This window comes from Lygodium microphyllum, chromosome 1 (genome assembly GCF_053477565.2).
Source record: "Lygodium microphyllum isolate KBCC chromosome 1, Lygodium_microphyllum_v1.1.10, whole genome shotgun sequence".
Lineage (NCBI taxonomy): Eukaryota > Viridiplantae > Streptophyta > Polypodiopsida > Schizaeales > Lygodiaceae > Lygodium > Lygodium microphyllum.
Genome location: NC_141135.1, coordinates 74,277,908 through 74,349,996, shown reverse-complemented (window position 1 = coordinate 74,349,996; position 72,089 = coordinate 74,277,908). Strand labels below are relative to the sequence as shown.

The 72,089-nt window shown below is 41.7% G+C and overlaps 1 pseudogene; it reads right to left on the bottom strand.

Annotated features, from left to right (window-relative positions):
• Positions 1-54,350: 54,350 nt before the first annotated feature.
• LOC148041266 (THO complex subunit 3 pseudogene) lies at positions 54,351-57,593 on the bottom strand (annotated as a pseudogene).
• Between the last annotated feature and the right edge of the window lie 14,496 nt (positions 57,594-72,089).

Sequence of the window (72,089 nt, the reverse complement as noted above, 5' to 3'; positions counted from 1 at the left end):
TCAAGAAATCGTACATCATTTGTCTCATTTATTGGATTTCAATATACACATTGACCTTGCCAAAATGTAGATAGGCTTGAGTCACATGGATGAGCATGATCTTGTTGTTGTTTGATAATTCAACAATGATTAGAGTGTTTGCCTTGATTCACTTCTTCGGGAATAGCTCAAATGGAGCTATAGTGAGACTTGAGCCTGTGTCAAGTAGAGCATCTACATACAAAGAAAATTGGGGCATGTTTTTGAGTTGGACGCATACCATAGAAATGGGGCCGCCTGTGTCCAATGCATTGACTTTGAAAGTTTGCGATGAACTGGATAGCCTGATCTGGTTGATAGGAGCTGTTTAGGTGGTGAAGTAGCTTGAGCTTGAGAGGTGGATGGCATATCTTGAAGATCTCTGAGTATGGATGTTGCACCTCTGGCTAATTCTTCATGACTAGAAAGAATTCTTCTATACACTTTGCATAGGGAATGGATTTCTTGCTACATTTGAGGAAAAGCATTGATCATTTCTTCACCTGTTTGTTTAGTAGCACTTGTCGTGGATGACAAGGATTGAAGTAGTTGTGATGTTGTCTTGGGTTGGTGAATGTTCTACAATTTATGTGGCAAGAACATGTTGGCTTGACTTTTAGTCTCTGGTCCTAGAGTTCCTGGTTTGGGTAAATCATGTGGATTAGTAAAGAACAACTGCGTGATTTTGTTCTTCTGCTTCTTATGCTTGGATGAAGAGGTATCTGACGTGTCAAATTCGCTTGATGACTCAGTTGAAGCAACTTTGACTTTTTTCCCTTTTGACTTTTTGGAAAAATCATTCCTGGGATAAGAAGTAAAAGCTGAAGACATAAATTTACCTTTTTGTTCACCTTGGAAATATGTTTTGTGAACATTAATAGGGTTAAAGTTTGCTGGGCTGATTGTGTCTTTATCTGTATTTTCAGTAACATCTGATAATGTATCTTCTTTTGAAGTATCTCTTTTTGCGAGGATTCTTGTGTTGTATGCGAAGATCATTGTGGTTCTGATTCTGTGTCTGAATAAGTGGATGATTCACTTGATTCTGAAACTCTTGAGTCTTTTTCACTTTCAGTAGTGTCATCATAGGAATAAACACTTTTAGTGTCTGTGGAGTATTCTAGAGAGTAGTCTGATGAGTCAGATTGAAAAGTGATGCATATTGATCTTAGCTGAACTGTTATGCTCTTTTCCTTTCTTAGGACATTTGTTTGCCAAGTGAGTAGAACTTCCGCATATGAAACACTTGAGATCCTTTTTCTTTGACTCTTTTGGGTTCTCGTTGTACTTGTCATACTTGTGCTGAGACTTGCCTTCTCTATGTTTGTAGGATTTTTTTGAATGCCTGGAATACTTATGACCATTGTCATGTTCCTTGTTGTAAGATTTAGAGTGGAAGTAGTTTCTATGATGCCTGGAAGAATGCCAATGGCTATACTTGTAGTTGTTGTCATAGTTACATTTATCACATCCAAAATCTTTATCAAATCTATGAGCTTGCTTGCAGAAGGATTGTGGAAACTTTTGGTTTAGTTGGATCATCTTCTAAAGTTGACAGACTTCTTTAATTGTCTGCTCTCGATGGTCTGAATTATCTTACCAACGTTATGTGTAAAATCCCTGTTTTCATTTTTCATTTTTTGTTTACAATAAAAGGGGATAAGTTCTTGGAAAAAACAAACTAGATGTTCTTTCATTGTGTTATCATGGGCACCTAGACCTTCGTACAAAGGTCTCTCATATAAACATGGTATTCTTTATACATGCGTGGATTGCATAATTTGGATTTAAAAAATGCTTATGTGGCCTCTAATACATCATGTAATTTGTTTCCTAGTAATTCTCCTAGTAGCAATTCAAAAAAGATTTGGACAAGATTTGGGTTTTGTTCAATAGCTAATTTTACCTATGGATGTATTGATGTCCACCAATTTTTGAGGCCTCCCACAAAACCATGAGTGATTACATTAAGAATGTTGATTCTGCTTGTTTGTGGTTTTTCAAGTATTCTTTGGGTGACGTATGCATACATCATGTAAATCAACAATTTGATTTCTTCTGATGTTTTCCCATCAATTGAGCAAATAGGAAATGATCCAACCTTTTCAGGTACTCCGATCTTCTTATAGAAATCATTATAAGAAGTCTTTGAGGTAGAAGCTATGCTTGTGGCATTTACTGGTAGAGTCAGTAGCCAAAGTAGATTGTTGATGATGATAATGATGTCTGTGAGCATTCATCTGGGCTCTGAGGATAGATGTAGGGGATTTTTACCTATGAGGGTTGATTGGTGTGAATTCTTCTTCTATCACACTTTCACCATCTTCATCTGAACATATGTTCCTGAAAGGAAGCTTGATCTCTATAATACCATGCAAGTATTTCTAAAGAAGGAAGATGTGGTGGATTTTTCTATATACTCTCACCTAGGATTTTGGAATTTAGTCTATTGTGAACATGGCAAGTAAAATCCTCATTGTCCTATTCTTCTGGATGAAGGCATAGGGGCATTTGATCTACAAATTTCTTTTTTCTTCTCTTTTCTTTCTAAGTTTTTCTAGATCCAGATCTACTCCATCAAAGGTTGTTTTGTAGTAAGTGTCTAACCAATATGGAAACATGAACTCCAGATATTTAGATAATTTCATTGCTGTAGAGCCTAGCTGAATAGGCTTTTGAAACAATGTTGGAGCATGTGGTTGGTGTGACCATGAACTAGTGGGTTGACAATAGATATCATGTATTTGTTGTAGCATGTCTTCTGGACAGTTTGTATCCTGCAAGTTTTCATAACAAAACAAATCCTGTTTAGGAAGTATTGGTGTGGTAGGGTCATCTGTAGATTTGGAGGTACCTTCTCTAGTAGGTATAATGTCCTTTTATTTTCCTTTGATAGAAGTGTGCATATTTAATGTTCCAGTGGGGAGGGAGATGAAAATTGTGATGTCCATCCTTTGTGCAATCTTTTGTTAGAGAAGTTTGACCAATCTGTTATAGTGCCTGATGTGGGTGCTATTGTTGAGGGGACATGAGATGATGTTGATGTAGCTGGCTTTGTGATTGTATTTTTCTATATTTGCTGGGTCAATGTGAGTAGTTGATCTGCTATTTGTTGTAATGATTCCAGTTTTTCAATTAGCCCTGTAAGTGCAAGGTGAGTTCAATTGATTGCTTGAATTTCTGTTGTCCAAGAACTGTTGTCCTGGGAACACAGGTAAGGAGCTGCCTTGTACTGGTGACTTTTATATTCAAAGTCTTAAATGACATTAAGTACAGAAGATGAAGCTATTTCTATCAACTTCTTGCAATGTTGACTAATATTGTGGATGACTTGATCATGGGAGCATGGTTGTGTATGGAATTTCAATGTGTTGGCTCTTTGAGAGGGAGAAATTCTCAATTGTGGCTGAATGATAGCTTTTTAAGATGAAGAGAATGACTCTTCTCGAATGAAGAGAACCATTGATCATCTGTTGTTGCAGGAGCAATAGGGTTTTCCCTTTAATGCTCTGTACTTTTATGATTTTTGGGGGAAGTAATTCTTTTTTTCTAATGGAAGTGATGTCAAGCTGCCATTCATTAGGCAATTCTATATCAGACCAATCAACACAGTCTGGTAGAAACCTTTGTGTGATCTCGTCTGATTTCGTAATGATAGTTTTCCCTTTATCTTTTGAAGAGTTCACTCCTTCAATGACTTTGGGGATGGCTAGAGACATGCATCTAAACACCATTCTATATTGGAATGCTAGATGTGCGGATGAAGCCTTCATTTGGAGTCCCATTGTTCTAATATGCAACATGAGTAATTCTGGTAGATAGGGATCATCTACGGCTATTACATAGTTTGGTCTAAGCTCAAAGAATATTGGACCATTGGACAATGATGATAATACAGCTACCATATAGGATGCATTTAAACCTTTCCTGAATAGGTGTATGATACCTATAGCAATATAACCAAGGTGTATATAGGGGTATTCGTTCCTATTTTGTTGTTTTTGTGTTTTCGGATAAACAAGAGATAGTAGATTGACATGCTGGTCTTCTGAGAGAGAGTCTCCAACAGTTAAAATACCTTGATCCTCGATAAACATGGTTGAAGCCTTGAACTTGAAGATCCCATTTTCTCCATAAATTTGTGATGCACCAATTTCGGGTAGAATCCATTTGGAGCTAGGGTGAGATTCATCAATGATGATGGTGTAGTTTCCCAACGACTTGTATCTCTCTGACAGATGCTTGAATGAAGAGGAGAAAGCATTTCCAACTTGTTTGGAAGCCATGAGGACTTACTGGACTTGGGGAGGACGGAATGCTGTGCGGCAACACGACACACACAAAGCCTCAATGCCTAAGAATGAGCTAAACCTCTTGTGTCACTAACAACCTCACTTCCCTTAAGTTGAGAAATAAAAAATTTTCTCTAATACGAATTCACAGAGAACATAGCGGAATAGCGGAAGACAACAAAGAATTGAGACAGGGTCTGCAGGTAAGCACAGAGTACGAACACACGGAGTGACAGATTGTATGAAGCTGAAATAGTGTGCAGAGTATGAACCAGCAGGTATGGAGACAATAAGAGTGTGAGACAGAAGTTCAAGACAGAATGACAAAATGAAAGCTTCACGAGGTAAGATGAGATCTCTTTGAGTAAAAACTGCCCTTGTATTGCTTGAATAAGCATGTAAGCTAGTATGCTTGTATGTAAGTATCTATATATCATAATGAGTTACAATGAGAGTCTTTTATAGGCTTGGGGCTAAGAAGAAAATGCTTTCATGTGTAAAGAGATGTGAGCGGGGTATCCTAGAAAGTAACAATTATGACTTTAGGCTGGAACAAAGAATGGGCTTTGGTAAAAGATAGTCACGAATATTGTACATCGGGAATAATTTACTTTTTCTTTTCTTCAAGGTGGTTGTCTGAAAAGTATGTCGGCTATAGGATTTTGTATTTGTGGAACATGCTCGAAGGTGACATCTAGAGCATAAAAAAACAGTGACCACCAAAGTAACCTTTTGTTCCCTATTTCATTTGGTGTCTTTTTTGTTAGGTAGCTTGGTACATGTTTCAAATCTGTTCGGATGGTGAAGTGGAAAAATTTGATGAAAAAGTGAAAGGCTTTAATGGCCTTAATCATGGCAAGGATTTCTCGTTGGTAAGACGGATAATTCTTTTGAGTGCTTGAGAATATTCCTAAGGCGTATCTACATGGGTACAATGTTGAAGATTCTTCTTCTTCACAGAGACACACACCCTAGCTAGAATTTGAAGCATCCGTGTAGAGGATGAGAGGATGGCCAGCTGGCAATCTTAATGGTGGTAGATTGTTGATCAATTTCTTGATATTTTGTATGGCTAGGTGTGGATTTCTTGCCATTCAAAATGATCATTTCTTAATAAAGGATACAAATCTTTGGAATACAAAGCAATATTGGGTGTGGATGAATTAACCCAATTTAAACATCCTAAAAATTGTTGAAGTTGTTTGACTGTGGTTAGGTCATCTATATAGGTTAAGGAAAAAGATAAATGGCCAAATACGGAATCCGTCCATTCTTGGAACTTGGTTGGGGCTACCTTGATTCCGAAAGAAAGAACTGTCCATTGGAAGTGTCCATGTGGGATAGAAAGCAATTTTGTACCTGTCTTCTTCTTTTACGGGTAGAAGTTTTGCTTGTGGAATTTACTGGTAGAGTTGTAGTAGCCAAAGTAGATTGTTGATGATGATGATGACTATGAGCGTTCATCTGGGCTCTGAGGATAGATGTACAGGATTTGGACCTATGAGGGTTGATTGGTGTGAATTCTTCTTCTATCACACTTTCACCATCTTCATTTGAAGCTATGATAGCATAGGCCATATGTTTCTGAAAGTAAGCTTGATCTTTATAATACCATGTAGGTATTTTCAAAGAAGGAAGATGTGGTGGATTTTGCTATAAACTCTCACATAGTATTCTGGAATTTAGTCTGTTGTGAACATGACACATAAAATCCTCATTGTCCTGTTCTTTTGGATCAATGCATAAGGGCATTTGATCTAAAATCTTGTTTTCTTCTCTTTGCTTTCTGAGTTTTTTTAGATCCAGATCTACTTCATCAAAGGATGTTTTGAAGTTAGTATGTGACGAATCCAAAAATATGAACTCCAAATATTCAGATAATTCCATTGCTGTAGAGCCTGGATGAATAGGATTTTGAAACAATATTGGAGCCTATGGTTGGTGTGACCATGAACCAGTGGGTTGACAATATATATCCTATGTTTGTTGTAGTATTTCTTCTGGATAGTCTGTATCGTGCAAGTTTTCATAACAAAACAAATCCTGTTCCGGAAGTATTGGTGTGGTAGGGTCATCTGTAGATTTGGAGGTACCTTCTCCAGTATGTGTAATCTCCTTTTACTTTCCTTTGACAGAAGTGTGCATATTCAATGTTCTAGTGGAGGGAGATGAAAATTGTGATATCCATGCTTTGTGCAACCTTTTGTTAGAGAAGTTTGACCAATCTGTTACATTGCCTGATATGTGGGTACTATTGCTGAGGGGATATGAGCTGATGCTGATGTAGCTGGCTTTGTAATTGTATTTTTTTGTATTTGTTGTGTAAATGTGAGTAGCTGGACTGCTATTTATTGTAACGATTTCATTTTTTTTTATTAGCCCTATGAGTGCAAGGTGAGTCCAATTGACTGCTTGAACTTCTGCTGTCCAACAACTGTTGTCCTAGGGACGCAGGCAAGGAGCTGCCTTGTACTGGTGACTTTCATATTCAAAGTCTTGAATGACATTAAGTACGGAAGATGAAGCTTTTTCTATCAACTTCTTGCAATGCTGGCAAATACCATGGATGACTTGATCATGGGAGCATGGTTGTGTATATAATTTCAGTGTGTTGGCTCTTTGAGAGGGAGAAATTCTCAATTGTGGCTGAATGATAACTTTTGAAGATGAAGAGGATAACTGTTTAGGAAGAGAACTGTTGATCGTCTATTTTTGAGAGAGCAATAGGGTTTTCCCTTTAATGTTCTGTACTTTTATGATTTTTGGGGGAAGTAATTCTTTTTTTCTAATGGAAGTGATGTCAAGCTTCCATTCATTAGGAAATTCTATATGAGACCAATCAACACAGCTTGGTAGAAAGCTCTGTGTGATCTCATCTGATTTCATAATGATAGTTTGCCATTTATCTTTTGAAGATTTCACTCCTTCAATGACTCTGGGGATGGCTAGAGACATGCATCTAAACACCATTTTATATGGGATTGCTAGATGTGTGGAAGAAGCCTTCATTTGGAGTCCCATTGTTCTAATATGCAACATGAGTAATTTTGGTAGATAGGGGTCATCTATGGCTATTACATAGTTTGGTCTAAGCTCAAAGAATATTTGAGCATTGGATAGTGGTGACATTGCAGCACCGACTATTATGTCATGCAGGTTTAGATGGCGGATGTCTAATACAGCTGCCATACATGATGCATTTAAACCTTTCATGAATAGCGGTATGATGTTGAGATGACAAGCTCAACACATGCGGACATTGATGATGGACCGCCTGGTTAGATGGGTTCACACGTCTACACTTAGCACGTCGGTGGTCATTATGACTCTCACATGGCCACTGACTCATTACTTATTATATTCAGGTTGTTACACCTATTTACAGCTGGCATAGTTATAGCGCCAGTCGACTAGTGTAGTCGGTTATGCATTGTTTGACTTAGTAGGCCACTTTCCTTTTATGTTGTATCTTATCTATACTTTGTGTACATTGTAAAGAGTGTGGAAGAAGAAGAAGAAATCAGCAAGAAAACGTTTTGGCCTCCATCTCTCTTCTTGTCTCTTGAGTGAGCTTCTCCTTGTGCATTCTGTGTGTGTTCGGTGCAGCATCTTGAGCAACCCCCTCCACCACGCGATTCTTGACATGGTATCAGAGCCGCGCCATTGAGAGAGGCTGATTTCGAAGGCTGAAGTGAAGGAGAAGAAGCAAGGTTCAAGCAAGCAAGCTACGGGTAAGAATCTCTCCCATTCTTCCACTTCTTCTCTTGGATAGTGCCTGTGGAGGCACCGGAAGCAGGACAGAGCAAAATCCTCAGATTGCAGTGAGATTTGGTGTGCGCGAAAAGCGCTGTATATTCTGCAGATCGGCCCTTTAGGGCTTTCCCGCAGTTATTTTGGGCATTTGAGGCCGTTTCAGGGCCCGTTTTAGAGCCGCAAGGTTGCGGACAGCAGTTTCGGGGTACACTGTGACTTCGACTGTATTGACCGAACGTGGGTGCGCAGGTTACAGATTTCAGGTCCGTAAATTCAAAGGTGTTTACCAGTGTGTAAACACAAGGTTTATCTGCAAACTGGTTGCAGATTGCATGTATTGTTGAGCAGACAGTGAAAAAGGCTGTCTGGTGTACTGCTGTGCACTACAGGTCAAGGGTTGCAGAAGATTTGCTTGCTGTTTGGTATTATTTTTGTGATAATGACAGAGAATAGTGGAAGCCCCATCATTGAGAAGCTCGACAAGAACAACTACCCATCATGGAAGTTTCGTGTCACGAACTTTCTTATTGGAAAAGGCCTCTACGAGTTCGTTTCAGGTGAAGAAAAGGAGCCGGAGGTGAGTGATCCTCCAACTGCAGAAGAGACAAAGGCACGAAAGGAATGGAATGCAAAAGACAAGAAGGTCATGTATTGGTTGTCTGCAGTAATTGACAATAATATGCTGGGACACATTAGAAATGCAGAGAATTCATATGCAGCTTGGACCATACTTGAAAGCATGTTTTCTGTAAATACAAAGGCACGAAAGATTCAACTCAAGCAAGAGTTGAATACATTAAAGAAAGGGAAGATGTCTATCAATGAGTATGCATTGAAGGTAAGAAGCATTGCAGATGCATTGGCAGCGATTGATGCAATGCCCGATGATGATGATTTGGTGTCGTCTACCTTGGGTGGACTTAACAATGAAAAGGCTTGGAAGTCTTTTGTAACTTCCGTATATGTCAGAAAGCCATTTCCAGATTTCGATGAATTGGTCTCCCTTATGATCACTGAAGAGATCAACATGCAGAGTGAGACATCTGAAAGAAGTGGTGAACAGGTCCAAGCTTTCTACTCCAGTTCTGGAAGGGGACGTGGTAGGTTCTCTTCAAGAGGCCGTGGTACAGGACGTGGTAGTGACAACCAGCAAAACAGATTGAATCAGCAATTTGGCGATATGCAGGTTTCAGGAGGTCGTGGTAACTTTAGAGGCAGGGGGAGCTTTAGAGGAAGAGGTGGATGGCAGAATAGAGGTTCTAACAACTCTGGTATTGTGTGCCACTACTGTGGCAAAACAGGTCATATTGCAGCCCAATGTTATGCTAAGAGAGATGATATCCGCAGTGGTAAGTTGCAGCAAGGAAACTATGCATCATCTTCACGACAGAATGAAGACAAAAATGAACGTTTGTTCGTTATGCAGCATATGCTGAATGCTGTTACAGGAAAGGGAACACATGAAGATGTTTGGTATGTTGATTCAGGTGCATCCAATCATATGACCAGCCATGCAGAATGGTTTGGAGAGATGCAGGATTTGCAGAATGCAGGTTATGTGCAGACGGGTGATGACTCATGCCACCCAATTTCACACATTGGAAAAGTTCCCTTGTCCTTACATGATGGTAAGACAAAGAGTCTTTCAGATGTATTGCATGTGCCATCTATTACAAAGAACTTGGTGTCAGTCGGTCAAATGGTAGAGCAAGGGCTGCAAGTCAGATTTAATGCAAAGGGCTGCTTTGTAGAAGACTTCAATGACAAGTGCAGGTTGGTAGCAAAGGGAAGTAGAGTTGGACGTATGTTCACTCTAGATGCTGGAATTCCTACTATGAATGCTGCTATGTATGCCAAAGGAAAAGGTGTTGTTGCAGACATTGAAATTTGGCACAAACGCATTGGACATGCAAATGTACAAAGGCTGAAATTAATGCAGTCCAAAGGGTTGGTTACAGGTTTGCCTACATTTAAAGTTGCAGAATTTCAGAAGGTATGTGAAGCATGTCAGTTTGGTAAGCAGGCAAGACAACCCTTTTCACATGACAGAGATGTAAGCAGAAATATCCTTGATGTTGTGCATACAGACATTTGGGGGCCTACACAAAATGTATCTCTTGGAGGTAGTTCATACTTCGTCACATTCATTGATGATTGTTCTAGAAAGCTGTGGGTATATTTTATGAAGGAAAAGAGTGAAGCATTTGAGCACTTTAGAACTTTCAAGGCTGCAGTTGAAAGAGAAACAGGCTTGAAAGTAAAGTGCCTGAGGTCAGATGGAGGGGGAGAGTACCTCTCAAATGAGTTCAGTGATTTTCTGAGGTCTCATGGGATAAAGAGACAGTTCACATGCAGGTATACCCCACAGCAAAATGGGGTTGCAGAAAGGAAAAACAGGCATATTGCAGAAGTTGCACGCGCCTTGATGGCTGAAAAGAATATGCCTAAGCATTTTTGGTCTGAGGCTGTTCATACTGCTGTTTATATTATGAACAGAACTCCCACAGCTGCAGTTCATGGTATGACCCCCGAAGAATGTTTTACAGGTAAGAAGCCTGATGTTTCACACTTGAAAGTATTTGGCTGCATTGCGTATGTTCATGTGCCAGATGAGTTGCGGAAGAAACTGGATCCAAAGGCTGAAAAGTGTGTCTTTATTGGATACTCTTTAGAGCAGAAAGGGTATCGTTGTTACAACCCTGTCACATGTAAGTTCAGAGTGAGCAGGGATGTCATCTTTGATGAAATGAGTAGTTGGTATGCATCTAGTGGTGATGCATTGGATGTTGATGATGATCATGACATTCATGTGCAGGCTGAAAGGCAAGAATCACGGACTCTTAGTGGACCAGAGACATCATCTGGTAGTCCTTGGTCTGGGAGACTAAGGAGTACCTCTACATCTTCGAGTGCATCTAGCAGCACTACAGGTAAAGACAAAGGAAAGAATAAAGTGTCAGAAGGTATTGATGCAGTTCTTGATGGAGACTCTAGTGGCTCAGAGAGCTTGGATGATGAGCTTGGCATTCCTTCAGTGAGGACTCCAGGTGTGCAGAGAGCACGTGTTAATGCAAAGACTCCATTGAGTGATCCAGTGGTACGCAGGTCTAGCAGGGTGAGATACCCTGTTAAAAGATTTGGTTTTGAAGGTTATGCAGCTCACCATTATGCTTATATGGTGAAACTAGTTGAGGATGTTGAGCCCGCATGTTTTGAGGAGGCTGTTGGTCATGCTCATTGGGATGCAGCAATGGATGAGGAGATGGCTGCATTAGAGGCCAATAAGACTTGGGATCTAGTATCATTGCCGAAGGGAAAGAAAGCTATTGGATGTAAGTGGGTTTATAAGATTAAGCACAATGCAGATGGTTCTATTAGCAGGTACAAAGCTAGGCTGGTTGCAAAAGGCTATGCCCAGACATATGGCATAGATTATGATGAAACCTTCAGTCCAGTTGCTAGGATGGCAACTGTCAGATGTGTGATTGCTTTGGCAGCAGCCAAAGGTTGGAGGTTGCAGCAAATGGATGTAAAGAATGCCTTCTTGCATGGTGATTTGCAGGAAGAAGTGTATATGGATCAGCCAGCAGGTTATGAAGATTTAGAGCATCCCACGTATGTGTGCAGGTTGAAGAAGGCACTCTATGGGCTCAAGCAAGCACCTAGAGCATGGTCTGACAAGATTAGAGAGTATCTTGTCAATATTGGCTTTTATGTTTCTGATGCTGATCACTCACTTTATGTGAGAAAGGGAGATGCAGGTTTGGTCATCATAGTCATCTATGTGGATGACTTGATTATTACAGGTGATAGTGATAGTGGAATTGCTGAAGTCAAGGGCTGTTTGAAGATGAAGTTTGAGATGAAGGATTTAGGTGAGCTAAGGTACTTCCTTGGCATTGAGGTGATCAGATGTGATGATGGTATATGGCTGTCCCAAAGACAGTATGGCTTGGATATGTTGTCCAAGTATGGTATGACTGCATGCAAACCACTTTCAGTCCCGTTGGAGCAGAATGTAAAGCTGAGTGCTGATGTTGGGGATGAGATAGAAGACCCTACTATGTTCAGGAGGATAGTGGGGAGTTTGATCTACATGACCATTACAAGGCCAGACTTGAGCTACGCTGTTGGTCTTGTGAGTCAGTTTATGCAAGTACCTAGAAAGCCACATTTGGATGCAGTCAGACGCATATTGAGATATGTGAAGTCCACATTAGATTATGGACTTTTCTATGAGGCAGGTACATATGTACAGGTGTTTGGATACACAGATGCAGATTGGGCTGGTAGTATGTCTGATAGAAGATCTACCAGCGGATACATGTTCTCTCTTGGTAGTGCAGCAGTTGCATGGAGCAGCAAAAAGCAATCTACAGTTGCTTTGTCGAGTACAGAGGCTGAGTATAGAGGTGCTGTTGTTGCAGCATGTGAGGTAGTATGGCTGCAAAAGCTATTGGCTGATTTGGATGTGCAGGTGGAAGGTTCAGTTGTCATTTATTGTGACAACATGAGTAGTATACAGTTGGCTAGGAACCCTGTGTTCCATGCCAGGACAAAACATATTGAGGTACACTACCACTTTGTGAGAGAAAAGGTACTAGCAAGTGAGATTGACTTGGTGTATGTCAGCACACAGGATCAGATAGCTGACATCTTCACGAAGGCATTGGGTACAGAGAAGCTTCAAAAGTTTCGAAGCTTACTTGGAGTTGCAGAGATGCAGTTGAGCTTGAGGGGGAGTGTTGAGATGACAAGCTCAACACATGCGGACATTGATGATGGACCGCCTGGTTAGATGGGTTCACACGTCTACACTTAGCACGTCGGTGGTCATTATGACTCTCACATGGCCACTGACTCATTACTTATTATATTCAGGTTGTTACACCTATTTACAGATGGCATAGTTATAGCGCCAGTCGACTAGTGTAGTCGGTTATGCATTGTTTGACTTAGTAGGCCACTTTCCTTTTATGTTGTATCTTATCTATACTTTGTGTACATTGTAAAGAGTGTGGAAGAAGAAGAAGAAATCAGCAAGAAAACGTTTTGGCCTCCATCTCTCTTCTTGTCTCTTGAGTGAGCTTCTCCTTGTGCATTCTGTGTGTGTTCGGTGCAGCATCTTGAGCAACCCCCTCCACCACGCGATTCTTGACATATGATACCTATAGCAATATAACCAAGATGTATATAGGGGTATTCCTTCCTATTTTGTTGTTTTTGTATTTTTGAATAAATAAGAGACATTAGATTGACATGTTGGTCTTCTGAGAGAGAGTCTCCGACAATTAAAATACCTTGATCCTTGATAAACATGGTTGAAGCCTTGAACTTGAAGATCCCATTTTCTTTATAGATTTGTGATGCGCCAATTTCAAGTAGAATCCATTTGGAGCTCGCTGAGATTCGTCAACGATGATGGTGGAGTTTCGCAACGACTTGTATCTCTTTGACAGATGCTTGCTATAGAATTTTGTATTCCTAGAACATGCTCGAAGCTGACATCTAGAGCATAAAAAAACAATGACCACCGAAGTAACCTTTTTTTTTCCTATTTCATTTGGTGCCTTTTTTGTTAGGTAGCCTGGTACATGTTTCAAATATGTCCGGATTGTGAAGTGGACAAATTCGATGAAAAAGCGAAAGGCTTTAATGGCCTTAATCATGGCAAGGATTTCTCACTCGTAAGAGGGGTCTTCTGAGTGCTTGAGAATATTCTTGAGGTGTATCTGTATGGGTACAATGCTGAAGATTCTTCTTCTTTGTAGAGACACGCACCGCAGCAAGAATTTGAAGCATCCGTGTAGAGGATGAGAGGATGGCCGGTTGGCAATCTTAGTGGTGGTAGATTGCTAATCAATTTCTTGATATTTTGTATGGCCACGGTGTGGATTTCTTGCCATTCAAAATTATCATTTCTTAATAAAGGATACAAATCTTTGGAATACAAAACAATATTGGGTGTGGATGAATGAACCCAATTTAAACATCCTAAAAATTGTTGGAGTTGTTTGACTGTGGTTAGGTTGTCTGGCATATCAAGGATCTTTTTCAGTACATGATCTTGGAGCTTGATTTGACCTTGATTTATTTCAATTCCCAAAAATTCAATTGAGGTTTTGAACATAATGGATTTGGTGGGTGATAAAACCATGCCTGCATTTTCCACTGCTTTAGCAAATTCTAAAAGATGATCAAGATGATCTTGTACATTATGTGAAAAGACTAAAATGTCATCTATATAGGTTAAGAAAAAAGAGAAATGGCCAAATACGGAATCCGTCCCTTCTTGGAACTTGTTGGCAGCTACCTTGATTTCGAAAGAAAGAACTATCCATTGGTAGTGTCCATGTGGAACACAGAAATCAATTTTTTACCTATCTTCTTCTTTTACGGGAAGTTGCCAGAAACCAGATTTAAGATCAAACTTGCTAAACACATTTGCTTTTTTGATCTTCTTTAATAACAAATCCTTCAGTGCAATTGGATGTCCATGTCCAGTTAAGTACTTGCTGAGGGGTTTATAATTGATTACCATTCTTTTCCTTCCTCTTTTTTGCTCGGAGTGCTTGTTGACGTAGAACGCCTGACAAGCCCAAGGGGAATTGTTTGGCCCAATCAAACCTTTGGCCAAAAGAGTTTCTCTTTCCTCTTTGGAGAGTACTAAATCTTCTTCTTTCATACTGAGGTGTACTGCCTTGGTAGAAGTAGCATTTGACTGCATAGATAGGGAAATAGGAAACTTACTTCTCTTCTCTCTATACATCAAAGGGTCTTCATGCATGAACAGTTGAAGATGTTCCTTCATGCTTTGTATTTGTTCATCATATTTCTTCATTTCCTGGTTTATCCAGTGTTCTTGGGCATTAGTTTTGGCGGGGCCAGGAGCTTAAGTTATGGAATAAACTATTCTACCAACTTTGGGGAGTAAAGGCAATTCTGCCTTCTTACCTTTGTAAGAAATGCCAAAACGATTGGATATAAAGCGATAAGGGACAAGATGCTGAAGTATATCACTAATGATCAAGAGATCGTACACCATTTGTCTCATTTATTGGATTTCAATAGACGCTTTGACCTTGCCAAAATGTAGATAGGATTAAGTCACATGGATGAGCGTGATCTTGTTGTTGTTTGATAATTCAACAATGATTGGAGTGGTTGCCTTGATGCACTTCTTTGGGAATAGCTCAAATGGAGCTATAGTGAGACTTGAGCTTGTGTCAAGTAGAGCATCTACATACAAAGAAAATTGGGGCATGTTTTTGAGTTGGACGCATACCGTAGAAATGGGGCCGCCTATGTCCAATGTATTGACTTTGAAAGTCTGCGATGAGCTAGATAGCCTGATCTAGTTGATAGGAGCTGTTTAGGTGGTGAAGTAGCTTGATCTTGAGAGGTGGATGGCATATCTTGAAGATCTCTGAGTATGGATGTTGTAACTTTGGCTAATTCTTTCTGACTAGAAAGAATTCTTCTATACACTTTGCTTAGGGAATGAATTTCTTGTTGCATTTGAGGAAAAGTATTGATCATTTCTTCACCTATTTGTTTAGTGGCACTTGTGGTGCATGACAAGGATTGAAGTAGTTGTGATGTTGTCTTGGGTTGGTGAATGTTCTCCAATTTATGTGGCAAGAACATGTTGGCTTGACTTTTAGTCTCTAGTCCTAGAGTTCCTAGTTTGGGTAAATAATGTGGATTAGTAAAGAACAATTGCATGATTTTGTTCTTCTGCTTCTTATGCTTGGATGAAGAGGTATATGACGTGTTAGATTCGCTTGATGACTCAGTTAAAGCAACTTTGGCTTTTTTCCCTTTTGAATTTTTGGAAAAATCATTCCTGGGATAAGAAGTCAAAGTTGAAGACATAAATTTACCTTTTTGTTCACCTTGGAAATATGTTTTGTGAACATTAATAGGGTGAAAGTTTCCTGGGCTGATTGTGCCTTCATCTGTATTTTCAGTAACATCTGATAATGTATCTTCTTCTGAAGTATCTCTTTGCAAGGATTCTTGTGCTATATGCCAAGACTGTTGTGGTTCTGATTCTGTGTCTGAATCAGTGATGATTCTCTTGATTCTTAAACTCTTGAATCTTCTTCACTTTCAGTAGTGTCATCACAGGAATAAACACTTTCAATGTCTGTGGAGTAATCTGTAGAGTAGCCTGATGAGTCAGACTCAAAGTGATGCATATTGATTTTAGTTGAATTGTTCTACTTTTTTTCTTTCTTAGGACATTTGTTTGCCAATATGCCTGGAATACTTATGACCATTGTCATAATCCTTGTTGTAAGATTTAGAGTGGAAGTAGTTTGTGTGATGCCTTGAAGTATGCTGATGGCGATGTCGATGGCTGTACTTGTCTCTGTTGTCACAATTACATTTATCATATCGAAAATCTATATCAAATCTATAAGCTTGCTTGCATACAAATTGTGGAAACTTTTGTTTTAGTTGGGTCATCTTTTGAAGATGACAAACTTCTTTAATTGTTTGCTCGATGGTCTGAATTATCTGACCAACAATGTCTATAAAATCCATATTTTCATTTTTCATTTTCTATTTACAATAAAAGGGGATAGGTTCTCGGAAAGAACAAACTAGATTTTCTTTCATTGTGTTATCATGGGCACTTAGACCTTCGTACAAAAGGTCTCTCATATAAATGAGTTATTCTTTATACATGCGTGGATCACATAATTTGGGTTTAAAAAATGCTTCTCTGGCCTCTAATACATAATCTAATTTGTTTTCTACTAATTCTCCTAGTAGCAATTTCAAAAATAATTGGACAGGATCTGGGTTTTGTACAATAGCTAAATTTACCCGTGGATGAATTGATGTCCACCAGTTTTGGAGGCCTCCCACAAAACCATGAGTGATTACATTAAGAATGTCGATTCTACTTGTTTGTGGTTTTTCAAGTATTCTTTGGGTGACGTATGCATACATCATGTAAATCAACAATTTGATTTCTTCTGATGTTTTCCCATCAATTGACCAAATAGGAAATGATTCGACCTTTTTAGGTACTCAGATCTTCTTATTGAAACCATTATAAGAAGTCTTTGAGGTAGAAGCTGTGCTTGTGGCATTTAGTGGTAGAGTTGCAATAGCCAAAGTAGATTGTTGATGATGATGATGATGACTGTGAGTGTTCATCTGGGCTCTGAGGATAGATGTAGGGGATTTGGGCCTATGAGGGTTGATTGGTGTGAATTCTTCTTATATCACACTTTCACCGTCTTCATCTGAAGATGTGATAGCATAGGCCATATATTCCTGAAAGTAAGCTTGATCTCTATAATACCATGCAAGTATTTCCAAAGAAGGAAGATGTGGTGGATTTTGCTCTATACTCTCACCTATGATTCTGGAATTTAGTATGTTGTAAATATGGCGAGTAAAATCCTCATTGTCATGCTCTTCTAGATCAATGCATAAGGGCATTTGATCTAAAATGTTGTTTCTTCTCTTTGCTTTCTGAGTTTTTCTAGATCCAGATCGACTTCATCAAAGGCTGTTTTGTACTCAGTATTCTGACCAATTCGGAAACATGAACTCCAGATATTCAGATAATTCCATTGCTGTAGAGCCTTATAGAATAAGCTTTTGAAACAATGTTGGAGCCTGTGGCTGGTGTGACCATGATCTAGTGGGTTGACAATAGATATCCTGTATTTGTTGTAGTATGTCTTTTGGATAGTCTGTATCCTGCAAGTTTTCATAACAAAACAAATCCTATTCACATGAACTATTGGTGTGGTAGGGTCATCTGTAGATTTGGAGGTACCTTCTCTAGTAGGTATAATGTCCTTTTATTTTCCTTTGATAGAAGTGTGCATATTCAATGTTCCAATGGAATGAGATGAAAATTGTGATGCCCATCCTTTGTGCAATCTTTTGTTAGAGAAGTTTGACCAGTCTGTTACATTGCCTGATGTGGATACTATTTTTGAGGGAATATGAGCTGATGATGATGTAGCTGGCTTTGTAATTGTATTTTTCTGTATTTTTTGGGTCAATGTGAGTAGTTGATCTTCTATATGTTGTAATGATTCTATTTTTTCAATTAGCCCTATAAGTGCAAGGTGAGTCCAATTGACTGCTTGAACTTTTGCTATCCAAGAACTATTGTCTTGGGGACGCAGGTAAGAAGCTGCCTTGTACTGGTGACTTTCATATTCAAAGTCTTGAATGACATTAAGTACGGAAGATGAAGCTTTTTCTATCAACTTCTTGCAATGTTGGCAAATACCATGTATGACTTGATCATGGGAGCATGGTTGTGTATGGAATTTCAATGTGTTGGCTCTTTGAGAGGGAGAAATTCTCAATTGTTGTTGAATGATAGCTTTTGAAGATGAAGAGGATGACTCTTTCCCGGAAGAGAAATTTTGATCATTTGTTTTTGTTGGAGCAATAGGGTTTTGCCTTTAATGTTCTATACTTTTATTATTTTTGGGGAAAGTAAATCTTTTTTTCTAATGGAAGTTATGTCAAGCTACCATTCATTAGGAAATTCTATATCAGACCAATTAACACTGTCTGGTAGAAAGCTTTGTGTGATCTCGTCTGATTTCATAATGATAGTTTTCTCTTTATCTTTTGAAGAGTTCACTCCTTCACTCTAGGGATGGCTAGAGACATGCATCTAAACACCATTCTATATTGGACTGCTAGATGTGTGGACAAAGCCTTCATTTGGAGTCCCATTGTTCTAATATGCAACGTGAGTAATTCTGGTAGATAGGGGTCATCTATGGCTATTACATAATTTGGTCTAAGCTCAAAGAATATTGGACCATTGGACAATGGTGACACTGCAGCACCGACTATCATGTCATGCAGGTTCAGATGGCAGGTGTCTAATACAGTTGCCATATAGGATGCATTTAAACCTTTCTCAAATAGAGGTATGATACCTATAGCAATATAACCAAGATGTATATAGGGGTATTCCTTGCTATTTTGTTGTTTTTGTATTTTTACATAAACAAGAGACAATAGATTGACATGCTCGTCTTCTGAGAGAGAGTCTCCGACAGTTAAAATACCTTGATCCTCGATAAACATGGTTCAAGCCTTGAACTTGAAGATCCCATTTTCTCCATAAATTTTTGATGCACCAATTTCGGGTAGAATCCATTTGGAGCTTGGGCGAGATACGTCAACGATGATGGTGGAGTTTTCCAATGACTTGTATTTCTCTGACAGATGCTTGAATGCAGAGGAGAAATCATTTCCAACTTCTACAAGTAAATGCCACAACCATAGCTTCTACCTCAAAGACTTCTTATAATGATTTCTATAAGAAGATCAGAGTACGTGAAAAGGTCAGATCATTTCCTATTTGGTCAATTGATGGGAAAAATCAGAAGAAATCAAATTGTTGATTTACATGATATATGCCTACGTCGGCCAAAGAATATTTGTGAAACCACAAACAAGCAGAATCAACATTCTTAATGCAGTCACTCATGGTTTTGTAGGAGGCCTCAAAAATTGGTGGACATCAATATATCCACATGTTAAATTAGCTATTGTACAAAACCCAGATCCTGTCCAAATCTTTTTTGAATTGCTACTAGGAGAATTAGTAGGAAACAAATTAGATGATGTATTAGAGGCCATAGAAGCATTTTTTAAATCCAAATTATGCGATCCATGCATGTATAAAGAATACCTCATTTATATGAGAGACCTTTTGTACGAAGGTCTAGGTGCCCATGATAACACAATGAAAGAACATCTAGTTTGTTCTTTCCCAGAACCTATCCCCTTTTATTGTAAACATAAAATGAAAAATTAAAACATAGATTTTACAGACAGCGTTGGTCAGATAATTCAAACCATCGAGCAGAGAATTAAAGAAGTCTCTGATCTTCAAAAGATGACCCAACTTATCCAAAAGTTTCCACAACCTGTCTGCAAGAAAGCTCATAGATTTGATATAAATTTTGGATGTGATAAATGTAACTGTGACAACAGCTACAAGTCCAGCCATCGGCATTCTTCCAGGCATCACCGAAACTACTTCCCCTCTAAATCTTACAACAAGGATTATGACAATGGTCATAAGTATTCCAAGCATTCAAGAAAATTTTACAGGCATAGAAAAGGCAAGTCTCACCATAAGTATGACAAGTACAAAGAGAACCCAAAAGAGTCAAAGAAAAAGGATCTCAAGTGTTTCACATGCGGAAGTTCTACTCACTTGGCAAACAAATGTCCTAAGAAAGGAAAAGAGCAGAACAGTTCAGCTAAGATCAATATGCATCAATTTGAGTCTGACTCATGAGGCTACTCTACAAACTACTCCACAGACACTGAAAGTGTTTATTCCTATGATGACACTATTGACAGTGAAGAAGACTCAAGAGTTTCAGAATCAAGTGAATCATCCACTGATTCAGACACAGAATCAGAACCACAACAGTCTTGGCATACAACACAAGAATCTTTGCAAAGAGATACTTCAGAAGAAGAGACAGTATCAAATGTTATTGAAAATACAGATGAAGACACAATCAGCCCAGTAAACTTTCACCCTGTTAATGTTCACAAAACATATTTCCCAGGTGAACAGAAATGTAAATTTATATCTTCAGCGAACAGAAATGTAAATTTATATCTTCAGCTTTTAGTTCTTATCCTAGGAATGATTTTTCAAAAAAGTCAAAAGAAAAAAGTCAAAGTTGCTTCCACTAAGTCATCAAGCGAATCTGACATGTTAGATACCCCTTCATCCAAGCACAAGAAGCAGAAGAACAAAATCACGCAGGAGTTCTTTACTAATCCACATGATTTACCCAAATGAGGAACTCTAGGACCAGAGACTAAAAGTCAAGCCAACATGATCTTGCAACATAAATTGGAGAATATTCACCAACCCAATACATCATCACAACTACTTCAATCCTTGTCATCCATGACAAGTGCTACTCAACAAACATGTGAAGAAATGATCAATGCTTTTACTCAAATGCAGCAAGAAATTCATTCACTACGCAAAGTGTATGGAAGAATTCTTTCTAGTTAGAAAGAATTAGCGAGAGGTACAACATCCATACTTAGAGATCTTCAAGATATACCATCCACCTCTCAAGCTCGAGCTACTTGACCACCAACAACTCCTATCAACTAGATCAGGCTATCCAGCTCATCGCAGACTTTCAAAGTCAATGCAATGGACATAGGCGGCATTCCTATGGTATGCGTCCAACTGAAAAACATGCCCCAATTTTCTTTATATGTAGATGCTCTACTTGACACAAGCTCAAGTCTCACTATAGCTCAAATTGAGCTATTCCCAAAGAAGTGCATGAAGGCAACCACTGCAATCATTGTTGAATTATCAAACAACAAGAACAACATGCTCATCCATGTGACTCAAGCCTATCTACATTTTGGCAAGGTCAAAGTGCCTATTGAAATCCAATTAATGAGACAAATGCGGTACCATCTCCTGATTGGTACTAATATACTTCAGCATCTTGTCCCTTATACTTTTTGGTCCAATCGTTTTGCCATTTCTAAAAATGGTCATAAGTATTCCATGCATTCAAGAAAATCCTACAGAGATAGAAAAGGCAAGTCTCAACACAAATGTGACAAGTACAAAGAGAACCGAAAAAAAAGAGAGGATCTCAAGCATTTCATATGCAGAAGTTCTACTTGGCAAACAAATGTCCTAAGAAAGGAAAAGAGCAGAACAGTTTAGCTAAGATCAATATGCATCACTTTGAGTCCCACTCAACAGACTACTCTACAGACTACTCCACAGACACTGAAAGTGTTTATTCCTATGATGACAATACTGACATTGAAGAAGACTCAAGAGTTTTAGAATCAAGTGAATCATCCACTGATTCAGAACAGAATCAGAACCACAACAGTCTTGGCATACAACACAAGAATCCCCACAAAGAGATACTTCAGAAGAAGACACAATATCAGATGTTACTGAAAATACAGATGAAGACACAATCAGCCCAACAAACTTTCACCCTGTTAATGTTCACAAAACATATTTCCCAAGTGAACAGAAAGGTAAATTTATGTCTTCAGATTTTACTTCTTATCCCATGAATGATTTTTCCAAAAGGTGAAAAGGAAAACAAGTCAAAGTTTCTCCCATTCAGTCATCAAGTGAATCTAACACATCAAATACCCCTTCATCCAAGCACAAGAAGTAGAAGAACAAAATCAGGTACGAGTTCTTTACTAATCCACATGATTTATCCAAACCAGGAACTCTAGGACCAGAGACGAAAAGTCAAGCCAAGATGTTCTTGCCACATAAATTGGAGAACATTCACCAACCCAATACATCATCACAACTACTTCAATCCTTGTCATCCACGACAAATGCTACTCAACAAACATGTGAAGAAATGATCAATGCTTTCACTCAAATGCAGCAAGAAATTCATTCACTATGCAAAGTGTATAGAAGAGTTCTTTCTAGTCAGAAAGAATTAGCTAGAGGTACAACATCCATACTTAGAGATCTTCAAGATATACCATCCACCTCTCAAGCTCAAGCTACTTCACCACCAACAACTCCTATCAACCAGATCAGGCTACCCAGCTCATTGCAGAATTTCAAAGTCAATGCATTGGCAACAGGCGGCCCCATTCCTATGGTATGTGTCCAACTCAAAAACATGCCCCAATTTTCTTTGTATGTAGATGCTCTACTTGACACAGGCTCAAGTCTCACTATAGCTTCATTTGAGTTATTCCCAAAGAAGTGCATCAAGGAAACCACTCCAATCATTGTTGAATTATCAAACAACAAGAAGATCATGCTCATCCATGTGACTCAAGCCTATCTACATTTTGGCAAGGTCAAAGTGCCTATTGAAATCCAATTAATGAGACAAATGCGGTACGATCTCTTGATTGGTATTGATATACTTTAGCCTCTTGTCCCTTATACTTTTTGGTCCAATCGTTTTTTGCATTTCTTACAAAGATAAGAAGGCAAAATTGCCTTTACTCCCCAAAGTTGGTAGGCCAGTTTATTCCATAGCTGAAGCTATTGGCCCCACCAAAACTAGTGCATGGGAACATTGGATAAACCAAGAAATGAAGAAATATGATGAAGAGATAAGAAGCATGAAGGAACATATTCAACAGTTCATGCATGAAGACCCTTTCATGTACAGAGAGAAGAGAAGTAAGTTTGCTATTTCCCTACCTATGTAACAAGAAATTCATTCACTATGAAAAGTGTATAGAAGAATTTTTTCTAGTCAAAATACGAGTGATACCACTTGTACAGGGGCATGGACAGCGAGCATGTGTAGCAATCTTTGAATATCTCAATATCTCTTTCTAGGGTGACTCACTATGGTGGGGCCATCAGTTAATTAGAAATGTGTTCTATGGTAGTGGGGGTGGTCTAGACTTTGTAGAACTGCATGAGTGTATGTTGATGTATGCCTTTAGGCGTCTACTCTTGAGACCATAAGAGGTGGTCTCTATGTCAGTGTAGCTCGAGTAGGAAGAGGCCTAAGCATCTCAATATGGGAGATCCATCACTTTGGATAGTGGTCTGGATCCCTCTCTGAAGGCGCAATGAAAGCTACGTCTAAACTCATAGTACTTTTGGCATCTCCACATATAGTCCTTTATAAGTTGACAGAGTTCGTAGATCCAGTCCTTGGGGGGGGGTGGGTTCATCTCCATGTCTAGCTAGCTCTATTTGCACTAGTCTGAGGATGTATGGAGTTGGCCGATTGTGCATTATACTTCATGAGACAAGTGTGTCTCCATATGTCAAAGCCATGAAGAGATATATGTAGAAGATGCTTCTAGTAGAAAGTTGTATGTGTTCTTGGACCCTCCATAAGTATCCCCTATGTTTTGGTTGTGTGTAGTTGAATAATGTCCATTTTGATGATCAACTTCATCTCCCCTCAATTGAGCTCCAAGTGAGGAGAATCTAGGTTGTACTATAGGGGTGGTAGACAAACCATATGTAATCCATGTAGTTGCAACCATGCCTCTTTTTGAGCATATACCAAGAGTCAGTATCCTCCCTATGTGAGGCTAGTTGCTTGGATGACTCTAGTTCAAGCTAAGAGTATCTTTGTCTCAGTAACCTCCAAAGCCTATGTAGAAAAGTCACTCTTTAGAATAGAACCTTAGCCCTACAAGTGGTTGCATAGCATGTGTGTGTGCGCACACGCGCGCGCGCGCGCGCGCGCACACACACACACACACACACACACACACACACACACACACACACACACACACACACACACACACACACACACACACACACACACACACACACACAGAGTAAGTGTGTTTGTGGTTCACCTTCCCTTAAGTTTCTTTTTTTCTTTTGGTGGTTTGAAATGTGTATTCTAAAGTTAAAAAGATAACTATTTGTATCAACCATAATTTTTCTATATTGTAATATATATACTTTTGGCTATTACTATATATGTACACTAACCTTTTTGTTTCATGGGTTTTTTGAATGGGGCTTTTGCCAATCTTTGGGATAACGTATGGTCTTCATAATTGGTTTCTTCCTAGACTCCCATACTTGCTTTTTTTCTTAGATGAAAAATGATAGGTTGGTTTGATTTTCTTATTACTTAGTCTTTGGCCTTCTATAACACATGTAATAAATGAGCACACTCCCAAATATTATATTTTTGGTGCGCGCGCGCGCACACGCACACACACACACACACACACACACACACACACACACACACACACACACACACACACACACACACACACACACACACACACACACACACACACACACACACACACACACACACACACACACACACACACACACACACACACACACACACACACACACACACACACACACACACACACACACACACACACACACACACACACACACACACACACACACACACACACACACACACACACACACACACATGTATATGTATATCATATACACACATATATAGGCATGCATGCAATTATGCATATGTACATATTATATACGAGAAGCTATGTGATGTACAAGGTGTCCACTACATCATATCAAATATTTTTAGGTGGCAAGTGTTATGAATTTGTTTACAACTACACTAAACAATGTATATCTTATATTGCAAATAAGCAACATTCTTTATTGTTGGAAGAAGTGTTAGACCTCATTAGCTCCACTTTCCTAACTTGAAGTAGTTGTTGCAACAATTGTCTATTACTAGCAATCAACTTCAACCTAGCAAAATAGGAAGGGAATTTGACATGCCAAGGAGCATTCAAATAATGCTCTTTGGTTGGTTTAATTGACAAACTTGTTTTGGTATGAGAGAGAGAGAGAGAGAGAGAGAGAGAGAGAGAGAGAGAGAGAGAGAGAGAGAGAGAGAGAGAGAGAGAGAGAGAGAGAGAGAGAGAGAGAGAGAGAGAGAGAGAGAGAGAGAGAGAGAGAGAGAGAGAGATCAATATGATGACTATCGATTGGAGTTCAATGTAAATTGGATTGTTAATACTTTTTGGTAGCCATAATTTTAGGGGGGGTTACAAATACAACCCCAGTTAATATCCACTCAACTGGATGCGGTGTTTGACATTTAAATATTGTGTGTTTGTGTGCACACTTCAATATTGGTTTTATTTATATTGTGGACTAGTTTACATGTTGCATTAATATCTAAGGAAAATGATAAAAGTGTGTCATGTGATATGATAGCTAGAGAGGGTTGCAATGCAATCCTGGAAAATTAGGCAACCTAGCACATGGTGTGAGAGCAACCAATGACATGCAAACCATGATGAGTTGCTTGACCAAACAATGACATAAAAAACCATGACGAGTTGCATGATTAAGTACTACCAGGTAAAATAAAGGGCACCATACTTTGAAGTGTGACGTGCAATTACAATGGGATCCCTTGCAATCCCTTAACCAACAAATGACTAAAATAAAATATGTGGATTAGTTGAGACAATTACATTCACATGTCTACAAATCCAACAACATGAATCATAAAATGAAATGTGCATTGGTTGAGCAAGTTAGACTCATGTATTTAGACACAACAAAGTAGGTCAACAACACAAGTATATATTATGGTAATATATACATGAATCTATTATTAAGATGATACATATGTGAATGTGCCCATAATCTAAATCCCACTCACTTAAAAAAAAATCTAAAGTATAGGATGATAAGTTTTGTGTACTTCATCTTTAGCTCAATGAACAAAAATTTTAGTAGTGGAAGATTCATGTTATTATCATATGTGTATCACTTTAATGCATATATACTTGTTCACTTTAGGGGATAAGTCTTGTAAATCTTCTTCTCTACACCTCTCAATACACTTTAAGTTGTGCTCTCTCAAGCTTCCCCTTCTCCTAGCTATGTATTTGCATTCCTGCAACCTAAATCTAACAATTGGTATCGAAGTAGGTTTTGAACTCTTGGGTAAATTCATCTACACCCTTTGTTTGATTTTCTCATATTGGGATGAGATTTGATGAGCATTCTTATGTTAGCATATACTAGGGGATAACCTTTCAAGATTTTATGTCATATTTTTTTATTGAAGTTCATTTTGGTCTCTGTTTGCAGTACTGGTGCACAGATCGGATGCTATATGCACGCGTAGTGAGCGCTGAAAGGTCCCCAAGAACAAAAGAACTCTTCTTTTGCACAAAAAACAAGAGAGAAAGCTTGCATGATATGAAGCAAGAGACTAAGACCTCACACACTCGAAATCTCGTTAGCGGGATGAGTGTAGCTCAAAGTTGGGTTTACAAGGCTTATTTTTATTTTTTCTTTTATGGCTTTTTGTAGTATTTCTCCTTTGCAGATGTGGAATTTGATATCACGATCATCTTCCAAGAAAATAATCTTGCGTATAGACTGCGTGCTGCAAACTATTTGTTGGAATCTGGCTCTGTCAGTCCACATGTGTGAATAGGGGCTTCTAGAGTGTTGAAGATAGGTTCGTGTTTAAGCCGGTGAGAACTACCGCTATGGAAGAGAGTTGGAATTGACTTTTGTGACTTAGTAAGGTTGAAACTTAAGAAACTTAAAGCTTAAAGCTTTAAACTTAATCGTTTTTTTTTGAAATTAGGACGTTGATATGTCCTGAATGACGTCGACATCCTTCACGGTATCCTTCCACCATGATTTGACAAATCGTTTAAGCGGCAAGTAAAGCTTAAGCTTTTCTTTAAGCTCAAAGCTATTAATGTAGTTTCTTACTGTCCTTCTCTGAGAGAAAAATGTATTGATGAAGGAGCTTCCCCCGTGGTCCTCCGCCTACAGAGGCCGGTCCTTCGCAATCTAAGTGCATAGTAGGGGGTTCTTGATTGCCAGGAACACGCTGGTATTGACGGATTGCCACGAGACTGACTGTAGAGCTCAATCATTCCAAGAGCTTCATCTTCGCGCGAGATGGTAAGCGATTGGAAGCTCTTGATCTCAGCTTCGCTCTGATACCACTGGTGCGCAGATCGGATGCTGTATGCACGCGTTGTGAGCGCTGGAAGGTCCCCAAGAACAAAAGAACTCTATTTTTGCACAAAAAACAAGAGAGAAAGCTTGCACGACATGAAGCAAGAGATTAATTGGGTACAATCTCCTCCCATGCCTTGTGTAAGTGCTCCATAAAGCATGTATTTGATATATTATTGATCTCCAAGCTCAAAAAATAGCCCAATTTACAATTAGCACGCTTTAGCTTTTGTCTTTGCTTTTGTCCCACTAAAGAATTAAAGCTATTGGGCGCCCAAGGAGTTGGGCGGTGCCCAAATATAATGTCCAATACAAATATTTAAATCGTGCGTCCATGCGCATACAAAATAAGAAATAAATGTTAAGCGCTTCAATAAATAAGCGTGTCAAAATAAATATTGGTGCCATGCCTAAGATGCACGCCCATCAAAAATGATAATAACTTGAATACATGCTATCACCCAGTGCTTCCCAATGCCACCACTTCCTGCTCTACACATCAACTGAAGCATTCACAATTGTTAGAAAATAATAAAATTAAACTGACAAAAGTGAATACCTAGCAGTCTTCAGCTACAAAATAAATAAATTGGTTAGAACTCAATCCTAACCTTAATTTATTATGAGTGTGCACTCTAAACTCATAAACGTCTATTAATTTAAATATGTGTTTTGTGGAATCACCCACTTGCACATTAAATTAACAAGACACCCAAAAAGGACAGGCGTCCCCATCGACTTTTTGCACAAGGAATCCACCTTGTGTATGAGCCTCGGCAATAAATAAAATTTTATGGAATCCACCGCAAAAGCTCACGGAATCCAATGTGGAATATGCCTCCTGGCATTAAGTACTATCAGTACTGCGCAAACTATTTTCTCCTTTTGCATATAATTTTTGACATCAACTAATTCTGCTAAAGTAAGAGCCCTTATAGTCTCCTTCTTATCATGCTACATAGCTCATGTTTGTTTTGTGCATATATTCCTCTATACATGCAACTTTTGCATCAAGGAAAGTCAATGGCCATAGTTGCCAACAATGATGTCTTCCATATGTTGGCAGTTGAGGACAAGTTGGATGGAACCAACTATCCACGATGGGCTTATGTAATATGTCATGTATTTATTGCAAAGGGGCTTTGGAAAATTACGCATGGAATCAAAATATATCCTCCTACTATTTCCAAAGTTGCAAGTGGAGAAAAAAAAAAGAGAAATAGATGCTATTGAGGATGTTGCAGGGTTTGCTCCAATTAATGCTAGAGCACCACCACCTACTCATGAGCAGAGTCATTGGGATGGCAGACATGTAGAGTGTCATACTTTGGTTGCATTTTTTGTTAAATGTACCATGATCCCACATATCCCTCATGTAAGATAGCTAAGGATGCTTGGAATACACTTGGATGTTTATATCAAGAAAGAAACGAGACTCGTGTTGCTTACTTACATGAGTAGGTAAAGAGTGAACATATGGATGAAGGTGACTCCATGGACAATTTTTGACAAAGCTCAAAGATCTTAAGGAGCAATTGATTATTGTAGAGGAGATTTTGCTAGACAATTCACTTATATAGGCTATTCTCAATGGTTCTCTTGATTTTTATTAGAGTAATGCCTCTAGTCTTCATTCGATGACAAAAAGCATCAATATCTATTGTCATTTGATGAGTTAATTTTTGTTTTGTTGCAAGAAGGACAATCTAAACAAAACATATCTAGATCATGTAATTGAGGATTGTCTTAAATTGGTTGCAAAAGAGACTCAAAAGAAATAGACTAATATGGCTATTGTATAGATGGCTCTCTTTCTAAGTTAGAATATGTAAATATTGTGCAGGATGCAGAGTTGGCCACAATGCAATCATGATCCTTCTTTACAGGATTCTTGCATGTCTATTGTGGATTTCAATGTATGGTACTTTGATAGTGGTGCCACAAAGCATATTACTTCTTTATGTAGTTTGTTCACTTTTCTTGAGCTTGCTCTTAAGGGAAGTACTATGACATGTGCCAATAACTCCTCTTATTCTACTAAAGGAGTTGAAAAAATTGTGTTAGTTACTACAAATGGTAGTACTTTCATACTTATGGATGCTTTGTATATACTAGAGATAAAAAAACAAGTTGCTATCAATTTCTATACTTGCCAAGATTGGCTTGATCATAAAGTTTGTTGATGACAGATGTATAGTTCATGATCTCACTTCTAGTGATATAATTATTGCATGTGGTTCACTATGTTGTGGGTGTTATGAGCTCAATCATTACAATGAATGTGTGGAAGAATTGTAAATTCATTGATGACTATTCCAAGCATGCATGGGTGTATGGTATGAAAGCTAGGTCTAAAGTATTTTTGTGCTTCAAATAGTTTTTTAGCATGGCTAAATTTTTTTTGGGATGTAAAGTGGACACTCTTCATTCAAATCAAGGAGGAGAGTATATATCTAAGGATTTTCATGCAAACATAAGCGTAGAATAAAACAATAATGCAATATACACCATGGCAAATGATGTAATTGAGAGGAATAATAGATCACTCATGGAGATGGCATGATGTATGATTAAGAGTCAAGCTTTGCCACATAGTTTTTGGCTTGAGGCCATTTTATATGTAGCCTAGGTACTTAAGAGGTGTCCCACTAAGACTTTGTAGCTTGTCACACCCTATGAGATGGCATGGCAAAGATCCATCTATGGCTCACTTGAGTGTTTTGGGTTACTTGGCTTATACTTTGGTTTCATTGCAACAATGTAAGAAGTTTGATGACAAGGTTGTAAAATGTATTTTTATTAGATACAGTAATGAAAGCAAAGGTTACAAGTTATACCACCCAAAACATAAGCGTATCTTGGTCAGTCATGATGTTATGTTTGTGGAATATGCTATTCATTCTTTACTTTCATATATGAAAGAGACATATATATGCTCTCAAGATATATATGACACTTTCTTACCTCTTCGTAGTGCTAGATAGTGACACACAGTACCAAATGAGGCAGTTTTTAAGCCATATAGGTTTCTCATGGTAACATAGATCAACCTATTTCTATTGTGGATATCGGGACCTAAAATGGGCCTGACACTGGCTCTATGATACTAGCCGAGCCTCTACTACGCACTCAAACCATCGCACATGGCCTCATTGGCTAGGAGCGTCTAAGGGGTATAATACCCTAACCTCTAATGTAGAACTAAGCATTTGTATGGCTCGTAGTCCAATGAATAACACTTCCCAAACTCGTCATAGGGAGCCCCTACATATATTGGTGTTGTACACTATGTAAGCACAAACAAAGGGAGCACCCCTCGGCTAATTGTCGTTGCCCCACTACGGCTCTTCTACATCATCTCAGGGATTGACCCCGAGATGCACCGTGAACACATAAATCACATACAACATATAATCCTCTCTTTTAAACAGTCGTTTTAGGAGATAAAAGATAATCCTCACTGAATGCTCCCCAAAGGAAATGAACCACTAACCCCATAGCTTAGGGTACATTACCTCCTCATCAACGTAGGTCATTATTTCATGAAAACAATTGCTATGCATCTGGAAAGATGATAGCATGTGTTGCATGCAATGCAATTGTGTATGATTCATAGTGCTCAAATAAAATTTTCATCATCAACAACCAACATTGTGAAGGTGAAAAAACATTTCTTTTTATGCCTTTACTCTAAATGAGATTGTTGCGTTGCATTGGCACCGAGCCTGCTCGTGCTATTGGACCCTCTTAATTTAAAAAAACCCACCTCTCCTATATGCCATGCATTTGAAAAAAATTAAAATTCAGCATATTACCATCCCTTAACAACCCCCTTCTCCCTATCACTTAAGGTTGTGCATTCGATGGTAGGTTTAGAGAGCATTTTAAAATGTATTTTTCATTCATAAAAGCAGTAAATACACACTTTAACATAAAGACAAGGCTTAACTGAGGCTCACCCTCATGCTTCAGCCTTATCATACATTCATAAGCACAAATGTAAAATTTCTCTATTTTTTGGATGCAAAAAACTTAAATTTTCTCATTATTTATTTATTTATTGATATATTGATATTTTTTAATTTACTGATATGGACGAATTAAGCTCAGTTAGAATTATTTTTCTATCACATTTTGTTCCATGCAAAGGCCATATTCACAACAAAACCTAAAAAACTAATGATTTTTCTTAAAACTGCAATATTATAGGTTTTGCGTGTTTATAAAGAAATTATTAGATGACTAATTTTTCTTGATTTTCCTAAAAATTATGATAGATCACATCATTAACAATCAAATACTACCATTTCCAACCATTTACAATTGAAATTTATCATAAAAAAATTAAATTATGACTTACTCATAGAACCACGCCTTATACCGTACACATCTCAAATTTGGAAGGCCACTGATACTTCTCAACAGCTACTGTTGATATTCCTCCCAACCTTGATCTACACTTCTTTATGCTCCAACATCATCCCATGATCAAAATCTTGCATCTTAGACCATCTTCTTCTCTCATAGAATCAACCATGGAAACATACAATGAGAGGAGAGGAGAGAGGAGAGAGAAAGACTAAAATTAAAATTTTGATTTTCTTGATCATTTTTTGAACGGATTGAAGCAATAAATAGCGTCAAATTGTTCATCTTGCTACCCTCTCCATTCCTCCTGTCTCTCTCCATTCAAAAAGCTACAAAAAATGGAAATAAGGAGGTGCCAAAAAAATGCCCCTTCTCAAGTCGTCGAGTTTTTTGTCTTAGAAGCCTTTTTATTAAGTCATTACGCTTAATTACTACAATATCTAGTTCAAATTTTGGGTTTTTACATTGCATGCAAGTGATTTTTTGCATTTTGGAGGCCTAAATGAACTCGAATTCGAGATTCGACTAGATGGGCGGCTTCACAGCGTCGACATCTATCAACTTGGTCTCCATCATGTACTTTCTGACTCCCGAATCATGTAGCTACTTTAGAACGCCAAGCCTTGTGGGGATTAAATGGGGGTTCAAATGACCTTCGAGATTGACGAACAGAGACTTGTGTTGGATTCCTAGTGTCGAAATCCACCTAGGAGAACTCCAGTTCGGACCATCTGCCACCATTCAATTTTTCATAAAAAATTAGTCATTTGCACCTCTCGGCTATCTTTGTGCTTCAAAAATGGCTCCAACGCTTCAAAAACGGGTCCCAAAATCTAGTTTCATTGGTGATCATTGGAGAGGGTGACTCAACCCATCGAATCCCATGAATTGATCTGCACAAACAATAACCATTAAAAGCATCAAGCTGCCACAAAACAAAGCACACAACAAAGCATGAAACATAGCTTTTACCCTACCCCCTGACAAAATCAAGGCATGAAATTTCTCAAGGGATAGACCCAGCATAATCTGACAAAAATCCAGAGCGAGTCACTAACCAACTGCTCCAACATGGCCTGCCTAAAAAGAAACTATCAAAGAAGTCATCCTAAGTGGTGGTTTGAACTACTTACCTGACTTAGGAGAATTAGACTAGGAACTACTAGGCGAGGACTCCTACAGCCTAGTCAGCATATATTTACTTTGTATGATATTTTTTCCTTTCAATTTTCTATATTTGGGCATGTGAAAAGGACGGAGTTGAGTGTAGTGACCTATTAAGGAGAACAGGGCATTGGCCTCAAGTTTTGACTCAGTACCCAAGAACCTACCAAGCTCTCACAAGGTGATACTTCAATCTTTTTCTCTTCCGCTCACTTTTGTTTTTGCTCTAGCCTTCCTTAGTATTTCTTTTCCAACTAGATGCCATCCCTAGGAAGACAAGACATCGACCCTAGGTGACTCAAACTTGCCCTAAGAATCTACCAAGCTTTCGCAAGGTGATGATCAACTACCCTTAGGATTTTTCTTTCTTTTCTTTTCTATTTTAGGGATTAGAAACCCCTCTTACACACCTCTGTATTCTTATTGATAAATTTTCCCTTGATAAAAAATAACCATTTTCTTATTCAATCTATAAGTAACCCCTTTAAGTGGGACCCTTATGTATGTAGAAATATGTGTAAATGGTATTTTAAAAATCCCTTATGTTGAACCCACATGATAATACATATATTTATGACTGAACTCCCCGAGCTTCCATGTCAATTATTGAACCGATAACTTGATTTTGAAAAATGCACTTGTACCTTACAAAATGATTCAACATACAAAAGAAGGAAATCAATAACAATGTTGATCCTATATGTTAATTGGTAAATCAACCACACATTTAAACATAATTAACATTACTATGTATATATAGAGACATATGCACACATATATTATATATACTATATATTTAATGTGGGTGTATATATTTCATGTTGGTATTCTAGGTGCTCTTAGATTGCAATCTAGACATGCTTGGCCTAACATGAGAGAGAGAGAGAGAGAGAGAGAGAGAGAGAGAGAGAGAGAGAGAGAGAGAGAGAGAGAGAGAGAGAGAGAATGGTATGCACGTGTAGTGAACGTCAAAAGGTCCCCAAGAATAAAGAACTCTATAAAAGCTTCATAAAGGCAAAAATAGATTTTGCACGACAAGAGACAAGAAGACCAATTGGGTGCGATCTCTCCCCATGCCTTGTGTGAGCACTTCACAAGGCATGCATTTATAGATTTATTAATCTCCAAGCTCAAAAATAGCCCACTTTACAATTAGCATGCTTTTGGCTTTTGTGTTTGCTTTTACCCAAATAAAGAGTAAAGCGTTTGGGCATCCCAAAAGTCGAGCTATGCCCAAATACAATGTCAAATAATGGAATATTTAACTGAGAGCCTATATGGTTATCAATATTTCCCTCCACTTTCAAGGGTGGGGAGTTTCAATGGTATGAGAGACAAGTAGCAAGAACTTTTGGCACATAGGACGACTTGAAGTTGGCCTTCCTCACTAAATTCAGGCGTGAAGGTTTTGAAGAGCGGATGTGAGAGGAGTTCATGAACCTAAGTCAATCCTTTGGAGAAAGAGTGGAAGATTATGTCTCACGAATGGAATCCATCCTGAAGAGATGCACCAATCATCATTTGGATGAAAGCATCCATAAAGGAGTGTTCCATAGAGGCCTACAACTAGAAGTTTGCAAGTTCGTGGAATTGAGGAGACCAATCAATTTGCAAGTTCCGGTGGAAGGTGCAAGACTGTATGGCGAAGTTGAAGCAATGTTGTCAATGACCTCAGGAAGAGGAGTCTTACCTCCTTCCATGCAAGGAATGATATACCCACCAAATGTAGTCCCAGGGACTGTCCCCTACCAATAGATGCCCACAATATCAAAGTACAGTGCACCAAATCCACAGTTGCCACAATCAATGTCTCAATGATGGTTCAACTACAACAACAATGGTCTCAAACAATTCCCCTAATGCCAAATCAGCAACAATAGTGGAACCCTACCAACTAGAGCCAACAGCCAACAACTCAAACAAGAGCTCAGAATCAGAATCAGAATAGGGACCCCTCTGTACCAACCCAACCTATTTATGCAGTGGAGTTGCCCTCTCTACAAGTGGCTATTAAGGAGCACTTGGGAGATGACGAGTCCCTACAACGTTGTCTCTTGCACTTGGACTATCTAGATGAGACTTGCACGATGGCTCTACAGTGCATGGAAGTCATGCAAGCCCGACGAAAGGCCTATGATGACAGTTTCATCAAGCATAAGGAGTTCAAGGAAGGTGATCTTATCCAAGCCTATGATTCACGATTTGGGAAGTTTCATAGCAAGCTTCAACAATGTTGGATGGGCCCCTAAAAGGTACTTGCTATCAATCCTAATGGCTTTTATCCAAGTGCAGGCCATTGATGCCCTTGATGATCCCTTTCTAATCAATGGCTATCGCCTGAAGAAGTACTTTCCTCCCTGGGGATCTTGACAATCACAGTCGACCCACCCTTTCCCTTTTGGGTGGTGCACTATCCTTCTCCTTGTGCTAGTGATAGCCCTTATGATCTTCCTCATAAGGCAGTCTCGTTCTGCTAGCCTCTCACAGATACCTCCCACCCATACCTTGTTATCTTCTCTTCTGATCTAGTAGGCAAACTTGGTCTTGACACATGGTATTTCTAGCATTCTCTTTATAAATTCAAAAAAAAAAAGGATATATCGATCATGGGAGAAAAGGACTTTGGTCCTTGTCATGCCGATCTATTCTTCAAGAAAATGTGGAAACACCCTTGGACGAGAAGCTGGCTGTGGAAAATGTGGTAACACCGCATAGTGTAGAACAACCGAAGTGCTAACAAAACCTTTCCAGGAAAAATTCTGAAGCCACCTCCCTTGGTGTGCTGTCTCTGTAATCCCCTTAGAACATGTGATTCCCTATAACAGAAGACATGATCTCCAGACAATCCAAAGTATCTCGCTTATGGGCTACCTCCTTGGGTATGCCTCATCATCAACTCCCTGATGCCAACACTAGTTGAAACGATCTTTATCGACAAACAATCGAGTGATGTGAGCTTTCATCCTAATAGGATGGGCTGTGGGTACGCAAACATAGCTAACCTCTTGGCAACCCAATAGTATCCCCCTGGCATCTCGAGCCCTGAGAAGAAGAAGCTTCTATTGGAATCATCCCCCTACACCCTATTAGGTGGTGCTATGTATAATAAAGGCAAGGATGAAGTCTTGCAAAGATGTGTTGCAAGAGAAGAAATTGGTATCGTATTGAAAGCATGCCATGATGAGCCATGTGGCGGACGCTTCACAAGAAAGCAACATCCAGAAAGGCCTTAGTTGTAGGATATTGGTGGCCAACCCTCCATAAGGATGCTTATGACTATTGCAAGCGATGTGATGCCCATCAACGGATGGGAAAACCCATCCATTGATGGATGGGGAAACCCACCAAGACGAGTGCCATGCCACGGGGAAACCCACTAAGATGAGTGCCATGCCACTGCAACCTATCCTTTCTTTGAAGCTGTTTGAAAAGTGGGGCATCGACTTCATAGGCCCAATCGATCCTCCCACCAGACAAAAGCAGAATAGATACATCTTGGTATGTACGAATTATGTCACCAAGTGGTGTGAAGCTAAAGCTCTGAAGCGGGACGATAGTAATAGCATGGCCTTGTTCTTGTACGAGAATATCATCACCCGTTTTGGTAGTCCCCTAGAGCTGGTAAGTGAGAGAGGCACTCATTTCATTAATAAGGTCATGGAAGAACTCACAGAGTTGTATAAGATTCGCCATTGCTAGTCCACCCCTTATTACCCCAGAGCCAACGGCCAAGTTGAAGACACCAATCGCATCCTCTACTCAATCCTAACAAGGATGATTACTGCACATCGTCATGATTGGGATGACCGCGACTTATAGAGGCCCTTTGGGCATACAGAACCCCCCATAAGGCAGCTATACAGGACATACACCCTTCAAGCTGGTGTATGGTACAGAAGCCGTTCTCCTTGTTGAATTAGAGTTGCCCTCTCTACGAGTGGCTATGAAGGAGCACTTGGGAGATGACGAGTCCCTACAACATCATCTCCTACACTTGGACTATGTAGATGAGACTTGCACGATGGCTCTACAGTGCATGGGAGCCACGCAAGCCCGAAGAAAGGCCTATCATGAGAGCTTCATCAAGCACAAGGAGTTCAAGGAAGGTGATCTTGTCCAGGCCTATGATTCGCGATTTGGGAAGTTTCCCGAAGAGCTTCAACAACGTTGGATGGGCCCCTATAAGGTACTTGCTGTCAATCCTAATGGCTTTGTTCAAGTGCATGCCATTGATGGCTCTGATGATCCCTTTCTAATCAATGGCTCTCGCCTGAAGAAGTACTTCCCTCCCTAGGGATCCTGACAATCATAGTCGATCCTCTCTTTGCTTTTTGGGCATCGCACTATCCTTCTCGTCATGCTCCTGATAGCTCTTATGATCTTCCTCATGAGGCAGTCTTGTTCTGCTAGCCCCTCACATATACCTCCCACCCCTACCTTTTTTTTTTCTCGTCTGATCCAGAGAAATGGTGGCAATCTTGGTCCTAACACATGGTATTTCTACCATTCTCTTTATAAATTCAAAAAAAGAAGAAGGATATATCAGTCATGGGAGAAAAGGACTTTGATCCATGTCATGCCAACCTATTCACGAAAAGGTGGAGACACCCTTGGACGAGAAGTTGGCTATAGAAAAGGTGGTAACACCCCGCAGTCTAGAACAACGGAAGTGCTAACATAACCTTTCCAAGAGAAATTACAAAGCCACCTCCCTTGGTGTGCTGTCTCTGTAATCCCGTTAGAACATGTGATTCCCTACAATAGAAGACATGATCTCTAGATAATACAAAGTATCTGGCTTATGGGCTACCTCCCTAGGTATACCTCATCATCAACTTGCTGATGCCAATACCAGTTGAAATGATCTTCATCAACAAACAATTGAGTGATGTGAGCTTTCATCCTAACAGGATGGGCTGTGGGTACACAGACATAGTTAACCTCCTGGCAATCCAATAGTATCCCCCTGGCATCTCAGTCGTGAGAAGAAGAAGCTTCTATTGGAATCATCCCCCTACACCCTGTTAGGTGGCACTATGTACAAGACAGGCAAGGACAAAGTCTTGTAAAGATGTGTTGCATGAGAAGAAATCGGCATAGTATTGAAAGCATGCCATGACGAGCCATGTGGTGGACACTCTGCAAGAGAAATGACAGCCAGAAAGACCTTACTTGAAGGATATTGGTGGCGAACCCTCCATAAGGATGCTTATGACTATTGCAAGCGATGTGATGCCTGTCAATGAATGGGGAAACCCACCAACACCAGTGCCATGCCACTGCAACCTATCCTTCCTTTGAAGCCATTGAAAAGTGGGGCATCAACTTCATAGGCCCAATTGATCCTCCCACCAGACGGAAGTAGAATAGATACATCCTGGTATGTACGGATTATATCACCAAGTGGTTTGAAGCTAAAGCTCTGAAGCGGGACGATGGTAATAGCATGGCCTTGTTCTTGTACGAGAACATCATCACCTGTTTTGGTAGTCCCCTAGACCCGGTAAGTGAGAGAGGCACTCATTTCATTAATAAGGTCATGGAAGAACTCACAAGGATGTATAAGATTCACCATTGCAAGTACACCCCTTTTACCCTAGAGAAAACGGCCAAGTTGAGGTCAACTATCACATCCTCTGCTTGATCCTAAAAAGGACAATTGCTGCACATCATCGTGATTAGGACAATTGACTTACAGAGGCCCTCTGGGCGTACAGAACCCCCGATAAGGGAGCTATAGGACAGACACCCTTCTAACTGGTGTATGGTACATAAGTAGTTTTCCCTGTTGAATTAGAGTTTCCCTCTCTATGAGTGGCTATCAAAGAGCACTTGGGAGATGATGAGTCCCTACAACGTCGTCTCCTGCACTTGAACTGTCTAGATGAGACTCGCACGATGGCTCTATAGTGCATGGAAGCCACACAAGACCTATCATGACAGCTTCATCAAGCACAAGGAGTTCAAGGAAGGTGATCTTGTCCAGGCCTATGCTTTGCGATTTGGGAAGTTTCCTAGCAAGCTTCAACAACATTGGATGGGCTCCTGGAAGGTACTTGCTGTCAATCCTAATGGCTTTATCCAAGTTCAGGCCATTGATGCTTTTGATGAGACCTTTGTGATCAATGGCTATTGCTTGAAGAAGTACTTCCCTCCCTGGGGATCCTGACAATCATAGCCAACCCACGCTTTCCCTTTTGGGTGTTGCATTGTCCTTCTCCTCGTGCTGCTGATAGTCCTTATGATCTTCCTCATGAGGCGGTCTCATTTTGCTAGCCCCTCACAGATACCTCCCACCCCTACCTTTTTCTCTTCTTGTCTGATCTAGCAACGGTGGCAAGCTTGGTCTTGACACATGGTATTTCTACCATTCTCTTTATAAATTAAAAAAAAAACAAAAAAAAGGATATATTGATCATGGGAGAAAAGGACTTTGGTCCTTGTCATGCCGATCTATTCTTCAAGAAAAGGTGGAAACACCCTTGGATGAGAAGCTGGCTGTGGAAAAGGTGGTAACACCGCATAGTGTAGAACAACCGAAGTGCTAACAGAACCTTTTCAGTCAAAATTCCAAAGCCACCTCCCTTGGTGTGCTGTCTCTGTAATCCCCTTAGAACATGTGATTCCCTACAATAGAAGACATGATCTCCAGACAATCCAAAGTATCTTGCTTATGGGCTACCTCCTTGGGTATGCCTCATCATCAACTTGTTGATGCCAAAACCAATTGAAACGATCTTCATCGACAAACAATCGAGTGATGTGAGCTTTTGTCCTAACAGGATGAGCTATATGTACGTAGACATAGCTAACCTCCTGGCAACCCAATAGTATCCCCCTGGCATCTCGAGCCGTGAGAAGAAGAAGCTTCTGTTGGAATCACCCCCTACACCTTGTTAGGTGGTGCTATGTACAAGAAAGGCAAGGACAAAGTCTTGCAAAGATGTGTTGCAGGAGAAGAAATCGGCATAGTATTGAAAGCATGCCATGATGAGCAATGTGGTAGACACTTCGCAGGAGAAGCGATAGCCAAAAAGGCCTTACTTGCAGGATATTCGTGGCCAACCCTCCATAAGGATGCTTATGACTATTGCAAGCAATGTGATGCCTGTCAACAGATGGGGAAACCCATCAAGACCAGTGTCATGCCACTGCAACCTATCCTTCCTTTGAAGTTGTTTGAAAAGTGGGGCATCAACTTTGTTGGCCCAATTGATCCTCCCACTAGACGGAAGCAGCATAGATACATCTTGGTATGTACGGATTATGTCACCAAGTGGTGTGAAGCTAAAGCTCTGAAGCAAGATGATGGTAATAGCATAGCCTTGTTCTTATACGAGAACATCATCACCCATTTTGGTAGTCCCCTAGAGCTGGTAAGTGATAGAGGCACTCATTTCGTTAATAAGGTCATGGAATAACTCAAAGAGTTGTATAAGATTCACCATCGCAAGTCCACCCCTTATTAGCCCAGAGCCAACAGCCAAGTTGAAGTCACTAATTGCATCCTCTGCTCGATCCTGAGATTGACAATTGCTGCACATCATTGTGATTGGGATGACCACCTTAAAGAGGCCCTCTGGGCATACGGAACCCCCCATAAGGCAGCTACAGGATAGACACCATTCCAACTGGTGTATGGTACAAGAGCCGTTTTCCCTGTTTAATTAGAGTTGCCCTCTCTGCGAGTGGCTATCAAGGAGTACTTGGGAGGTTACGAGTCCCTACAACGTCGTCTCCTGCACTTGGACTGTCTAGATGAGACTCGCACGATGGCTCTATAGTGCATGGAAGCCATGCAAGCCCGACAAAAGGCCTATGATGACAATTTCATCAAGCATAAGGAGTTCAAGGAAGGTGATTGTGTCCAAGCCTATGATTCACGATTTGGGAAGTTTCATGGCAAGCTTCAACAATGTTGGATGGGCCCCTAGAAGGTACTTGCTGTCAATCCTAATGGCTTTGTCTAAGTGCAGACAGTTGGTGCCTGTGATGATCCCTTTCTAATCAATGGCTATTGTTTGAAGAAGTACTTCCCTCCCTGGGGATCCTGACAATCACAATCAACTCAACCTTTCCCTTTTGAGGGTCGCACTATCCTTCTCCTCATGCTCCTGATAGCCCTTATGATCTTCCTGATAAGGCGGTCTCGTTTTGCTAGCCCCTCACAGATACCTCCCACACCTACCTTGTTTTCTTCTCATCTGATCCAACAATGGTGGCGAGTTTGGTGTTGACACATGGTATTACTACCATTCTCATTACAAATTCGAAAAAAAAAGGATATATTGATCATGGAAGAAAAGGACTTTGGTCCTTGTCATATCGACCTATTCTTCAAGAAGGAAAAGGTGGAAACACCCTTGGACGAGAAGCTGGCTGTGGAAAAGGTGGTAACACATTGGAGTTCAAAACAACCAAAGTGCTAACAGAACCTTTCCAGGCGAAATTCCAAAGCCACCTTCCTTGGTATGCTATCTCTGTAATCCCCTTAGAACATTGTGCCTCACTCTCACAATCACTCCCTCTCTCAAGAGCACACACAAGCAAGGAGAGGAGAAAAAGAGAAGAAGAGAAGAGCTCTTGTTGGGCACACACCAAAGAATGAGCTTCCATTCACTTTTTGAACTTGATATATACAAATCCTAAAACTCCATGGGCACCATCCTTTTTTACATGACTAGCCATTGTGGCAAGGTCCCTTTTTCTAATTCCCTCTTTTTGCTTCATGCCCTAGGCCTATATTGGACTATTCTTTATAGGTGGCATAGGAGGGAGCTGGCACTCTTTTACAAGAGTTTTTGGAGTTTTTGGGGTGCCTTTTATTTAAAACTACGCTTTTGGCCCCAGCTTAGCTTTGGAGCCCGCCTGCGTGTCCTTGCTCCTTTTCCATCTTCTTTCTGCTTTTTCATTCGTCCTTCCGCCTTCTCAGCTTGGGGTTAACATTACACCCCTCCGAGATGGGTGCCAGTCCCATAGCACTCTTCTTGATTGTTGGTGTTTTGAGAGGCAGTTGGCGGAGCTGTTATGTGAGGGTAGGGCAGCATGTAGACTCGGGTGCTCGTGGAAGCATGGTAGTAAGGTTGGCTGGAGAAGTAACGGATGTTGACCGGGGCCTCCAAAGTTGGTGGGTGGGCGCGCTGGTGGTGCTTGGAAAGACAGGGGGTGGTGCTCCACCTAAGGAGGGGGATGTCTATCTTAGTGTGTAGTGCGAGTGGCTCAGGGTGACAGATCTAACCATAGGCAAGTGGCCTCCCTAGGTATGTCCTGCCCTTGATGGGCCCTAAGCGTGAAGTGGGGGAGCAAAAAAGGGCTAGGGGGCTAGGAGTGGAGCCAACCGACTGAAGCCACCAGGCATGCCTAACTTGAGGACCCCTAGGTGCGGTGCTTGTGCTTTATGTGGTGCTGAGTGAAAGGGCTAGGGGGTTAGTAGGAGTGGAGCCGGCTGACGGAAGCCACCGAGCACACCTAACTTGAGGACCCCTAGGTGTGGTGATTGTGCTTTATGTGGTGCTGAGTGATTGTGGAAGTGAGTGGTTTTGTTTATTCCAACGTAAGGATCCACCTGCACGGTTTTTTCTTTGGGCTATACTAGGAGAACAACAGCCTGTACCTAAGCTTCCTGGTCTAATTGAGGCGGAGAAGGGGGTCGGATGGACTTGCTAAAAAATTGACGGCTTTGCATGTACCCTTTGAGGTTCATGCAGACGTGGAGAGAGGTGGTGGAGAGGAAGGGATGGTTGCACCTAGTAAATTGATTGTCGTTCATATCTTCTAGGAAAGCTAGGCAAAAGGAGGGAAGAAGGCTAGCTCTCATCCTTAGGCGTGCCATGGCGCAGCTATCAATAGTGTTGGGGTCAAAAAAGAGGGGAGGCAAGCCACGCTCTTGTGGTGTCGGGTCTTGCTTGAGTAATAGCTTAAGAAGCCTAAGGTAATTACATGTAGTTATAAAGGCGGGATCTGGATAGGAGGAGAAGTCTACGAGAAAGCGCATCATGGAATCACTTAGGCTTCCTAAATAAAAAAGGAGGGCATGCTCGAAGGAGGTGGCATTGGAGTTGTAGATGATGGGGAAGTCATGCCACCCATGGAGGGTGGTAACAAAATCCACACCTACCCTACGAGGATACGCCATGAATGTGGGGTCGTTCCTCTCGTAGGGTAGGGTGTTGCAAAATGCCATCCAGGCGAGCATGCTAATATCACACACTCGCCTCCTCCAAAGAGGTTGGCAGTTGTAGCCCTGCACAGTGTGTGGTATTTCGTCTTGCCAAAACTCTGTTTCGTCTGTGCCCCACAGAGTGGGGGTCTTTGCTCTTTCTCAAGCTATTAGGTATGAGGAAGCTAAAGGTGAAAGGGTCCTTTTCTTTTTCTTGCAGTTTCCAAATCACTAGCTCCGTATTGAATCCCACTGGGAGGTCATCGGGGCACAGTGGGAGGGGTGCGGACGGCCACACGACTGGTTTGGCTCTAAATTGCCTCCTAGTTTCTTCAACTAATTTCCTCCATCACTCCTTGAGCGCGGTTTGTCTGTCCGAGGGCGGGTCGATCTATTGCTGTTCCTAATCATGCGGTAAGGGGGGTTGTGGGATTATTTCTTCGCTGGGTTTCCTTATGAAGAATTCAATGTCAGTCTCCTCCCCCTACCGGTCGTCTAGTCGCGCTCCTTCCTCAAAGCCGAGTGCGCCCAACTCCTAGGGGGTTAGGCCAGCCAATAGTAGGTACTTTCGTTGTTCTTCTAAGCCTAGCCTAACCTCCACAGGTTGGGGTGGTATCTGTAGCCCCACATGCAGGGCCCTGCGTGCGATGCTCAGTTTCTTCTGCACCACCTCCAATGACTCCTTTTCCTCTGGCCGGGTCCTGTCCAGTAATGTATTGAGGAAGGCTTGTTGTTGGGCACTGAAGGCTGTCTGGATGGTGGCTGCTTTACTTTCTGACAGGATTTTTTCTTTTTCCACCAAAGCAAGGCGCCGCGCTAGTGCCTTCACCCGTTTCTTGTTCTCTGTGCGGCCCATTCCTCAGCCCTTTTGTTCATTCCTTCCATGCTCTCCCCCTACTTTTGTGCTAGGGTTACGAGCTTCTGCTCCTGGGCTTTGAGTTCTTTGCTCATATTCTCCTGCTCTTTCCTTCCGAGGTGCAGTTGATCGGTCGATCTCTTTTCACTGTTGCTCCCTCTCTTATCTTCTCTCCTCTTCTTTGGCATTTAGTTCCTCTATCATTTGCTCAATGTTGGCAGTTTTTGCCTCCAGTTCCCCATGTTGCATCAGGAGGAGCTTGTATTCCTGCTGCATTTGCACCAGTTCTTGATTTTCCTCCTCAAGCCACTGTTTGTAGCTTTCTTCCATGTCTTCCTTTGCTTTCAATTCTTGCTTGAGGTCAAAAATTTGTCGTTGTTGCATGGATATTATGCGGGTTTTCTCCACTTGGAAGGCAGCTACTAACTCTTATTCTGCCACCAACTCAACCACCGCCATTCTCTTTTCCTCCTTCGCCCTCTCCAACTGGGAGAGTAGCTCAGTGACGTATTCGTTGTAACTGGCTGGTGGCATCATTGTTGCATGGGTGGGGGTGGTCGAGGCCTCCACACGCGGATGCTTCTGGTCCTGCCTCGACTCAGCATCTACGGCTGGCCTCTTTTGCCCCATGGCCATGGTTTTTGTGCTCTTCCCTTAGGCCATTTCTTTATTGATGAAGTATTGCATCCAAGCCACAAAGTTGGAAACTTCCATGTTGGTGGGGATGCTAGGGGTGAGCATACTAGGTTCAGTGGAGGGTGCTATGAGGGTGGGGATAGGATGGAGGGGTGCTTTGCCTTTGCCTTCCAGGACTACGGGCGGTGTGACTTCTGGTACCTGCGCGCTAGAGCTAGGCCCTTCTTCCCTCAGCTGGCTCTAGGCTCCTGGATCATTAGCCTTGCATTGTTGCTCAATGGACCGGCATGTGGCCTCGGCCAAGTCCTCCTCTTCCTTTCTTCTTAATTCCTCTTCTTCCTCAGCAGCTCTTCTTTGCCTTTCTTTTTTGGCCTTCCTGTATTCTTCCTCCAGTTTCTCCTTTTCTTCATGCTCCTCCCTTTTTCTCTTTTCAGCCTCCTGTTTCGACGCCTTTTTAGCCCTCTTGACTTGCTCTGTTGTTTCTTCTTCTTCCTGCTTCCTCTTCTTCTCCCTCTCCTCAGCCTCCTTGAGGGATTGTATTTTTGCTTTTTCCAAATCCTCCTTCTCTTTCCTGCGGCCTTTATCCGATTTATTTTTCTTTTGCGCTGTCTTCTTCTTGGTTTCCTTGACCTGCTTTTTGCTTGATTGCTCTTCTTGCCCCTGTCCTTTCTTATTGGTCTTAGTCCTCGCTGGACCTCTCTTGGTACTGATGAGGGGGTGACCTATCGGGGGTTTCCCCTTCCCCCTCTTCTGCATCCTGCGTCTCTTTCACGGCCTCCTAGATGAGTGCTGTTAAAATGCTTCTATAGAAGATGAACGATGCCTTGGATGAGGCCTTCTTTCTTTCAGTGGCCTTAGACGCTGGAGACTCTCCTTCTGCGGGGCGTGCTTCCTAAAGCCAGCGCTTTAGCCGCTTGGTCGATAGTTTTGCGCACATAGCCGTTCCAATTGACTTCATGCAGGGTATGAGCCGCTACGTTCTCCAGCACAGGCACACTGATTCGGTGCATCAATGCATTGTAGTGCTGGCTGGAGAAGAGTGCGTGTAATAGTTTTGCCTGCAATCTGGTTTTTGCATCAGGGATATCTTGAATGCTGATGCCGTCATTTGTCAGCACGTCCTCCTTTCTCATCCCAACATGGCGTACACATCTCTCTTCTGCTTCTTTTCTATTTTCGGTTCTAGTCCCAATGCCTTTTCCACCAAGGGGGGGGTTTAAGCGAATCAGCACCTGCTTGGCGTTTTGTCCCCTTCCTATTGTGATAGTTCCACACTCGTTGTCGGGGTCATAAGACCTGAGAAATTTCACATACTTTGTGTGGTCGGGTTCTTGTGCGAATCTTTCCAAGTACTTGGTGAAGTTGCATTTTTCAACGACTCTCTTGGCCGCCTCCTCCTTGGCCACCAATCCTTCTATGTTGTGAATGGTTTGGAATTTTAGTTGGTTGTAGGCGCAGCTCTCCATGGTGATGCTGTACTGCGCTCTCTCCTCTTTCATGAATGGAAGCCAGTGGGCACGGTCTTGTTGCGACATTTTTTGTTCCTATCATGAACCCCAGTTTCCATTAGTTCTTCCAAATTGACAATACAAAAACATCATAAACTGAAAAGGAAAGACTTTATGTGTTTATTGAATGGAAGCCTTAAAATCCTATCCAATGTGGAGCCCCCCTTTTCAGCTTTAACTTTTTGCCTTTTATTTTAAAGTTCTCTTGACATTTTTCTACCTCGCTTGTTGCCTACGCGCTTATGCGTTTTGCTTGACTCCCACTGATTTTAATTGATCTCTTGATTCACCTTACTCCCCTTCCCCTCCCAGATTGAGAAGAATCCTTACTAGGATTGAACATATGGGAGGTTGAGGACCTTGGAATGGGTCTTAGGAGTCATCGGTGTAGGAACCAAATGTAAAAATCGGGGTTGTACTCTAACTGAGCTGTGCGATCGAGATCAAAAGGGCGAGTGCCAACGTGCGTTATGTAAGTGAGAACATCTATTGGGAAGTCATCGGAGGCATCACGGCTAGCAATGTGTAGCTCCTCCTCAGTCAGTAGGCAATCAAGGTAAGGATGTCCCTTGATATGCTCTTCCAGGGGGCGATTGCGAAGAGTGGTCAACACTTTGTACGAGGTTGGCACGATATAAGTGGGATCCTACTCTGCTATTTTGATTGCACGGCGCTGCTCCACGCTGGTCATGACTCGGCATCCCTCTACTTCCCATTGCAACTTAAGAGTGTACCAGTGCCGCGAAAATGGAGATTCAATTGTAGCAAGTTGGGATAATTCTACAAGTTGGGATAATTCAGTCGCAGCAAGTTGGGATAATTCTGCAAGTTGGGATAATTCAGTCGCACCAAGTTGGGATACTTCTGCAATTTCTTGGTCGGTGATGGCCGAAGTGGTTCGCTAATCGTATGATGTTATGAGGCGCTATTTGAGGGCTTGCTCTTTAGAGACCTTGATGTGAGCAACACAGTAGTAGAGTTTGCTGCCTTTGCGAAGGCAAGTTCAAACGTCTCCCAAGAACAAGGCATCATGTGAATTTTGGTTGCAAAAGGCTCGGGCAACAAGCCTAAATCCAAGTGGTCATAGCTCAGAGCTATCTCTTTGAAGGTGTCATCGAGCCGTCTAATGCAAACAACCACGTCATCCCCTGTATCGTCAGCTAGATCTGAGGCCAGTGTCAAAAATGATTTTCGCTCGTGGGAGAGTTTAAGACCTGCCGATGGTTGGGGTTTGATGGCACTAGAGCATTTGGTAGCGGATCGTTGTGGTTGCGGGTGTGCCTTAGGTTGTGGTTGGGCTTCCTGGCTTAGGGCTGGGGGAGCAGCAACCACTTCTGGTGGACTGCTACCTTCAGAGTGGATCATTATTGTCAGATGGACTCTAGTGGGTGATGTGTCGTGCGATGGTGTCTGTCGTTTGGGTCGGTAGGCTTGTTTGAGTCTCTTGGGCATATGTGTAGATGGGCTTGATGGATGTGGTCCTGGGGAGCACTGCGGCTCGTGGTTTTGAGGTTTGATGGGGCTGGGGGTGATCAAGCTCGAGGGTAGCATACGAGTGGCGGTCTTGGACAAGTGGGTTTTAGGGATATACAACCAGTTGTTTCCCTCATAGTAGCCTTACGTGTGCAGGAGAGCTTTGGAGACCCACCTGTGCCGGATCATGCCCTGATTTCTGTAACTACGCCTTGGTGTCCTAGGTTTAGAGCTATGGGTCTCATGAGGTTGTGTGTGATGACTCATAGGCAGCAGTTGTGGCTGTTTATGCCTCCATTGGAAACTATGCTATTGAGCCTTAGCTTTTGTCACCACAAGTAGTTGTTCTTGAGTGGTGGTGGGGGGTGGCCGAGCATTACCCTTCTCCTTAGATTAGGATGCTAATAGTTCTATCGGTGGTCGTGTGGACTGTTCCATCGTGCCACCCTTGCTGAAAGGTATATCAATGTGGATGTTGCCTAGGGCGAGGTGAATGCCTTGGGACTCATAATCGACATGGAAATGAGTCTGCTTCTTGAAGGTTCGCCCTAGCAGCGTCTCCGTGCTTGCGTCCTTGGTCCGTTTCAGTCTCAATAAAAACAGCGGCCTTGCACTTGCCAAGGAGTGCATAGGAGCAGCCCCCATATGGATTTAACCTGGCGTTAGTGGGTTGTAGTGGTGGTTTGCCAAGTTGGGTCCAATGATCGTGAGTTAGGACATTAAAGTCTGCTCCCTCATCAATTAAGGCATTGAAGATGCATGTCCGCTTGGTAGTGACCATGATGTGCAGGTATGCAGGTTTCACGATTTTCTCATCTGCATCATTGATTTCGGTGATGGTGGCTACACGGACGTTGACTGGTGGTTCCAACATTGGTGGTTCATGCAAAGGATGCGCGGGGGGATAGTATTTCTTGACACGGTTGCCATTGAAGAAGCCAATTCCTTTGTTGACTAGAGTTTCGAGCTTGACGTTGCCCGTTCGACTGATTGCACGGACCCTAAAAGGTCCAAGACCCCGAAACTTCATTTTTTGCTTGTGCCCCTTGACTGAGTATAGGAGCACTAGGTCACCTTGTTCGAAGTCGCATTGCTTGACATACTTGTCAAACCAGCTCTTGCGTCGTGCCTTATTGCATATGAGTGCATGAGTGGCTAGAAGACGGGTCTTTGAGAGGCATTCGAGTTCTACTAGGCATTGCATCCATGCTTCCTTTCCTTCCCATCACTCCTGAAGCGCAATTCGTAGGCTAGGCACAAAGAATTCTACGGCGAGAATTGCTTCAGTTTCGTAGGTCAGCCTAAAGGTGGTATGTCCGACGGCCGTTTTGTAAGCTGTGCGGTAAGCCCACAAGGCCGCTATCAGCTTGTTATCCAAGTCACTGCGTGAGGCCGAGACTACCTTGGTTAGGACGTTGACAAGAATCTTATTTGTGGATTCCACCTGGCCATTTGCGTGCGGGTGGTATGGAGAGGATTTGCAATGGATAATTAGGAAGGTGGATAGGAGATGAGTTATCACATCATTGATGAAGTGTGTCCCTTGGTCACTGACTAGTTCGATGGGGCATCCGAATCGTGAGATCACCTGCTCCCATAAGAACTTGGCAGTCGTTCGAGCATTGTTCTTTTGGGTTGCTCTCACCTCTGCCCACTTCATTAGGTAGTCTGTGGCCACAATGATATATTTGGCCTGAGAATACTATGCAGCATGACTGATGGGTCCCATGAAGTTGATCCCCCATTTTTTGAAGGGTTGTCGTGCAATGACTGGGGTCAACTCCATCTGATCCTTGCGAATCGGGACCTTTGTCGGTTGACATTCATCACAATGCTTAACAAATTGCGTGGCATCACGAAATAGCTTTGGCCACCATAGTTGAGATTGCAACACCTTGCGGGCCGTTGTGTCTGCGGAAAAGTGTCCACCAGCAATCCCACTGTGTGCCTCCGAGAGCACTCCTGCATCTCATGTTTGCACACACATCTGCGCATCAATCCATCTTGCCCTAAGCGATATAGTTGGCCTGCTATCAACTGGCAGGGCTGGATTTTGAGAATAAGCCGCCTCAGTCTTGCCTTCTCTATTGGTCGTTCAGGCAGTCTGTGCTCAAGCAATTGGACTATGTCATCCACCCAGTATGGTGTTAAATCGGCCTTGAATAATTCCCTCCTGTTGGCGAGGTTAAAGAGGTGGGCGTCTGGCAATTCATCAGCAATGCCTTCTCCAGCGGATTCCACTGTGGGGATGTGTGACATATGATCAGCCATGTAGTGTTGTTTCCCCTTCCGTACAACCACAGAGAAGTCAAACTCCAAAAGCAAAAGGAGCCACCGAGCTATGTGTCCAATAGTGCAAGGTTTGTTCACTAGGTATAGCAAGGCTTGATGGTTTACAAAGAAGGTAAAAGGCATAGCCAATAGATAATGTCAGAACTTCTTTATAGCAAACACCATGGCCAAGCCCTCTCTTTAGATCGTCGAGTAATTCATTTCTGTCTCCGTCAGCTGTCGGCTAGCAAAGCTCACTGGATAATCTAGATTGTGCTCGCCAGGTTGGCACAACACTGTCCCCACAGCGATTTTAGAAGCATCGATATGCACGTGAAAGGTTATGGTCCAATCCGAGGCTCGTGGAATTGGTGCTGTGGTTAGAGCCTTCTTCAGCTCTTCATATGCGCGTTGGCAGGCTTTAGTCCATTCGAAGACAACCAACAGTTTGTACAAAGGTCTTGCTATCAATGTATAATTCAGCACAAACCGTCGATAGTATCGCATATGGCCTAAGAAGCATTGAACTCCCTTGTAATTGGTTGGGGGTGGAAGGTCGACAATAGCCCTGACCTTCGAGAAGTCAGTGGCAATGCCGTTCTTCAACACCACATGGCCGAGGATGCATCCATGTTTCACCCAAAATTGGCATTTCAAGGGGTTCAGGGAGAGACGATATAGGCGACACCGATCAAAGAGTTTGTTCAAGTGTTCCATCGAGGTCGAGTGAACACAGAGGTCATCGACAGATACTTCTAACTCCTTGCAAAGCATGTCTTTAAATATGGTGCACATGAGATGTTGAAAGGTGGTAGGGGCATTAGTCAACCCGAAAGGCATGACTATGTATGCAAAGACGCCCCACTTGGCGGCGAAGGTAGTCTTACGCCTGTCGGCAGGATGCACTTGCACTTGGTTGTATCCTGAGAAGCCGTCTAGGAAACTGTAGGCCTCCTTGCCTGCCACTCTTTCAAGCATGTGCTCGGTGTATGGCAATGGATAGTTATCCCTTTTGGTAGCAACGTTTACCTTTTTATAATTGACGCACACTCTAATTTTTTCGATTTTTTTCATCACAATGACTATGGGTGACACCCAGTCCGTGTGCTCAATTTTGTAAATGAATCCTTCTTTCATTAGCTTATCAATTTCTTCCTTGATAGCATGAGCGTGCTTAGGATTCATTGGGTACGGTCGCTGCTTCACTGGCACTGCGTTTGGTGTCATGGGTATGTTATGAGTCACCACACTCGGATCTACCCCTTTAAGCTCTTCTAAGGACCATGCGAACATGTCCACATACTCTCACAAGAGGGCGACCAGACTCGCCTCCTCGTCCTCAGCCAAGTCATCGGCAACAACGAAAACTAGTCTCCCCTTCTCGGGCTAAGTTCACCTCTTTGACCCTGGCTGGTCCCTTGATTGGTTTGCTCGTTTGCCCTTGCCGTTTGGCACCCATCAAGATCACTATCCTATCGCCTTTCTTGAATTTCGTAAATTATTTTGGAAGGTCCCGTGGTTTTCATTGCTCGTCTGTTCGGGTGTCCTTGGGTTGGTTCGCCCTTTCTTGCTTCAATCGTTTGCGCCTCAGGTGGACAGGTAAGTCCCCGGCTGTGCGTCGGGTCTTGGGCGGCCTAGGTATTTCTGGGTCACTATCCGAGCTCACTTCTGACTCAGAGTTGAACTTGTCGTCTTCGCTAGAAGAGGGGGTCTCCCCTGGTGGTCGTAGTTCAGATGGTAATTCTGCTCTAAGCACTTGTGTCACCCCTGGTTGAACTAGGCCTGCTTGCTCAAGGTCTATGGCTGCTACGTGTTCTAACCAGGCACGGTCACAATTCATGTGCATGATCCTCGCTCTGTCTTTCTCGGACCAAGAAGCGCATGAGCAAGCCATTAAGATGATGGGCGTGACCGACGGCACGCCCACTATACCAGTGTGCATGATGGAAGGAACCCATCTTGGGAGACCTAAGCCCGTCACCTTCCAAGTGCCAGGCAACAAGAAAGAACTCCCCACAAGGCCCTGGAATACTTAATAGACAAGCTGGCTGACAACTCAGCAACAAACCTCACACCTCTCCAAGACCTCTTAGGCAAATCCGAGTGGCAATGGACCAGAATGCATGACTTGAACCTTGTGTAAAACTGGGCCTTAGTCCCAGATCAGCGAGACAAGAGAAGTATCAAGCCCTACGGGACAACAAACCGGCTAGTGCAAAGGACTCTGACGACGAGTACGAAGACTGCCAACCCTTTAGGGATGAAAGTGAGGGTGAGGTGGATTCGGTAGAGTACGACACGGAGGGACATAAAATAGAACAAATACGGGCAGATTCCAAGCTGCAAAAAAGAAAGAGGTTCGAGATTTCCTCCGCCATGGTCAAGTTCTCGTGCATCACCAAGCTATCAATCGGATTGAGTGGGTTTGTCAAATGCCCTTCGCTTGCGCCGCTTGCTTGCTCCTACTTTGTGTGTTGATGGTTTGTCTCCGTCCGTTGTCGAAGGGTTTCGAAAGCAATGTCGCAACTTCAGAAGTCCTTGATAAATTTCAGGATAGAAGATCAAGCAAGAGAATGAAGTCAAATCTGTTATGACTGCAAATACTTCCTGTGATGTTGATCAGTTGAGAAGATAAAAAATGTTCATGATCTTATAGAATTCTTTGTATTGAATGAACCACATTCAAAAACATAGAAGAGTTCTGCATAGTATATACATGTGTTTACTGTAAATTCATTGTCTTTCCATTCAGAATTCTATGCAGAAATTTTGTTTCAAGTAACTTTGAAATACTTCAGCCAGTTCTTAAGGATCAAAACTTGACATTTCAGGATTCTCGAGATTTTATCAAGCTGACAAAGCTATTCTCTGATCAGTGATTGCACTCCAACAAAGTGAACATTTTTTACATGTTGCAACATAGGGTTTGTATAGGCAGAAATGTCTCTGTACGTCTTGACAGTTTGAATAGGTTTTTCTTCCATAAGTCTCCAAGCCAATAACATCAACATTTGCTCTGTGGATAGATGCAAGTGTTTCAGCTATAGCAGAATATACAGCAGAACAATCTTCAGACTTCAGCTCCTTCCATCCTGGATGAGTGAATATGCGCCTTTTGCTTCGTGCAGCAGCATTCGGGACCTGGAACAAGACTCTTGAACGTAATTGTAGTTTCTCACTCACACCCCAGATTTGCTGGAGTAATCTGGAAATCTCTGCCTCATTAGCATCTTAGATGGAGAGCCCGCATGAGTGTGGATTTTCCCCCCCAGTCCGTCGTCTTCACGTCTTCATAACTGTGTTTGTTGAAGCCTTCATCCCTCTCGTCCTCAGCTCTTCATCCTTCTCGTCCTCAGCTCTGCAACTTCTTCGTCGATATTCAACCTCTCTTGTCGATGCTTCGTCGTTGCAGCCTCTCGTTCTCGTCAGATTTGCGAAGGGGAATTGAAATCGGAGATGATGATAGCAGCAATGATGCTATTAATATCAGCATGATATAACAATCCTGAAAGCTCTCTTGATAGCCTCTGCACCCGTGCTTCCTCTGCCGGACCCCATTTAGCAGCTAGGCCTGTACTGTTGTTAGCTCCTAAGCACAAGTCAGTGTGCTGCAAGGCTGAGAATCTTCAAATGTAAATCCCTGCAAACCTGTGTAATTGCTAAATCCCACTGCTCTTGAAGGTAAATAGTCTAATCCTGCACACGAAACATTGCAAATTCTTCCTTGTCTTCTGTCTGTAGTATTCCTTGAATGCACCGGATCAGGATTACAATTATGAAGCTCCTGTTTGACCTTGTATGGAGAGGACAGGGCCGAATCTAGTTTTGTTTCTTCATCCTCGCTTCAAAGACTTGTCCGATCCAAGGAGTACCTCCTCCACCTTTTGTCCTGATGTCGCAAGGCGCGGGCATCTGGTTCTGCTGCAGCTTCTTCTCTGAGATTGCGTGTGGCTAACCGCGGACAGTAGACGAGACAACGCCCCTTTCTTCCTTTTTGTGCTCTTTTTTTTTAATCTTGCTGAGGTTCAGACTACAAAGTGAGAAGGGAAAAGGGAATTCTTACATCGCCGCCATCGCCGCAGCCTGCGTCAACAAGAAAAGTGGAAGCAGCACAGAAGAAGAACACCCCACACCCTCTCTCTCCCCCCTCTCTCTTTGTGGATCTCTTAGAATTGTCTATCTCCCTCCCTCCCTCTGTTCTCCCTGTTTTCGTCATCCGCTTGCTTCTGCGTTTTTTTCCCCTGCTTTTTTCTTCCGTGAACCAGAAAAAGCCCACTTTTTTAGCCACACTTTCCTCTCATACACACGCAGAAAAGCGGCATCTTTCATCTTCACGTCGCATGTCCCTTCAACTCTAGATCTTTTGCTTTGCTTCAAGCTTGGTAAAAGTACGAACACAAAGCATCTCAGAAAGATCCCAGAGGCTCACAAGAGCATCTGCACTCCCCACTGCAAAGTACCTCCCAGTCGGATCAATGGCAAAACAATAAGAACCTGCTGTGTGATCATCAAGTGTGTGTAATGTAGAAAGAGATGGGTAGGACAAGATATCCACCGTTCCATTCCTAGTTGTGAGGAAGAACAGTTCTCCAGTGGTATTCCACGCTATTTCATTCACCTCATAAGGAAACTTGCGCTTGTTGATTAGCTTGAACTTACGAACATCTATAATAGTCAGTTCATCATCTCTATTTCCAACAGCAATATGTGACCCATTAGGCTTGAAAGTGATATTTATATTCTCACCACTCAACTCCACTTGTTGGGAGCACTTACCAGTAGGAGCATCCCAAAGACGCACAGTTCTATCTCCTGAAGCTGTTGTTAGTAAATCTGCATGCTTAGGATCCCATGAGGTGAATCTGCACTGTCTTGATATGGATCATCCTTGAAAACATCAAAGCGTCCAATATGCTTGGGCTCCTTCTTTCCAACTCCTGGATGTGGAGGCTTGGTATCATTAGGTATTTTTGATGTAGCTGAAGAAGGAGAAGGCAAAGTCCTGGACGAATACGTGTAACACGTTCACCAGCATCAGTTGTGCTTTCCACTTGACCTTGCTCAACATAGGCTGAAAGCATCTCATCATGTTCACCACTATGACTCCAACTCCTCCCCACTATACTCATACGCAGAAAATAAATGTAAACACAACAACTAAGTATGTACAAAGTATCAAATCACACACACAACTTTCGGGTGGTTTTCACACCTCGAATGCGCAGCAATACGACACCGTGGGTTCTCTCCTATTTGTGGGTTTCTTGAGTGGCTTATCTGAGTGAGTTCCTTGACTTATTAAATGCAGTTCTCAAGTTATCTCCACTCCGTGCGGGTGTTCTTTTTGGTGCACGTATGTTCAATCAGGCTTTCAGTTTTTCTTAAGTGCCCTTCAAGTGCGGAAATTCAAGGTGAGTGCGACAAACAGCCTCTAAGCGTCTTATGCATCCTTGGGCCTGATAGGCTTGGTAGATCGATTCTGTGGTCATCTAGGAGGGATTTAGGGCCTCTCGGCTACATCGCCTTGATGCTTCTTTTGGGCTTGATCAGGGTTTTATGGCTCGGCAAGTTACCTCTAGGTCTCTAGGTTTCTAGGTATCGCAATAGCCTACTCAAACTGTTAAGCGGCCATGCCTTACAATTTTGTCTACTCGGTGCGCCAGAATCAGGCTTTAAATGTCAGGAAGGCTTATGACAGGTTGCGCTACTGAGCTCTAGTTGGGTCAAGTCAAATCTCTGAGACTGAGTTGGGGCACACACTCGGCCCAACTGGTCCGAATTGCAGGGGCCGAGCAGGTGACTTGGACTAGCCGAATCTCGCCTTGTCCGAGTGCAAAAAGTTTTTTCGTAGGCCGAGGTCCAAGTGGAGTAACTCGGACGGGCCGAGCCAAATGTTGGACCGAGGGCCAAGTATCGTGTTGTCCTGGGCCGAGTGGACATTCGAGCCGAGTGGACTTGGGGCCGATTGTTAGTTTGGTCAAAGGGCCGAGCCGAGTAACTCGGACAGGGGCCGAGTCGAGTAGCTCGGACGGGCCGAGTTGAGTATTGGGTCCGAGGGCCGAGTAGGGTTTTTGGGTCGAGGTTTGAATGGGTGGGTCCGAGGGTCGAGTCTGGGACTCGGTCTAACAAGGGCCATTCGGACGGGCCAAACACAGCGTGATGAATGCCGTGTAATGACGATTTCGATCGAATCTCCCTAATCATCCCCTGCATACACTTCTAGATCCTAGCTAAGGCACCAAGGGAAGTGATTGGCATACCTGGGGTGAGCGCTAGGCTCTCCAACGACGCGATCGAATCGAATCTTTGCGGGGGCTCTCTCTCTCTCTCTCTCTCCCTCACTACAATGGTTGCAAATGAGCTCTCCCTTGGCCACCTAACCCTTAAACCCCTTCCCGGGCAGGGCTTTGACACTCTTAATCATTCACTTGCCGACATTAAGCATCCTAAGCTAGCTTTTTGCCATTTTTTGCATGTTTTATGCCCTGTTTTGCCTTGTTTGCAACAGTAAACCCTACCCTTTCCCGGTTGGATTTCCTAATGCTATCCTACACTAAATGCAACGAGAATCGAAAGCAACAAACTGACATGATTTCTCCCTATTTTCCAATCATTAAACAAACAAACTAATCCAAAATACTTACTTGTTTCGAAGATCAAAACACCCAACCTTCCTACCTACCTCAAGCTCCGTTTCGGGGGAGAATCCCTTACTTTGATGTTTGATATGGGGCGCGCAAGCGCTCAAGCTTGAATCCGTGGTCCCAGCAACGGAACCAAAACGTGGGAGCTTTCGCTCAACCACCAAGACCCACGGACCGCTTATTGTTTCAAGTGTTCCAAGCGAGCTCTAATGGCTACCTCTCATATAACCGATGCGCTCTCGATCCTATGAGTGTAGTGAGCTTACCTTGATGCCGATATGAGTTTCCTCCTCTCTTCCACACTTCGGTAGCTCCACGATCCTAGATGCTATCTCAAGCATGCTCAAGCCTCCTCCTTCTCCAAGCTCCAACCGCCATAGCCGTGCGCGTAAAAGAAGGAAAGAGAAGAGAACAGAAGAGAAGATGGTGAAGAGCTTCATCCGCTTGATCCCTCACTTCCACTCGCTCCCTCCCTCACTCTCACAATCACTCTCTCTCTCAAGAGCACACACAAGCAAGGAGAGGAGAAGAAGAGAAGAGCTCTCGTTGGGCACACACCAAAGAATGAGCTTCCATTCACTTTTTGAACTTTATATATACAAACCCTAAAACTCCATGGGTACCCATCCTTTTTTACATGACCGGCCATTGTGGCAAGGTTCCTTTTTCTAATTCCCTCTTTTTGCTTCATGCCCTAGGCCTGTATTCGAGTATTCTTTTACAGGTGGCACATGAGAGAGCTTGACACTCTTTTATAAGAGTTTTTGAGGTGCATTTTATTTAAAACTACGCTTTTGGCCCTGACTTAGCTTTGGAGCCCGCCTGCGTGTCCTTGCTCCTTTTCCATCGTCTTTTTGCTTTTTCATTCGTCCTTCCGCCTTCTCGGCTTGGGGTTAACATCTGTGTGAACACCCCTTATGTTCTCCAAAACCCACAACCAACCTTACAACCATGTTTATCCCTGTAAATTGTACCTTTTCCTTTTTACCATCCTTTGTTCTATACAACGGATTGGAAGTTATTAATTTTTGAAGAAATTCTTGCCACTTGGAGGTTTTTTCATGTGAACGCTCCTTTATTGTTTCAGCATGCTGATCTGATGTAACAATCCTGTTATGTACCTTTCACATGACATTTTTCCTTTTTACACCCTATCATTCTGACATCCGGTTTGTTTGTTATTAAATTTTGCTAGTTTTCGTGTATTTTTCATGTGTATTTTCTCACTTTTTCCATATGAACTTGCCATATTCTCCTTGGAATTCAATTCTGACTAGATAACCTTGTCCGACCATCCTTCATGCACAATTCTCCTTTTTCCTTTGCCCTGTTTCGACCTCTGAATTTTTTGTTATTAATTTTTATTGGTGTTTTCGAGCTCCATTTTATTATTTTTTCCATATGAATGCCTCCTAACCCCATCAGCATTGAGTTCCAATGTGACAGCCTTGAAGATCATCTGTGTCCTAACATTTTTCCTTTTGATTGCCCTCCATTCCAGTGCACGGATCATTCCATATTAATTTTCGGGTATGCTTTTTAGGTTTTTTCCATGTGATCGGGGCTTATCTTGATCAGCACTGTGTTCTGATATGATAGAATTGTCGGGCACGTTCTTTTTTCATTCTTCCCTCACTTCGTTCTGGCTATCGATATTAACTCCGATATGTGTTTTCGAGCTCAATTTTTGCCTTTTTCGCATGTGAACGCCTGCATTCTCCCTGGATACCCTGTTACATCTTTCCATTGCCTTCCCCTTGCCTTTGAGTCCATTTTCTATTTTTATGGCATTTCATTCCAATGCACGGTTTGGGTTTTATTACTTTTTTTTTGTTTTTAAGTGTTATCGCACTTCCTGCATTGCACGTGAACAACCGCATTTTCAAATTTACAAGTCTTCAGACACGTTTGGCACCCCATTTGCACCCGTGTCGGTGTCTCGACCATTTCCGGGTTCTGCTACTACTGCTAAATTTTTTTTACCCCCGCCCTGCGCCTACTCGTGGGACGTGGGGGGGCACTAATCTTGCTTTTTTAAAAAAACAACCAAACCACACACATAATCAACTACTGATTATTTTTATTAATTTTTTATTTTTTTACAAAAAATTTAAAAGCAAACAACCAAAACTCCCTCCCTCTCACGACGGATCCCTCCCCCCTTCCTTCCCTTCTCTCTCTCCTCTCTTTTTCTTCTTTCTCCCTTTCTTTCTTTCTTTCTTTTTCTCTCCTCCCCTCCCCCTCCCTCTCTCTCCCCAACCCCCCTACGGCCCTGCGTCTGCCTCATCCTCTCTCCCCCTCTCCCCTCCCCCACACTTCCTTCCCTCCCTTCCCTCTCTCCTCATGCCTCCCTCCCTCCCCCTTCCCTTGCTCGCCGCCCTCCTCTCCTTGCCGCCGCGCATCTTGACGCTGCCCCCACTGGCTCCTCCAACCTCCACCATGCCCCATGCCCACCTTCGCCGCCTCACCCGCGGCCTCCTTTCCACCATTGTTGGAGGGGTTTTTGATGAAAGTTCGTATCCATCGGGATCTGAGATAGAAGGAGTAGAGATAGGGGATGGAAGAGAAGAAAAAGAATAGACAAGAGGTAAACACGACAAAGACAAAGCACAATGAATTGAATCAATATGTATTGACAAAACTTGAAATCCTTTGTCTGGCACTACTCAGAAGAAATCTCTAGGCATTAGATCTCCTGGTCCAGGATCTCCCTTCACTCCTTCTTCTTCCACTTCAGAGTAGTGTAGTTTTCAGCCTGTCAGTAGTACTTGCGATGCATGTGATTTCACCCATCTGTCTTTTTTTAATGAAAAATCCAATAACTGACTAAAAAAGCAACTTGTTTTTTGCATGCCATCCTAATCTAGAAGCTTTTCTAACTTTTTTGGATTTTTACAATAAATAATATAAAAAATAAGCTAAAATTATCAAAAAATCTAGTATTTTTGGACCAGCTATGCCAGGATACTAGCACTAATGACTCTGATCACATTGACTCTCTACATCAATAAGAAAGTTGGATGATGATGCACTCCAGAGTTTTTCACATTGTGCCCGCGTAGTGGCACGACATCCACCCCCTCTGAACCTAAACATCCTCCGGTATGTGCCACCGATGCACCACTTGGGTCAAACACCCATAATGTCAACTTGTTGCTTATCATGCATATAAGAAAGCATCCCCCTGGATCATAGATCAAAATACTCGGCATTTGTATAACTCTTGAGCCATACCTAGTACCCCCTCTAGGGTCATAAGGCCTTGGGTGCATATCATACACTAGAGGTTGTTGAATCTCCATATACATGCTATCAATGCACCCATCAACAAAAACATAGCAACATGTCTGCCCTTTCAAAGTCCATCGCATGGGAAGTTGCTTTTGATAACCTTTTTGCTCCTCATCCAACATAAACTGAGTCTCACTTGCATTCAACACATTCTCACCATCACCGAAAATTGTGAAACAATCCATATCTCGAAGCAGCTTAGAATTGTCCTATCACACTATATATATCTTTTTCCTGGCTTAGGGGCAGCTGCCCGTCCCCTATCCTCTTATCCTTTTTCATCCAATTTTGCAACCTTCAATTAAAGATTTTGTATGTCTTTGACCAATTCATCTAAGACATCTTCCCTAATAGAGGGAACAATAGCAGGTATAGCCATAGGGTTAGCCAACCACAGAAGTGGGTGTTTTACTGGATACATCAACAGTCTTGCCCGTAAAAGTAGGCAGGGAGACATGCAATCTTTCTCTTCTTCTATGCTTTTTCACAAGTGTAGTGACAACTTCCTTGACATGTCTCCACTTTGTTTTCAAACCTGTCTCTATAGTCAAATCCTCTAGCAAATCATTAAGCTTCTCTTGAAGCTCAGGATTAGCTACCTGTAGAAACAATTCAATTTTTTGACTTGCAAGAGCTTGCTGTTCTGCAAGATCCAACTGCTCAAATCGACTTTCAAATTCTCTTAACAATTCTGTAGCCATAAGACCCTTATTGGGTTGTAAAACCCACTCCTAAAAAGTGTTACGCGTAATCAAACTGGTATCCTGAATGTAAAATTCTTCCCTGAGTGTCTTCTTGAAAGCTACCTAGTCAGCATCCTGCATGTATAATTCAATAATCCGTGCTTTCAGTTCATGTACAGTAACACATACAAAATACCAACTCCATGCAAGTTGAGCCACTCCAAAGAATTCCATCTTTTGAGCATAGGTATGTACATATGCAGATACATTCCTGCCATTGAATAACTTCATCTCACGCTCAACTTGCTTGCAAAGCATTCATCACAACACTTTCTGTTTGAGCAGAAGCCTGTATCACCTATTGTTGTTGTTGTTGTACCTGTATAAGCATATTCATATTTTGCACCAATTGTTGCAAAACATAACTGGAGATTGTGTTCAAAGGTTCTCCTATCTTGTCTTTCCTTCTTCTGATGACCTTTCACGTCGAGTTCACCAATGTTGGAGGGGTTTTTGTCGAAAGGTCGTATCCACTAGGGATCAAAGATAGAAGGAACTAGAGATAGGGGATGGAAGAGAAAAAAAAGAATAGACAAGAGGTAAACACAACAAAGACAAAGCATAATGAATTGAATCAATATGTATTGACAGAACGTGAAATCCTTTGTCTCGCACTACTCAGAAGCAATCTCCAGGCATTAGATCTCCTGGAGCTTCTTCGTAAATAATCTCCAGGCATTACATCTCCTGGAGCTTCTTCGTAGAACAAAAACGTGCATCAAAATAATAGCTTCTTCTTTGTTGCTCGGAACCCAAATTTGATGGCTTCATTGGCTTCAGAAGGGGGGGTAAAAAATCAGGACACCTGATCCAGGATCTCCCAGTTCACTCCTTCTTCTTCCAGTTTAGAGTGCAGTTTTCAGCCTCTCAACAGCGATTGCGACATGTGTGATTTCACCCATTTCTCTTTTTTTAATGAAAAATCCAATAACTGACTAAACAAGCAACTTGTTTTTTGCATGCCATCTTAATCTAGAAGCTTTTTTAACTTTTTTGGATTTTTACAATAAATAATATAAAAAATAGACTAAAAGTATCCAAAAATCTAGTATTTTTGGACTAGCTAGGCCACAGACACTAGCACAAATGACTCTGATCACATTGACTCTCTACATCAATAAGAAAGTCGGATGATGATGCACTCCAGAGTTTTTCATACTCTGCCCGCGTAGTGGCATGACACTGCCCACCTCCTTTCCGCCACCTCCTCCTCGTCTGCGGCTTCCTCTGCCCCCTTCTCCCTTGCCGGCAACCCATCTCCCCTACCCCACCAACCCCTCCACTGGCCACTCGTCTTTTCCCTTGAACCACCCCTCCTACCCATGCCCCCCTTCACCCCCTTCACCCCTTCACCCCCCACCAAACCTTCCCCCCTCCCCTTCACCCCCATTCCCACCCCCCCTTCCAACACCCCTCTTTCTCAACCACACCCCCGTTTCTATGCAGAACCCATGCAGGAGCCCCCCCTCTGACATGCCAATGCACAGGCAACCTGTAGTACCCCCATGTCAATACGGATGAAACCCCTCTCTGCAGGCCTGCGCGCCCCTGTTCATGTGTAGCAGGGTGGGCCTTTTATGCGCAGCCCTTGCGTGTTTATTCTTTTAGTGGCTGTTCATGTGCGGGATTGGCATTAGTGTTTTCTGTGGGTTGGTAGCTGCTGTTTGTGAGCAGAGAGTTCTTTTGATCGTGTCCGTGACTTGCTCGTGAGCTGTTTAGCAGTTGTTCACTCGCGAGGACACACGTATCCCCTTGTTCGTGTGATGATGCGACTGTTTAGCAGCCGTTCCACACTTTGTACACACTCCTACGCAGTCTTACCAACTATTCACATGTATTTTTCAAACCCGAAACCTTTAAAAAACACCAAAATTCCTAAAATATTAAAAAAATCATAAAAAATCCATTTAAAAAAAGCTAAAAAATCCTTCATCAATTACATCTTTTTGGAATCATTTTTCTTTGTTGAAACACGTGAATACATGATAGAAAATAATATATATAAAAAATTCAAAATTCTTTCAAAATTCATAAAAAAATTAAATAAATCATTAAAAAAATAATAAAAATTCGTAGAAAATTTTGAAAAAAAAATTAAAAAAATTCCACACACTCTTTCACATGTTTTTCAATATTTCCTAGGCTTACACTGCCTTTATAAATGCTGAATTCATTTTAAAGAAAAACAAAAGTGAAAACAAACAACACACCGCACAAATAAACAAACCAACCAAAATAAAACCCTAATCCGTAACCTAATTTCTTCATACTCATGTTGAAATGTCCCATATCATTTCATAAAAAAAATACTCCAAACACAAAACCCTCTAATGCCTCAACCCATAAACTTAAAAAACAAACAAACAAACAAATAAAACCAAACAAAATAAAACATAAACATTAAAAAAATAATATAAAAAACAAATAACCACAGACCCCAACATCATTTTAAAAAAACAAACCAATCCAAACTACACCAAACATAACAAATACAACTCACAACCCAAAACAATTAAAAAAAAAGAAAACAAACACACACAAAACCCATTTTTATTGTGGAACCATAATTTAGAAAAAAAGAAAAAACATAAAAAAAAAACCAAAACCACACATAATTTTCATGTTTAAAAAAACACACATGTCACCCCAAATCCTATTAAATGACCGATAAGTCCTAAGACAGACCCGTACACATTTTTCCAATCCCCCTTCCCTAACAATGTGAACATCCACATTGCACGTCCCCCATTTTTATTTTCGTGTATCATGGTGTTCGTCTTTTGGTTTGTTCTTGGTAGGAGGCAAATTGTTCCTTAGTCGCCTTGCTGTTACCATTTGTGGATTTTTTTTCCTCTTGTGTGGATTCTTTGGACGAGGAGTACATTTTAGACCCTGCAGGTGTTCACCCACCGCCAGGTTCCTTTCCTTTTTCCCTCTCCCACATGCACCATAACACGCAATTAATTGTAATTAAAAATTTACCGACTGTTGCACCTACCAAACAAACACAATGCACATCATAAAATTGTAATTAAAAAGAACCCAATCATTAATTGTAAAAAGAACCCTGCCATTGCATGAGCACTCTTGCACCCTAACCCACTCAATTTGTAAATTAAAACCCATTCACAATACATACACACACGCACTTACAAACACATTAAATTGTAATTAAAATAAACCCTCGGAAGTCATGCATACATGCACTTTGCACCAAACATCATATAATTGTAACAATAATGAACTGCATTTTTAGAGACCCCTAGTCCAATCAGTCAATCAATTTGTCAAGAGTGGGGTTGGGTTACGAAATTGATCCACCATGCATTAAGGGTTTAAGTAAAAATGAATTGCAAACTAATTTTTTATTAATTAAAATGAATGCGATAGTGATCACCAGCTCACTTCACTGCACTTTAGGTGTATGCCAAATGATTACGGGGATTGGGATTGTTTAGTCCAGAGGTCGATCATATTTGTCCATGATGGTATGAGTTGGTCATTCTATTTTCAATTGAGTTAGTATCTGGGTTGCGGTATGCTGAAACTTTTATATTTCTTTTTGCGTGCCTGATTACTGGGATTAGGGTGCTTGATTGTTATGCATATCATGAAGCTTTCGGTCGCACCACATGTATATAGGTCATGTCGAATTTTTCCCATAGGCTGCTGTGGCTTGCTTGGGGAAGTCTGGTCTAGTTCTATTTTCTTTCTGTTGTGTCTTGTTCCGTGGTATCCTTCTTAGCTGTGGTTTTGTTTGGGTTTTGTAGGCATTTTTCCTATTTTTCCTTGGTTGTGTGTGTGTGGACATTCCGTGTAGTTTGAATGGCATCATCTTCGTCTACTCCACTTGTGATCTAGCATGTGCCATTGCCAGTACATGATTATTCCCTCCTTCTAGAGGTGGACTGTATTTGCTGTGCTAGTCTCGCCCTTTTGTGGCCGTGAAGTTTTCGCCAGTAGACAATACAATCTGCTACTCCTTCCTGGCATCATACAAGAACCAATCTGGCACTTGGTTTATAACTGACGCCTTTGCTTATCCATAGCCAATATCAGTGATGCGTTGTGTTTGCCTCTTTTAGTGTCCTTTGTCCCTAGTGGAAATAAATTATTGACAGTTGAAGAGATCCTTTTCTTTCTTTAGAAGGAGATGTCTACCCCTTTGGTGTCTAGTCTATGTTGGAGACCTCCCTTACATCCTGTCTTCAGTCTGTTTACATAGGAGTGTATACTTCCTTGCAAGACAAGGTGGATTCATTGATCAACCGGTTGAGCAAAGCCTTGGAGGATTTGGCACCAGAAAAAGCTACCCTCAGTGACATTGATAAGCAGATGACTGAGGCAACTATTTTGATGGATAACCAGAAGGCTAAAATTCAGGAGCTTGAGGCTAATGTCGCTACATTAGAAGCTGAGAATCTGTCCTTAACAACTGAAAATAATGCAGCTATTGAGGACATGTTAGAGTCAGCTTGTAAATTGGGAACTTGTGAAGGTGAACTGCAGCATTCCCAAGAAACTGTGGAAGCCCAAAAGAAGCTTATTGAAGAGCTTAATAAAAAATTTGCCACTCTTTCTATTCCTCCTCCAGCCCCTGTAGTTTCTTTAGTGGTATTTTCTAGGGAAGAGCTTGACCAATTGCAGCATAAAGCTAAGTTGTGTGATGGATTTGCTACTAAAGTAGAACGCCTCCAATAGCGGATGAACTATGTAGTGCAGGAAGATTTTCTTCACTATACTGACTTGGTGTCACCATCTCCTTTCTTTTGGGTTAAATATCATCAACAAAGATTTACCTTATAGATATCCTTAAGCAATGTGGATTTGGAACCTCCCAAGGATAGATGGTCCAATCTTTGGTCTCTAGATTTGTTGAGAGCTGTTTTCGATACATTCATGGATGAATTGGTGTCCCATGAAGTTCAATTATTATCTTTCATGTATCTTACAAGCCATTTGCAGATCCTTGATGAGGAAGATCTAAATGTTTATGTGGGGGATGTGATCTTGCAAGCTGTTATGTATGTGCACTCAGTGGAGATTTTGCTAGCAGAGAGTTTGAGAACTTATCATGAGCAGACATCTTGGTGTAGAGGACATGCCTAGCATCCACCTTTGGAGATTGCTGCTTTGGAACCTTGTCGTCTCAAGGGTGTATTCCATAAATCCGATACCCAACCATTACAAACTCAGTTGTTGAGCTTTATTGGTGATCATTCGTTATTTACTAAGTCCTTTTTCCAGGATCTTAATTTTTGTTGTTCTTTCTATCCATTGGATCCTGCAAATCTTTTGTCTTATTCCCTCATATCTTATCGTTTTCCTCTATTTGTTTCTCTTCTTTCATCTAAACCCGATACCATTCCCCTTTTATCTTTTACCCCTTTTAGGTTTCCTTACATTCATGTGTTTACTATTTGTCCTTTTATTGCTGATCCCACTATATCTCCTACTCCTTCTGAATCTCTTCCTACCATCCCTCTTCCTTCTGTTTTTTCAACAGATTCCCTTCAAATCTTTTTGATGCATTCTCCATCTTTTCCACCTTCCTTATCCCTTTATTTACCCTCATTCTATGAATTATCTTATCCTGCATTATGATCTTCTCCTCTTGTTCCATTGCTCTCTCTATCTAATTACATTAATCTTCCTCCCCAGACACTGCTGGATACACCTGGATATGACAATGACATCCTCCATCGATGACAATGGATGCTTGCATGATTCTATGACAGGATCAGTGTTTAACTAACCTTTTATTCTAGGGTCTTGGGATATATCTATGGCATGTTTGAACTCTTACCTTCATTTTGCTAGAATACATGTTACTTTTGAGGATACCACTATCCATCTTGCAGCTCATTTTTGTTGGTATCTTTCTTTCATGCATCAGTAGTCAAACTTGAATGCTTGAAAGAGTATTCCCCCATTGATCATCAATCCAAATGTGGATGTGACTGCTACACAAATGGATGTATTGTATTACTTTGCACAGGCCTTCCCCAAAAGGTTTATCATCTTACTAGAAAGGATGTGTTGTCTTCAATTCCTCCAAAATGTACCTCAGTACTTGTCGATGAGAACACAGCCTTGGAATGTCTCAAACTATGCAATTTAAGAAGAAACATCTTCATCCTACTTAGCAGAAGAGGGTTTTCATGATTGTATCATCCTTTTTCTTAATGAAAATCTTTTCATATACTCTCCGTTTTTGGGAGCATATGCCATTCAGACTGCCTGGTTTTTTGTCTGAGTATGTGTATGTGTATGTATTATTTTTCTCTCAAGTGGAGTTGAAGATGAAAATGGACTTGATCGTGAAGCTGATTGATGGATGGATGGACAGAAGAAACCTTTTATATCCTTTACCAATTTTTTTTGTTGTTGTTTATAAGATGTGTTACTGGATAATGGTGTTTTCCTTTAGTTGTATCCTTTCTAAGATACAGATGATAAGTTGGAGTCGTGGTTGGGTGGATTATTGAAGATACTAAAGAAGATTGAGTTGAGCTCTTAATGAACTTATATTACCTCTTTCTTAGGTCACGAGGATGCTTCCTTTCTAAGTGTGGGGATATGTTGAGTGTGGAAACGATTTGTTTTTTGGGCTGATTTTTTGTTGTTTTTGTTGCTGAATGGTTGTTTTTGGTGATTGATTGTTTGAATTTGAAGATGTTTAGAAGTGTTTGGAATGCTTTGAGTTTGTTTGAAGGGTTTATGTTGGTTTTTGATGAGGATATGTTATTTTAAGGGGTTTTGTGATTCTCTCTGTTTGGTTCTGTAAGGTTTGATTTTCTTCTATTTTATTTCCGTTTTGGTAGTTGAGATGGTTGAATGGATGTTTTGAGAGATGGTTGAGGTTTTGTTAAAAGGTTTATGAAATATTGAATTGGTTTTGGTTCTCTTTTTGTGGTTTTTATGGTTTTTGTTGATCTTCTGTAAGGTTCTATAGCTTCTATAGTTCTGTTCTTCTGTTGTCATGTTGTTCTGTGGTCTGTGCTGTTTGTTTTTGTTGAGTGTTATGTTGGATGTATGAATGTTTTGGGAAGTGTTCTTATCTTAGAAAAAGATGAATGGAAGCTCTATTCAAGTTAATTGAAGTGAAGAAGTAGCTAATGAAGATTCATAGAAGGTTATAGAAGTATAGTGACAGAAGGCAAATCTCACAGGACACTATGATGTCTCTGGTGCCTCTTTGCATCTAAAACACCTTTTGGGAGGTATATCCATGACCTAAGGAGGGTTATTATGAGTGATTATTGAGTATTGTAGTGAGGAGATGATGTACTATTGATTGAGAGAGAAAGAGAGAGTCAGATATAGCCAATTCTATCTAAACAATGTATCTATCTATGAGAGAAAACTATGAAGACAATGAAGATGAATCATATGTGATTATTTCCATTCAAAAGTGGTGTATTCTTTTGTGTTCTTGTTAGTTTTGATGGATTCTATGAAGATGTTGAAGATTATGGTTGATATCCGTGGGAGATATCTACTATGATGTTACGTGAAGATTTGTTCTTTTCCTTGTTGTGGTTCTCTAAAGAATGAAACAAAAGCTTGTTGATGTTACAAGATAGATTTTCTTGTAGTAGAAACCCATTTTTCTTGGTGTCTCTCTTTGGGCTCCATTACATTTGATGTTCTGGAGTCAGTGTCTACTGCTTTTGTTATCGATGAGTTGATTCTCTCCCCCTCCCACTCAGTGTCCCCCTTTGTTGACTCCCTTGGCGCCGTGGAGGGGATCGTGCCTGGCACTCCCTCCTTTGGTCAATCTCCCGCTGCGTAGCCTCCATGTCATCCCATGCTACTACCTATTCCGTATGCTCTCTCCGTTCCCTCTTGGTTTCCCTTCTTGTGGGTACAAACTCCTCCACCTCTGCTTGGTCTATTTCAAATTGCCGCATAGCCTCTGCATGCCTTATAACAATGACATGATTTAGTTCTTCTTCTTGTACAAGGCACTCAAGTTGCTTGGTGCTCATTAACTTCTCGTAGCACTACCTTCTCGACCCTGTCAATGCTAGCAAGTATACCCTATTGAGTGACAAGGGTACACTGGGTGACAAGTGAGTCACTATAACAGTGCAATGGAATGTCCTGAAAACAAAGCAACATATGCACCTTACCTATCAATGCACATTGCATACATATAAATAAACATGAATAAGTCACTTTACTTATGTTAGGAATATAAAGAATTTGCATGCATAAAAGTGAGGCATTCAGAGCGATTCTCCATCCACAAGAGAACGCGTCTGATTGGAGGGGCACCACGACCCGTTTTATTTGCATTGTGTTTGCCAGCCCCCCCTCCAACGCTAGATGCTTGTACATCATCACAATTTTTTTTGCACAACTACAAAGGCACCTTGATGTTACAACAAATGCATTGAACTTGCATAGAACGAAATAACTGAATATAGTGTTGAGGTTACTCACTGTCTAACTCGACCATGGAATCCACTGGATCTCTTCGAATTTGCTAAAAATATTGTATTCGTCTTGATTGAATACAACAACAAGCTCCAATACTCACTAAGTTAACATGGAAAAACAATTGTTGGCATCATGCTCGCTTAAGGCCTCTTAAAGATATTCTTTAATAGTCACAATATACCTTTGATGATAGGCCATATAGATGATTTTAGCATCATCCTACCTGATAGGCTTGAACCAATCAAGTTGTCGGATGAATGCTTGTGCATCGTCACGCAGTGCAATGGAGAATAGAGGGTCAAGAACAAAAACTTGTCTTTGATGTTCCTCTACTATAGATACAAAATTGAACATATACGTAATAACAATTGGGCAAGTAAGACTCAAGCATTTGATTAAATACTTATTAAGTAGAAGAAAATTGAATAGAATACTTACAGCATTATCGCATGCACTATTGTGTCCGTGGTCATGTGGCTTTCAAAATGCCGCATGCACTGCACGTCTTGTAGGTCCATTGATAAAAACTCTTTGGCCTCTAGAATGGTAAAGACACAATTTATAGAAGAAGAAGAAGAAGTGGAGGTTAGCATATTCTCATAATCCTAGAGGCTGGCCTCCACCTTCACCCTAAGCATGCTAATGATGCACTCATAATTAATAACTTGGTACTCTTTAGAGGGGCAGTAGGCTGTTAAGTCTTGTGGCTGGGTCATGGGCTCCGGCTTGGCCATGGGCTCGACCTAGGTCTCCAATTGTGGCTGGGGCTAGGACTTCAGCTGTTGCTGGGGTTCTTGCTAGGGCTGGGGCTCCTAGAGCTGGGGCTACTCTTGCAAAACTTCCCCAACAAAAATATGCGATTCATGCCCTCTCTGCGACCTTGTATTGAGAGGGTGGGACACTTGATATGGTTCTGCATTATGGCACCCAGGATGGACAGGAGGGATCGCAAGGATGTTATGCATGCAAGGGTCACAGATAGGAGGAGACTGAAGTAGCTAATCATATCTGTACGGAGCCTCCTGTTAGTTCAAAGTCTCTTGCCATCATAGTAACCATGTGTGCATGTGCAGCAAGCGTGTAGGAATCCCCCATGAATTCAATCAAGTAATCTTCACAAATCTCTTGGAGGGAAAGGAGGGCACAGGCGGTCCACTGCATCCCTATTCTATGATGCTCACAGATCTCTCTGACAACCCTCTAGAAAGAGAGCCTCGGGATTGCACACTGCATGTGGCGTGAAATGTGCCTAAGATCGTCAAGAACTCCCTTCTGTGCATTGTATCTTCGTCTCCTGGATTGAACTTGTAATGTAGCATCACCTTGGTCTGACGCGAGGCTTTGATGTGGTTGGCCTTTTTGTCTTGGCATCTGCAAGCATATGATAGTAAGTCCTTGGGCCTTGCATTAGACCGTGATGCCCAAGAAGGGCAAGTCATCAAGGGGCAAGGGGGGCATAGTCGATGGATTAAGGGGCTTCTCTTGCATTGTGATGGCCTAGGAAGGGAGGTCATAATGGGCCGAAGGGGGTGTGGTCGACGGATTGAGGGGCCTCTTTGGCACCATGATGACCTAGGAGGGGAGGCCATCATGGGGCAAGGAGGACGCGGTTGATGGATTGAGAGGCCTCTCTTGCACTATGATGACTGAAGAACAGAGGTCATCACGGGGCAAGGGGGTGCGGTCGATGGATTGAGGGGCCTCTCTCGCACCGTGATGGCCCAAGAAGGGAGGTCATCACTCATGTGGCGAGGGGAATGAGGTTGATGGATTGAGGGGCCTCTCTTGCACTGTGATGACCCAAGAAAAGAGGAAGCAAGTTAGGGAGTAATGGAACCCTACTACAAAGAAGACAACCAGGCTCGGAAGATGAGACACTTAACATACTTTGGTAGATGAGAAGCTTTGCGTTCTAACAATGAGCAACTCAAAGATGTAGGGATGAAACGGTAGGGGACCAAGCGAGCAACATGAACATGAAGAGGCAGGGGAACGAGGTGAGCAACACAAACACGAAGAGACAAGGAAGGGCGGAAATACAAAGAAGTAACTTACCTTGTGCCTACTGTTTTAAAAAAATAAAAAATAAAAGAATCCAAAACCACTCATCAAACGACAAGCCAAAAACCAGTCTTTCTAAAGTTTCTGTACTTGCAATAAAAAAAATAAAATAAGGAATGAGCTGCCGCCTTCAACGAAAAAAAAAGTCTTCTACAACAATATTGGGGGATAGACTCTGCTAGTGCTAGGTTGAACCTTTGTGACATTTCCTTTTGATTCTATTTAGAAGGATAAAGGGAAAGTCTATTCATCATGACCACATCCTTAGCTTCAAGCTGATTAGCAAATTTGGTGTCCATTTCTTGTGTTTTGTTTACAAACTCCTCCTGTTATGTGCTTGGTTCTGAGCCTGCGTGCATGGTTAGTATGTGTTGCTACTAAGAGTCTCGCAATGGACCTTCCTCATGGCACTTTGTAATTTCTTTTTTCCTTTTAGTCAAATTCTCTCTCTAAAAAAAAAAGGAATGAGCTTCCGCCGAGGCCGTGGCCCATAACAAACTTGATGCGGGTCACTTCAAGTGGCATCAAATGCAAACAGTACAGACACACTTCCTAGCAAATCAGTCTCGTGAGTCATGTTCCTTCATCATCAGTGCTAACATAAAATCGTCCTTTAATGTATTTTTTCCAAACAAGATTCTTGAAAGACGGGTTGAAATTGAATCTTGTCTTGATGAAAACTGGCTATTTTTTTGCATCTTAGTTATAAAACCAGCTACTTTCCTCCAAAAACCGGTTAGGGTTAAGGCTACTCCTTTTTCCCATTGGATTGGAACAAAGTTTTTCATGAGCATCGGTTTGCGGTTCGCTCTGACGAACCTCACACTTCTTCCTACGGTTGGCTTTGATGAACCTCACGTCTTCTTCCTACTTTCTTTCCTCTTGCACCTCTTGTCTTCTGCCTGCTTT